A 72,089-nucleotide genomic window follows, 5' to 3' on the forward strand; every position below is an offset into this window, starting at 1 on the left:
TGAGACATTAAACCAATCGAAACATTTCAAGGGAACCAAACTATAAATCACATATAAACTATACCAACATAATTTAAAGCAACAATCAAACAAAATTTCCAAGACAAAAGGCTACTGGAAAAAAAACAAGTAGACAATTTAGTAAGGTAACAAAGCCATCATGGAGTAACTCAAAAAGCCTAAGCACCAACTTGTTGCAGAGTCTTGTAGCTCTAGCAATTGGGTTTTCTTTTATATGTGCCATGCGCAACTCAAAGTGGATTGTAACTAAATCATGATATGTTACATTATCTTATGCACCTTATAGACATCTTGAAAGGAAACTTGTGTATGCGTCTGTGCATGCACACGTGCGCGCACGTGTGACTCGTGTGCGATATTTATACCAGTTGACCATTATCAACTTTACAAAATTTGTTCATAGATGCAATGTTCACCAAAAGACGAGGTTCAACATAAAATCAAGGTGACTTTTAGAACAAACCAACCTTTAAGTAAGGTATGAGATATTTTAAATGTTTAGCATTGAAGCATACATCACCTTAAAAATATTAATAATCTACAATGGAAGACTTTGGAATATAAATCTCCAAATAAGTTATCTTAGAACATATAATTCAAGTTTGAGAATAGGTTGTGCAAAAGTAAGAGCATTTAAGAGTATGAATCAAAGTAGCACTTCATTATATCTTCGAGGTCGCGGTTCATGTGTTATAAGATAATGTAGATAGCAAAGTAAAAACCTACTCATGTAACTTTATAAATTGTCAATAGCACTAAGATGAGGACCAACAATACTTTCATGTTGTAAGAGAATCACATATGAACAATCTCTATACATTGGGTGTTCCACAATGAAAGCTTCACATCTTCTCATCCCAAGGGCATGCTTGAAAAGAAGCCACCAAAAATCAAGCATGTCACAAATCTTTATGTTGAAGTAGGATGACATGGAAGAAGAGCAAATTTCTAGGACTGTTGCCTCTCACTTAGCATCCCATGCCTTACATTCAATTGCAAAGATGCAATCAATCCCACCTCATTTTGAATCCTCCTCAAAAAGAGCCGACTATTTTAACAAGGAGACTATACTAAGACTACTACATCTTAACTTATTTATCCTATGCCATGATAATTGTTCTAACTTCCCTTTTTTGTATGCCCTTTGGTTATTTTCATAGTCTACAAGCTTTTGAGCATCTTTGCATTAATACAAGCCCCTTACAAGCGTGCACAAATTCAAACCTGCACATAAACATACACGAGCAAAATTCACACAAACATACATGAGCATACACAACAAAGTGTGATGATTATCATAACCTAAATCACGTGCAATGCATACGCAATAGACACAAAAATAAGCGGTATCCACATACACGAGTGCGCGAACTTGATCTAGAATTATGCAACAATAATAACCACCCAAAGAAAAAAAAATCAAGCTAAACACTTTGAATATCAATTTATAAAAAGATGTCTTGAATAAAAGCTTACAAATCATAGCCACCAAATTGAATGATGTAGTATAATCCTAAATAGTACTCCAACACAATTTGAACCATCTAGATTCAACCCACTCCTTACAATTTGCAAAAGAGTTATTCGTAACAAAGTTAAACCCAAATCGGATGTCCAAAAGTGCGCAATAAGTAGACGTAGACCTAGCAATCATATAAAACTGACATTGACCATGGATGTCCATAGGAGCACAGTAAGCAGATGTAGATCTAACAATCATATAAAACTTAACCTTAAGGTAGTTTGCAAGTTAAAAGTATCATTGGAAGAAGACCATCAATGGTATACATCCACTAACTCATGGTTTTCCCCTTCGGCAATGAACAGAAGCAAAAGTAGCAGTTTACACTCCATAACCAAGAATTTAAACATCAGGTTTAACTACATATTCAAATTATAACTGGTTCGTTACAATGTTTGGAAGTTTCCATAATCGAGTGATGTACCACCGGCTTGTATCATCATGGCAACGCAACATAGCAAGTAAATGGCATTAATATAACACCCTTAAAATACCACTCATTTTTTAGCCTCTCTTTACATAAATACAACCTCGCTTGCCATTGGGAAGCATGGGCCCTCAGCAAGCTCTGAGAAGCATGGTAAGTCCAACTTACTAAATCGTGTTCACAACCAGATACCTTCAAGAAGCTTGTAGGGTGTTGCACCTATCAAACCTGCCAAAGGGAATAAATGGCTGTACAACATATATGGAACTACATTCAAAGCCATTTCCCCATAAAAACACAAGTTTTGGTCGCAAAAGTAAAAAAAATAGGGATACACACAGCATGTAGCGTACATGTTCATAGGTTCATTAAAACCATGATGACTCGTGGAAGATTTACAACCATGCTGCTAGCAAACAAAGGCTGGTGTGTAAGAGATTTCTTCAGCATGTCCCTTGAATTTGGATGTGCAACATCAAACAAATGAGCAGAGGGTTCACAGCTAGTTAGGTACAGCAACAAAGTTGGACATGGTGAAAAATGTGAGTTTTATAATCGGTCAATGAAAAGGAACCTTAGAACTAACAAGCATGCTAAACTACCAATCAGAACCAAAGCATGAGACTACTATCAATTTTGGAAATCTGAGCATTAAGGCTTGAATGGATCAAAAGGCTTGAGACAAAAACAGTGGCCCACTATCACACACATATGCGTACCTACAGAACAGGATGCACAGGCACCAACACCACCCAAGTGTGCACACACGTGAAAAAACATAGTTGAATGCTCATTCTCAAGATGCTCTTCTCAGCTGCTTGATCTTCTTTTGAGAGCTCATATGACCAGACCATTTTGAGCCCCAATCTCATTTTAATTTTGTTACCAGCACCCCCTCTTGCTGTGAAGCAGATAATGCATCCAATGTATCTACTTGCATTCACTTATCTCAATCACATTTCCAGACACTTGAACCAAATGAATGCCTGGACTTACATAAACACGCTGCTACCCCAAGACCAAATGGTGTATTAACATTCTAGAGCTGGTGTTTTGCAGATTTTGGTTGTCCCAGAGGAATAACCCAAGAAACTTAGTTTTGATTGCAATCAATAGAACACACCGTTAGGTTGCATGAATGCCTTTCACCAGTATTGAACACTGTAGAAATGAAAGCTCAATGCTTCTTAGAAGCAAATGAAAAAGAGTTACTGCTTCAAATATAGCAAAGTGTTAACATAGCCTGTTGTGCTGTTCATCTGAGGTTGCCTCACAATACCTGTTCAAGAATCCTTCTACGTAGTGTATAAGTAGCTAGAAAGCCCTGCAGCCCTGTGCTACTGTTCTGACATAGGGTGCATCGCTCCTGATACTGCAGGCCTCGAAACTTGGATGGTAACAATTTTTAAGGGACCACTTTGGTGCCTATACCCCATTTCTGCAGCAGCTCAAATGATTGTATCCTTTAATGCCTGAAATTCCGGATTATTCACCCCCCTTGTTTAATTAAGTAAAAGAACGGAAGTGGTTAGAAAGGGTAAGCTCTGCTTAAAAATTTACAGATAAACAAATTTTCATCATCAGGCTTCAGGAGAAATCATGGCTAATGCAGTTGGCAACTCATTGGCATCATGTAGTCCACAGTAGTTTAACCCGAGAAAGAGCCACATCCACCGATCCAATAATACCAGAACAATAACTTGAGAATCCAGCCTTTCATTCTTAAAAAGAATGTTTTGACTTGTACAATCACTGCACAAGGGACGGGCTTACTTTAGGATTATAAGTAAACATCAGTTCCAGAACTCCCTATTGTGTATCCAGATATATTGCGAAAAATGCATTAATAAATTCAAAAACTTAGTTGCAGCTTTCAACCTGTTAATCACCGGTTAATTGGAGCTCCTCACATGTAATCTTCCTCATCATCACTAGTATGCCTCTTTTTAGCTTCTTTGCGTTTTGAAACCTGAACTGCTTCCATCTCACCAGAGTGCCTGCGCTTGCCTCCTCGAGAGGTTAGACCTTCAGCAGGGGTTGCCCCCTAAGGATCAAACATAATAATGTCAATACACCTTCTCACAGAACAATCTGCTGAAACCTCCAACAGGGGAATACAACTTTCACATTTCAATCCATTCACCTCCATTAGTGCTTCTCTTAGATTCTCCCGCTCTTCTTCCTCTTCTTGCGTAAGCTCGCGTCGTCGTATTGTCACACTTGATGGAACAGCAAATGCGTTTTCTCCTTCATCTTTGGAGCGCTCTTTTGCTTTCCTTTTCTGAAGTGACATTTTATGATGCAAGGGCTGCCAGTGCAGGGAGCTGAATCAGCCAAGAAAAACCCCAGAATTTTTGAAAACCGCACTATTTTAGTGCTACCTTGTGCTGGCTAATCAGTGCTTGTTAAGCCGCACTCAGAAAAACAAGACCAAGCAACAAAATGAAATATTAAACGCTCACCAAATACTGCACTGAATCCTCTCCAAACGTAAACACATAGTTAGCATTATGGTGAGACTCTTCCGGCCTCATCTGCCAAATCACCAGTGTCGTTGTAAACATCCAAATCATATAATTTATAAAGCAACCATATGATACATGTTGAAATGGGTCCAACACAAACCTCACCTCAAAGTGATACTCTCTCATCCAGGTGTACGACATTTCATCAAGGAAGTCATTAGCAAGCTGAAATAAAAACATAGAAAAAACGTTACACCACACTATTTTCTGCATACATCTGAAGCTGATAAGCATATGTAAGTGTATCAGACGACATGGAAATCCTCAGTTAACATAGCCTTTCGCAGTTAATTTTAAGAACTTGTACAATTCATTGGTCAGTCACAAAACATTTCATTTTCACTAACATTACGTCTTTAACCTAACACAAAGGAGTTATCAAGAGTAAGGCATTCAAGGAGGGCAAAGTTAACAGTAGAACTGAACCACAAATTTTTTTACTTTATATAACCAATGAGACAAAATTGCCTTTATGCAATTAGAATGCACAATGTTAAACTGGGCCATAGACAGGCAGCCGCTCTTTTTGGCCCCTGGTCCAGTGAACAATCCTACAACAACTGAAAAATCATCACCCAGCAATAAAAGGAATTCATATTAGCTAAGAGGATCCTAAATTGATTTAGTCACAATCAAAAAATTGTGAAATTGTTGCTCTGTTTTGAAGGTTGAAATGTTCCATTTCAAATAAAGAAAGGGAATTGGTATCAAAGAGGCTTTGATAATTCTGATCATTTCACTTGCACCTATATATATTACTGTGAGAAAGAAAACATAATCTTGTGTAATCTGGATTGAGAATTTTCTTTCTTGGAAAAGGGTGTGGAACGTCACCACCCATGACTTGGAACAGGAATTATTAATTCAGTTAATTGAGTTATGTTGGACAGCCAACTCAACCATCACGTCGCGCTGCTGTCCCCCCGCCCCGATTACGCGCCATTTGACTGATCGCCCATCCGTCCGATCGCTGCTGTCCCCCTGCCCGCCCGATCGCCCGTCCGCCCGATCGCTGCAATCCAACTGATAGCCCGTCTGTCCGTCCGTCCATCCGATCGCCCGTCCGTCCTATCACTGCCATCCGACTGATCGCCCCCCCGCCCCGATTACGCGCCATCCGACTGTCCATCCGCTGTCTGATCGCTCGCCCCGCGGTTTGGCTTTCCCCCCCCCCCCCCCCTTCTTTTTCCCCCTCCCCTCCAATTGCTCCCTCCCCCTGCAGCAACTCCCCTTTCAGCAGCACAACAGCGCGATAGGTAGGTTCTCCCAGAAGGGACGGGCAATGGAAACCTTTGGTTAGACGCCGGCGTACTCACCGAGTGCCCCCCAGTTGAACACCTTGCGCGTAGTCCTCTCTGAGGAGCAGCTCTTAGCCGTCCGAGCTAAGGAGCTGGAGCTAATGGAAACAGCAATTTATCGCCAGGTAGTAAGACATTCCCAGATAGGGCCCAGCTTCGGGACTGGCTCCACCCCATGCAGAGCATCGGCACGGCGCAGACCATGGAGGCGGTCCTATTGGGCCAAGGGATCTTCATGGTCCGCCTCAGTTCAGCAGACGCAACTCGCGAGCTACTCACCAATTCACTATATGCATCCACGAAGGGGGTCATATACATGGTCCCTTGGTACAGTGGCTTCACTGTGGAGGCGTTTGCACTCCAAAACAGGTTTCTTCGGCACCCGGTCACCCTCCTCTTCCCCGGCTTGGCAATTGAGTACCGCCAGTTGGTGGAAGACTTTGGGAGGCTCTTCGGCCCTGTCCTTCGCGGATGCAGTGACAGCGGCAGGGGTCCCAAAGGTACGGGTGGCGGTGAAGGAGGTCAAGAATATCCCACAATTCCTAGAGATTGAGGCAGGCGGGCATTCCTTTAGGCAGCAGGTAATTGTGACTGGGCAACCAGGGCAGTGCTTGCGCTGCCACGACTTTGGGCATCAAGCAGCAGTCTGTACAAGGTTTGGAGCCAAGGCGGCTCCATCCACAGGTCCGCAGATGGACACCGACGGTTTCACAAGGGTCCAGAGGCGACAAAGAGGGAGACGGCAAGGGGGGGCGCAGCCAGCCCCTCAGGCCCAGCCTCATTAGCAGGGTGATGGCGGATGAGCGCCCCCCTTTTGGCAGAGCACTCCACAACCCCCCCTGTCCGCCCCACCCGACAGGACCGATCCCCCCCATTTTCTCCACATAAGCCACAGACTGCCTCGTAGGAGCCCCCACAGGCCCCTCACCCACCCCCCCCCCCCCCCTCCCTCCACTGACCTTGGCCCACAGTCCCCCCTCGCCAGGGCTACCACCCCCTCCCCACACCCACCATGCATCTCTAGCCATCCCACCATAGCTCGATCCACTCCACCCCCATCACCCCCCCTACCGAGCACCCCCCCTAATCCACACCCAGGTCAGGTGAGCCCCCCCAGACCCACTCCCCCTCCTCCCATAGGAGGTGATGAGCCACACACACCTACCTCCTCTGCACACCAGCAGCCCCCCCCCCCTCCCGTCCACACAGCCACCAGCTCATCTGCCCCTGCCACCCGCCATACCTTCTCGAGATAGGTACAGCTGCTGCCACGAGTTTTTTCGCAATGGCCCATGGTCTTACCTGCGAGTTGCGGAGCACGGAGTGTTCCCACTACCTCTAGAGGTGGGGATCTTCGTGGTTCGTAAGTCAAGAAGGGGCAAGGTCCACCTACTTGCACCACCAGATGGACCAAACTACGCTTTCTTTTTTCAGTCATCCTTCTCAGAAGAGTGGATGACTATACAGATTGAGGAGGAATTGAAGAGTCAGGTGGCAGATCGCATCTCCCAGTGGATGGGAGATGAAGGACTAGCACTGTTCACACAACAGTGGCCAGGCTGTATGATGGACAATAACTGGTGGGCTAGCGCCGACGTCCTGCATTTGAGCATTATCTTTCAAGCCCCCCCACAATGGGGAGCGCCAAGGAACGTGATCGAGTGGCCCTCGGCACAGGCGGCCCGCTTCTACCAGTGTACAGAGTCGCGGTTTTCAGCATGGCTGATAGATGCATTGATAGTACCACCTAGAGCATCTATCACCCCTATGGTCTGGCCGAGGGCCACCATGGGAAACTGGAGCTCACCATCCAGACCGGCGGCAAAACGTACCTACATGCTTCGCAGTCTTTCTTCCTCATTTGCAACTTCCACACCGAACAAATGCATGTTCCGTCAGTCACAGGTTTCCCTATGAGCCTACATCTTGCATCCTGGAATGTGAACAGTCTCCACTACAATGGGGCGCATGGCTCGAGGAAGCTGATTGTCCGGCAGGAGCTGTAGCCTGCCCTCGCGGGACGGATAGATATCCTACTACTATAGGAGCACAAGCTCACCCTCGCCCAGGCTCAGCGGGTTGGGAAGGTACTACCGGGCAGCTCGCATACTTATTGGGAGCAAGCCATAGGTGCCCACGGCAGGAGCGGAGGCGTTTGCACCTCCATTGGCCCGAGTCTCACCACCTATGTACGAGACCACGGAACGATAGTGGCAGGAAGGGCTCTATGGATCAGACTGGATATTGGGGACTCGTGTATTGGAGTCCTCAATGTCTATGCCCCTACGGAGGTTAGGGCACGCAACAAGTTGTGGGTGGAGATTGTAGATGGACTCCCAGAGGTGGATTCCTAGATTGTTGGAGGAGATTTCAACAATCTGGAGGCTTTGGAGGACCAACAGGGCAGAGGAAGAAATTATCAGGGCATGGCTGGGGAGGAGCAGAAGGCATGGGAGGTCTTTTTGCTAGCAGTCGGAGCACGGGATGCCTGGAAAGACCCTGCCTTCCACAAGAGGGAGAGGTCGTTGGACTTTTCTTGGGGTTACAGGCGACTAGACGAAGCCTTGCTGGAGCGGCTGGACAGGTTTTATGTGGGAGAGTGGGGAGGTTCTCGCAGAGGCCAGATTGAGCAGTTGACAGGCACCACACTATCCAATCACTGCCCAGTTCTCCTGGCACTTGATCCCCCAGCATCCGCCCTAGATACACGATCCTGTCGGATCCTTGACTCGATCTATAGGAGGGAGGAGGTGTCGAGACAGATAGAGCAGATCCGGACCAGAGAGTGGGTTAGGAGGGACAGGTTAGCAGAGGAGGTTGCAAAAGTCCTAGCCGAGTCAAGCAGAATTTGCCAAGAGGCAGCCCTACAGGCCAGGCAACAGTGCTGGGAGGAAGAGAGAGCACTCTGGCAGGACCTGGCAGCTACGCAGAGATTGTTGCAGGAGGCACCAGGGGACCCCATCCTCCACGCATAGGAGGTGCGCGCGCGTGCAGCCATTGCTAGCCTAAAGGACAGGCGCTCGGAGTTCTCTTTCCGCACTTCAACAGCCTTTTGGGCTCGAAAGGGAGACACGATGTGCAGGGAGTTCTTCCAGGTGCACCAGCCCCATACCGCGGAAAAACAAATACGCAACCTTAGGGACCAGTATGGGAGGACCCGTTCTAGCACTGATGAGGTGATGGAGATTGCCACCAACTATTACACACGCCTCTTCCAGCAGGAGATAGTGTCAATTAGAGAACAGAGATGCAGACAGCAGGTATGGGATCACATCCCGTCCCTTGTCACAGAGAAGACAGGATACGCCCTCCTAGTCCCCTTCACAGAGAAGGAACTAGAGGAGGCTTTCCATACACAGGATGGGCAAAAATGCCTGGGGGAGAACGGCCTCTCTAAGGCCTTTTTCACTACCTACTGGGAGGTGGTGAAGGATCCCCTATTGAGGGCTTTCCAAGAGATATTCACCTCAGGACAGATGCCAGGGAGGATCTCGGCAGGCCTTATCAGTCTTCTCCCCAAAGGGGGAGACCGGTTGGAGCTATCCCAGTGGAGACCGATCACCTTATTGTCAGTGGCCTATAAGGCTCTGGCAAAGATGATTGGTAGACGATTACGCCATGTGCTTCCAGACATCATTCATGACACACAGACAGGCTTTGTCTAGGATAGGAGCATCCTAGACAATGTATTTACATTCTTTGAGGCGACAAAGTGGGCTAAGCACAATGGGCAAAGCCTCACAATACTACTATTGGACTTCGAGAAAGCATACGACAGGGTGGACTGGGATTTCCTAGAGGGTACCATGGTGAAGTTAGGATTTCCCCACGCTTGGATTCGCGGGGTCTCCGGCCTGTACAAATCAGCAACCAGCAGGGTTCTCATAGGCGGAAGGTGAGGGGAGGAGGTCCGGCTGGAGACATCGGTCCGACAGGGCTGCCCCCTAGCCCCATACCTGTTCCTACTCTTCGCAGAGGCAATGTCCCACTTCCTCAGGTGTGAGTGGACTACGCGGCCTCCGACTTCCAATGAGAGAGGAGACTGAGTTGTTAGAGTCGGAGTACGCAGACGACACAGGACTCTACATAGAGGACGACGATGTGATGCTAGAAAGAATGAGGCTAGCTCTTGAGGTGTTCTCTATTGCAGCAGGTGTGAAAATCAACTGGCGAAAGTCGGTTGGTTTCCTCACAAACCCGAACTCCAGCACGGAGTGGGGAATCCACTTGGGTTTTAGATGGGTGAGCAGAGGGCAGACCGTCCGATACCTAGGGTTCCAGGTGGGACTTGATATCACTCCTGCCCAACAGTTTCTTCCTGTTCTAGACTCTATTAGGAGAAAACTGACCTATTGGAGCACGGCTCGCCTCTCACTAGCCGGTCGAGCCTTGGTGGTTAACCAGGTCCTGCTAGCAATGGCCTGGTACATCGCCTCGTGTTGGTGTTTCTCCTCATCATGCGTAGGGCAGCTTCGCCGCCTAGTGCGGAATTTCATTTGGTCGGGGTCTGATGGCTCTAGAGACTCCACGGCCAAGGTGGCGTGGGCGACCATCATACGACATCGATCACAGGGAGGGCTTGGGATCATAGACCCAGAATATCAGAGTATGGCCCTCTTGGGCAAGTTAGTTGTCCGCGGACTCACACCAGGTGGGCAGACCTGGAAGGTCTTACTGCAGGAGGGCCTTCAGGACTGTAAACCGAGGCTGGGCGGGGAGTGGAGGCCGTCCCTGAGATGGATCTTCACTTCAGCCCAGATTACCCCGCCCAGATCACCTTTCCTATGGAGCCTACTCCGCATGTGGCAGGGCCTCCATAAGGCCCTAATCCAGAGCCCCCAGGGTTGCCAGGAGAAAAAAGACCGTCAGCCGATGATCTGGAACCTCCAGGTCAAAGATAGGGAAGGGGCACAAATAGGTGAGCGTCCCCCACATCCAGCGGGCTGGGTGGGAGGCCGGCCCGGCTCGTTCTATCAGGACATGGCAGGAGGTGTACAGGATGGCAGACAAGGAGGTGCTACAACGAATATCAGGGTGCACGAGAGGAGTGGAGTTGAGGAGAAGAGAGATAGACGCAGCAATACCTCCGGAGTGGCTTGCCCCCCCGATACGAGAACCGATAGAGGCCGGGGAGGAATGGGCAGCCAGGTTCTCTCCAGCAGGGATCCCTCTTCAGGTGGCAGGTAGAGTGGGTGGCGCCCCCCAGGGGACCTTCTTTGCCGTTCAGGAGAGGGGACGTCTGACCCTTGACAGAGGGCAACAGGATGAGGGGATTGCCACCCTTTCATGGAGGAGGATTTGGGTGGTGGGTCTTCAGGGGAAGACTTGGCGACTAGACCCCTATGTTTTCTGGATGGAGCTCAAGGAGTGGCGCCTTTGGATCTAGGAGGGTAGACCGCTTAATGAGCTGGAGTGGGATCCAGGAGAGTGGCTATGGCCGGCCTCTGCGGTTGCAAAAAAGCCACCCAGGTTCCTAGAATACACTGTCAGGATTGGCAGACATGTACTAATACAGGAGGATATGGATTGGGCGCCGTCATGCAACAGGCACTGGGCGGAGCACAGCATCACGAAGCCCTTCCGACGGACCTTCTGGCGCTGCCTATGGGATAGCTGGAGGCCGAGGAGGGTGTCGTATTTTTTATGGCTGGTGGCACATGGAGGATTGGCGGTGGAAAGCTAGCTTGCCCAGATGCAGGAGGGAGGTTGTAAGCGCTGCACACAGCAATTTCTAGAAACCCCAAAACACTGCCTTTGGTCTTGTGAGGAGGCGCAACTAGTGTGGAGAGGTGCATGCCGTATCCTTCGACGTTTAGCCCCCAGCCTCGAGTATATTTCATGGGGAGCTTTCTGTTGGCAGGCAGTCAGCCAGGGCCGTCACCTTCTATATGAGGCCGGGATGCAGGGCACGATCTTCATGATCGAGGAAGGGTCATGCACATTGGTTGGTGTGGAAGCCTTACCTATCCGACAGGTACTGGAGCCCACAGCAGACCGCTCAGAGATATGGGAGATCATAGGGAGTCTTACTGGATGGCACATCTGGAAGGCACGATGCCAGGTGGCCTTCGGCAGTGAGAGACTCTCAGCACCTGCGACCTTAGCAGAGCTATGGACCTCCATCATTCACTCCCTCCGCAGCCGATGGGGTCAGGTGCAGGGCAAGTCCAGGGCTCATCAGGAGCTCCGTGGTCACTTCATGCGTACCTAGGGCGGCCAAGGCCTATTCTTCGTGATGCAAGCAGGTAGTCCCGTTTGGCGATATACCCCTCCCATGGCTTCTTGCCCCCATCCCCCCTAAACCACCTTGAGAGGCTTGTATACATGATGTAGTGGTGACTTTGCATCAGCTCCAGTTTATTCTGTTGAGCATGAGCACTCTGTTGTAATCAGTTTTTTTGAGTAATATAATCAGCCACATTCTACTGGAAAAAAAAAAGGGAATTATTAATTCATATGCCATTGAAAACATCATGAAGATGGGAGGACCATGTAGTTGGGCTTGGATTATGAACAACCCATAATACTATAGTGAAGAGTGAAAACCGAGCAGAGAGAAAGATCTGAACCCTAAAATCAACTGCAGTTGTATTTTATAAGATAAGAAGAAGAAGGATCTAATGAATGAATGAATAAATGAATGAATGAATGCATTAATTCTCATGGCAGTGGGCCAAGGGAGAATGCCAAAGAGTGTCTGAGCAGTGCAAGTAGCAGCAAGCAGCAGCTGGAGATGTAGGGGATAGGCTGGGGTAGGCATCCAAGTAGCAGGGATGAAAAGGGAGCTGTCTGGGTGTGGACAGCAGCAGGGAGGAAGCGCATGGAGGCTTGCAACAGCACTGGCAACAAGGCAACGGCACAAGGGGTTTCTGAGCATTTGTCCTATTGCCAAACTAAAGTGATTTTTAAAAGAATAATCCTTTTAAGTGCTATTTTTGCAGAGTTACACTAGGCTGAAATTTGTCCTACTGCCCAAATGCATGATAATTTTGTGTTAATTGAGACCTTTAATTTTGATTGCTCAACAAATACTCCCTCCTGTAACCTTGATCATGCAAACAGAACATCATGTAGTATACCAGAACAGACATCTCTTAACCCATTGTCTCATGGGTCGATTCTATTGCCTATGTGATTTTCCTTGAGCTCTGTTCACACTCTCTTATCCTTTTCTGAGTTGTGCTTACAGATGGTATGAAAACCAAACTGGTGACAATCATGCTGGCTGGAAGAGCTCACGAAAGGTGGACCAGCATCTAAGGCAAATGCAAACACACACACAGCTTGCGAGTACACAAGCTATAGCTGAATAATAGATTGAGGGAGAAGATGTGAGATATGAAAGTATAAAGATAGGGCCTTATTTTAAACACCTAGGGATGACCCTAGTGTTAGAGAGTGACATTCCCTGGACAGGCAAGTGCAGTTTTCAGCAAGCAGTCCATGTGGCAGGAGTGCAGGCAGCAGGGCAGACGACATGTGGCAGGTCGGCTAGGCACAAGTGACACATGGCAGGCAGTCGGACTGCAGCAATCGGACAGCAGTCTGCAGCAGACCTGCATTATTTTTCGTGTTTTTCCCAGCCTATTTATAGGCCCTGATTTCAGCAATCTCTATCAGTCATTTTCACAGATTTAAGGCTACAGACCATGGAGACTGCTCTTAGGGCTGATGGAAACTGAGATCTTCGAGGTGGAGACACACGCAGATATTCTCTCTGCACCCATGTATATTTCTGCATTCCTATACAGCATTCTTCACTACAGATTTTCTGTGTTTCACTCTCTCTCTCTCTCTCTCTCTCTCTCTCTCTATCTTCACTCTTTGTCTTGGTCATTCACTTCCGCATTGCTTCCCTCTCACATGGTATCAGAGCATTGAAGGACTAACCTAGGGTGGATCCAACTGAAGAGGAGATTTCAGCACAACACAAGGCTGCGTTTTCGATGTTCAAGTGCAAGGAGATGGGTTGCGCATCAGAACAAGGCTAAGGCGAGCATGGGCATGTGAGAAAGGAGAAGATTTGCCGAAGCTGCTGCTGGTCTTTGCTGTTAGAGAAGGAAGAAGGCTGTGTTTTGGACCTTCAAGTGCAGATTTTACCTTTTCATCGCCTCCGGCGGGTGAAGAAGGAGCGGGACGAGCGACCAAGAGCCCTAATAAGCTGTATTTTCACAATCAGAGGGGGGCTGCTCTTTGTGTTTTGTGCAAGCATTGTAGATGAAGATGTCTTCTGAAGCCGAGACAGAGTTTCAGGCGATCGTGGATTGGAAGGTGCCTGTCTCACCAGCTCTTCCATCCGATCAAAAGCTCGATGGAGAGAATTACCGCATCTGGTAGGTCATGATGCTTGCCATTTTGGAGTCCTATGATTTAGTGGAGCTTGTTACGGAGGCTATTCATCGTCCTTCTTCGCGAGACGAGCCTAGACTCTCTTCCAGTGATAAGGTAGAGTTGGCAAAGGCTCACGCACATTGGGATAAACTCAATGCTCGCATTCGCTCATTTTTATCTCTCATGTACTACAACTGTTATCTCTCATATAGAGCATTTGACGGTGGCCCAAGAGATATGGCTAGAGCTTGATTAGATGTACAATCGGATGACCGTCATGAAGAAAGTTTCTTTGGAAGTGTAGATGCAGACCATGAGTGTCAATAAGTTATCTTCTATACGGGAGCATATCAACAAGCTAAGGCACCTTCAGAAGCAAGTTCAAAACACAAGGAAGGTAATCACTTTTGAAGACATGGCAATAACTCTTCTTTCACAGTTACCGCCCATCTTCAGTGGTTTTTATTCCGCCTTGATTGCTTCAAGGCAGTTTGAGACTCTTCAGTGGAAAGAGTTAGTTCCTATGGTCTTGGACCAAGAGGAGCAACTGAAAGGTACCAATGCTTCCAAATCTGAGGCATTGGTTGGTCAATCCTCTCAAAATAAGAAGAAGGACCAAAAGAAGGAGGAGGACAAATCTAAGAAGGACAAAGACAAGAAGTCTATTTGTCACATTTATGGCAAAACATGTCACTGGAAGAAGGATTGCCCCAACAAGAAGAAGAAGGAGAAGGAGAAGAATGAGAAATCTTCAAAGGATTCTGGAGCGGTGGCTGCTTGCTCATCAGATGCTTTCCTCCACTTGGAGATGGTTGAAGATTTGACCTTGACGGCTTCTGATGCTACGTTGACAGCCCCATACACTCCAGAGAGGATTGTGGATAGCGGTGCCTCACGGCACATGACTCCTTCAACAGGTGTTGCTCATTTGTAACCTTTGAGTGGCCAAATTCTCATTAGAGACAGTTCATCTATTCCTATATAAGGACGGGGCAGCATGCATCTTATTCCAGATGGACATGGTGATCCCATACATCCAAGGTACTTTATGTGCCAGCTTTGGGGTACCATCTCCTGTCAGTGCACAAGATTTGTGCACTCCGCCTTTTGGTCGAATTTGATGAGAATCCTTTTCGGATTCTTGATTGTGGATTGAGACATGTTCTTTCTTCAGGTATTGAGGAGAATGGAGTCTACAAGTTGCGGTCTTCTTCTACCTTGACTTCTCTTCTTCTTACCTCCCAAACTCAATACGAGCTTTAGAATGCTCGGTTTCGCCACCTCAATTCTGATTACCTTCAAAAGGCGTCAAAGGGACGGCTTGTTCGAGTTTTGTCGGATATTGTGGTGAGCCAACAACCTTGTGTATCTTGCTTCCGTGGGAAGCAAACTTGTGATGTCGTTTTCAACAAAGCTTTGAGGCGGTCTTCCTCACCCTTAGAGCTTGTTTCTACCGATCTTTGTGGACCAATGAGGATGGAGTCCCTTAGAGGAAGCTTGTATTTCATGCTAATTGTGAATGATTACAGCAAGATGACATGGGCTTATGTCTTGAAGCTGAAGTCAGAGGCTTTCTCCAACTTTAAGGATTGGTTGCTCTTTGAGGAGAACCGATTAGGCCGGAAGCTGAAGACCTTACAATCGAATAAGGGCGGAGAATTTGTTTCTAATGAGTTTGCTCATTTTTGTGCAAATCATGGTATTCACCAAGAGTTTGCCAATACAAACACCCCTCAGAAGAATGGCATCTTGGAGTGGAAGAATCGCAATGTGATCGAGATGGCTTGTACCATGAAATATGCATCGTCAAACACCTCAATGTCTATGGGCTGAGGCTATGGCTACTGCAACTCACATCCTTAATCGTTCCCCTACTTCCACTGTTGTTGATATGACTCCATATGAGACACACTTTGGGTCTAAGCCAAATATTTCTTATTCAAGGTGTTTGGGTGTGATGCCTATGTTCACATCCCGAAGACACAACGTGACAAATTTGAAGCGGCTTCCAAAAGACAAGTTTTGTGGGCTATAGCTCGCAGTCTCAAGGCTACCAATTGTATGATCTTGTTAAGTGTAATGTCTACACGAGCTGTGATATTCGGTTCGTGAAAGTTTCAGCCTCAGAGAGGGGTGAGAAACACCCTATTCTTAGAGATCCCAATGATAGCTGGGCACCGGCAACAGTTTCTCTGGAGCCTGTGCCTCTTGAGGACTCTTCTTTAGATAAGGAGCTTAGTTCTCAGCCACTGGATTCACCAACTGCTCCCCCGCCCTCGGTATATCCTCTTGAAACTTCAGTAAATAGCGAGCGACAAGACGAGATCCAGCCTCCTTCTTGTCGGGCTCGTGACACTCTTCCTGATGCAGGGATTGAGGGGATCCTTGAGGAGTGGCAGCCGCAAGATGGACCACAACGTTCTCAGAGGAACCAAACACATCACACTGAGCTTGTTTACACTAATTATTGTTTGATGACTCGTGTCATGCAGGATCGAGAGCCCACTTCCGTAAAGAAGGCTTTACAGCATAATCATTGGCGAAAAGCGATGCAGCAAGAATTAGAGCCGATTGCGAGGAATGGCACTTGGTATCTCCTGCCTAAACCTCCTCATAAGAAGATTATTGGATTCAAATGGGTCTTCAAGACAAAGTATCGCAGTGATCGGCACATTGGACAAGCATAAGGCCCTCCTTGTTGCTAAAGGTTTTGCACAGTACCTAGGCATTGATTTCCATGATACTTTTGCCCCTATAGCTCGGATGGCCACTGTTCACGTAGTGCTTGCCTTGGCTAGCCATAGGAGATAGCTTGTCTATCAGTTGGATGTGAAGTCTACCTTCTTAAATGGGGAGTTGAAGAAGGAGATCTATGTTGAGCAGTCTCCCAGCTTTGATTCATTTGATGGTAAGGTGTACACGTTGCGAAAGACTCTTTATGGCCTTAAGCAAGCTCCCCATGCTATAAAAGAGAAGATTGACTCACAGAGAGAGAGAGAGAGAGAGAGAGAGAGAGCACCAAAAGGAGATGAAAAATGAAAATGGGAGAAGGATTTGTAGGAAATTCTAATAAAAGGTGTTGCTTACACAATGCAAATTTGTTAGCATCATTTATGCATCAAATTTTAGCTTATACCAAAAGGAGATGAAAAATGAAAATGGGAGAACGATTTGTAGGAAATTCTAATAAAAGGTGTTGCTTACACAATGCAAATTTGTTAGCATCATTTATGCATCAAATTTTAGCTTACCAACATCACATAACTCAATATAAATTTCATCACATAAGCAATGCTTCAAATCCATAATTCAAGAGATGTAAATAATGCTACAAATGCCATGCTTTTTACAAGCTTTGCATAGGTATGCTCAATATATTTTAAGGTTGTGTCACTATCAACCTCCTTTTCTTGTAGTGTATACCTTTGGCTAAGTAAGAGTGCCCAATTCTCTCTAGGAGAAATTAGGGTATCAACATTCCAAAGCTGACCCTCAGTTGTATGTACATACCTCACGTGGAGGTCATGTGTTGTTTGTCCTTTATGTGGATGACTTGATTGTGACAAGTGACCATACTCAAATAGTCGAGCAGACGAAGGCAACACTTCATGAGAAGTTTGAGATGACAAATATGAGACTTCTTCACTTCTTTCTAGGTCATGAGATCTATCAGACTCTGAGAGGGATCCTTATTTCCTAGCAATGGTATGTATAGGAGCTCTTGGCTACTTGTGAGATAGAGGGATGCAAGTCTCTTACGACTCCTATGGACCCAAATTGGAAGGCTCCAACTCATTCTGATTCTCCTTTGGCGGATACTATCCGTTACAAGCAATTGGTGAGTTCCTTCATCTAGCTTCTTAATACCTATGTTGACTTATGTTATGATGTAGGTGTGCTGGCCAGATTCATGAGTGAACCCAAGATGGTGCATTGGCAGGCTGCTCAGAGGATTTTGTGGTTCCTGCAAGGGACTCCTGATTTTGGGATTTATTATCCTACTGGTACAGGTGCTACGGACTTGGTACTTACAAGTTGGAGTGATTCAGATTGGGCTGGTAATGTAGATCATCGGAGGTCCACCACACATTATTGTTTTACCTTGGGCGCTAGTGTTGTTTCATGGAGCAGCAAGAAGCAACCTACGATTGCCCTCTCTTCGACTAAGGCAAAGTATCGGGCGGCGTCTTCTACTATATGTGAGATAGTGTGGCTTCGCAAGCTTCTGGAGGAGCTTGACTGCCCACAGACAGGTCCTATTGTTCTCCAATGCAATGAGAGTTACATTGCCTCAGCCAAGGATCTTGTGTTTCATGCTCGAACAAAGCATATTGAGATCCTGTACCATTTCATTCGAGAGAAGATTTTGGATGAGACCATTTCCCTAGTCTATTGTAAGACAGAGGACAATCTTGCAGACTTGTTTACCAAGGCGCTTCCCCAAGCTTTACTTCAACAGCACTCTAGATCCCTTAGCCTTCTACCATGTCCAAGATCTAAGAGGGGATGTTAGAGAGTAACATTCCCTGGACAGGCAGGAGCAATTTTTAGCAGGCAATCCACATGGTAGGAGCGCAAGCAGCAAGGCAGATGACACATGGCAGGTGCAGATGGCACGTGGCAAGCACTTGGACTGCAGCAATCGGCTGCATTTAATGCAATCGACCTGCATTATTTTTCATGTTTTTCCCAACCTATTTATAGGCCCTGATTTCAGCAATCTCTATCAGTTGTTTTCATAGATTTCAAGCTGCAGACCATGGAGACTGCTCTCAGGGATGATGGAGACAGATCTTCAAGGTGGAGACAAACGCAAATAATCTCTCTGCACCCGTGTATATTTCTGCATTCCTATACAGCATTCTTCACTACAGATTTTTTGTGTTTCACTCTCTTTCTCCCTCTCTCTTCTCTCTCTGTTCACCCTTTGTCTTGGTCATTCGCTTGTGCATTGCTTCACTCTGACACCTAGACCCTAACCCCTTTGTGTCATATGGGTGACTAAACCTATAACACAAACATAAGAGAACATGGAAACGTCTTACTTCAATAGGGGCAATGTCTAATCTTGTACAACGAATTTTGGAAAGGAGATATGCAAGATGGGAAGATATCTACAACTAGAAGTAGAACATGACAATGTCTGCTAACAAGCTCAGGGACTTACAACTAGGGTTGATGCAATAAGGGTGCCAAATGGCAGCAAGAGATGTTGACGATGATGAGGGAGACTAGATGAATGAGGCAATATTCAGCACGGTGGAGTGGGCACGCTATAAATAGCCCAAGCTTAGAAATGTGGCCAGCCTTCTGACTGCCTTTTGACCTCTATTATTGCAAGTTAGACGTATTAAAATGCTATCACCGCACCCTAAAATAGCCGCCTAGATCTGTCTACCTTGATAGGGATTGTCCATCCTACCCAAGTGGCTAAAATGCCTACCTAGAATTGGGAACAACAGGCTGATCACACTTGCTGCTGATTTTGATCATAAGATCTACTAAGAATGGGTTGGAGAAGGTGAGAGAAAGCCAAGATGAGAGAGAAATCTGAATTTCTTTGTGAGAAAACCCTAAGATCTGTGTGTTGCTTGCTCCAACTTGCATTTAATGCAATCACCTGTTTGCCAAGCACCTCCGAAATGCTGTCACCTGATCAACAATGCTGTTATGAGCCCTTGGAAGGTGTTTCCTTGCTGTCATATGCTTGTTGAGGCCCCCAAATGGCCATCGTCTGCAGCAAATTGTTGTTCTCTGATCAGAAAATGGACAAGCAGTCCCCCCCCCTTTCCAAGGTTCTAAATTGATTGAATGACTGAGACCCAATCCCCATAAACGTTTTCTTAGTTTGCATGGGCATTTTGGTCAAGTGGCAACCTTCTAAACCCATTTTTCAAGATTGTCCAACCATTCAATTAATTTTCAGAATTAAAAAACTTTGAATATTAATTTTAGCTTTTTTGACCCTGCCTAAAATTAAGTGTGCCCATCCATAATTAAATTGGCTAGGCCATTTGCAACTTGGAATGATCCCCAACCTTTGTTGACCCTTAGATTGATATTAATTAATTAATTAATACTAGTCCCTAGTGTCACCATAACACTTATTTGTTGTATCAGAGTGCAATGGAGTGTGAGACAAGAATGGAGCATGAACCAAGCTGAGAGAGAGTGAGGGAATCCCAAGATGAGTGTATTTGTAAGTATTGTAGTACACAAAGAATAAAAATGTATTCATATGCTAAGGTACAAATAAGGGTGTGTTCACACTTGTAAGTTTATACACAAGGAGATTAATGGGAGTTTATACCCGAAGGGATTTTACACCCAACAACCTCCTACTTAAAGGCCCAAACTGGCATCTTTAAGCTAGCAACTCCCACTAATCGAATGCCATGCTCATGCTGAGCCTTTGCAAGACTTTTAGTGAGAATATTTGCAAGGTCATCTTGGGTTTTGACCTTAGTTAGTGTGACAAGACCATCATCCAAGATCTGTCGAATGAAGTGATACCAAACATCTATGTGTTTGGTACGTACATGGAACATGGCATTCTTAGCCAGACATACTGCACTCTGGCTATCACAACCAAGTACTGGAGTACGTGAAGAAAGACTAAAATCCTTGACCAAACGGCCAAGCCAAATAGCTTTCTCAGAAGCTTCCATGGCTGAAATATATTTAGCATCTATGGTACTTAGTGCTACAATTTTCTACAACCTTGAATACCAAGAAATAGCCCCACCAGCCAAAGTAGAGACATACCCACTGGTAGATTTTCTAGTGTCGAGATCTCCTACCATGTCCAAATCACAAGATCCATGCAACTCTAGTGTATCCTTTCCATAGCATATACACTTGTCTTGTCTACCTTTTAAGCATCTAAAGATACATTTCATTGCTTCCCAATGTGGTTTGCAAGGCCCAATGTGGTTTGCCAAGGTTAGACATGAATCTACTAACAACTCCCACTGCATGAGCAATGTCAGGACGAGTTGCAACCATGGCGTACATCAAAGAACCACAAGTTGATGCATAAGGTATGCCCTTCATAGTAGTAGTAGCTGCATCATCTTTTGGGCAATCGGCTTTGCTAAGCTTTGTATATGGCGGCAAAGGCACACCAAGAGGCTTAGTATTAGCCATATTAAATATGTCAAGTACTTTGCTAATGTACTTGTTTTGTGAGAGAAACAAGTGCTGCCCTCTTATCTTTTTTAATGCACATGCCCAAAATGTGTTCAGCAGGTTCCAAATCTTTCATTAAGAAAGCTGAACTCAGCTGTCTTTTAAGAGCATGTAGAGTATTCTTATGCTTTCCTGCAATTAGCATGCCATCCACATATAAGACCAACACAATAAGGCTTCCATCATCAGCCTTCTTAGTGTATAAGCAATGTTCTGCATGACTGTGTTTGAATCCATGGCTGAGCATAAAAGTATCAGACTTTTTATACCACTGTCTAGGGGCTTGTTTCTCCCCATATAAGTGTGTTTCAGCTTACAAACTAAATGCTCTTTGCCTAGAATAGCAAAACCTTTGGGTTGTTTCATGTACAGCTCTTTATCCAGGTCACCATGAAGAAAAGCAGTCTTCACATCCATCTAATCCAACTCTAAATCCAAGGATGCAATGAGAGCAAACAAAACACAAAGCGTAGTCATCTTCACCACCGGTGAAAAAACCTCCTAGAAGTCTATGCCTTCCTTGTGTGTATAGCCCTTAGCAACCAAACGTGGCTTGTAGTTGGGCTTCCCATCAATACATTTCACCAAATAGCTTTCCTATCCTTGGGCAAAGTTACAAACTCCCATGTGTTATTCGCATACAAAGACTTCATCTCTTCTTGCATAGCAAGCTTCCACTTTCTCTTGTATTCACATAATTGTGCCTCTCTAAATGTCAGAGGCTCACCTTCATCGGTCAATAAGATGCAATCCAAAGATGGCTGAAACGTTTATGGCTGCCTTCTGACATGTGTAGACCTTCTTACCCAATGACCTGTATTGATAGGCAATGGGCCTATATCCTTAGATATGTGCACACCATCACCTGGTGGCTGATTTCCAGCATTTTCTTGCTACTGCAACCTGTTTTCAGCATGTTCTTCTTGCTGTCCTATTCCATCATGTGCATCTATCTCCTATCCATTGTCTTTTGGCTGTAGCACAATAGGTTGCTGCTCATTTTCAGCATCAAAAAGGGACATAATATTCAGCTAATGGTTGCTGAATGGCTGGCTGTTCATGCTGAAATTTGACCTTCTTTTTGTCAAGATCACTGTGTACTATTTTTCAGTAACTTTGCCTCATTAGATACTATGACTCACCTGCATATTATCTTCATGTCCTGAGGAAGCCAAACTCTTTAATCTATTTCTCCCTCATCTCCATATCCCATGAAGATGCCCTTGATGGATTTCATGTCTAGGTTAGTCCTCTGATTTACACGAACATGCACAAAAGCATCACAACCAAAGACACACAAATGGTCATATGAAGCAAGTTTGCCAAGCCAAACCTCTTCACAAGAATGCCATTTTCCAATGCACGATTAGGAGAGCGATTGCACACATGAACTGCAATTTTAAGAGCCTCTCCCCAGAACTGCTGCGGAAGATTAGCTATGGACAGCAGGCATCTCACTTTCTCACAAAGTGTGTGATTATATCTTTCAGTCACACCATTTGATGTAGGATTGTAAGGGGCTGTCGACTCCCTCTTAATGCCATGCATTTCACAAAACTTTTTGAACTCGTTAGAAACATACTCACCCCCATTATCCGTTCTATTAGCTTTTGACTTAAGCCCTTTTTGCGTGGTAACAAAAGCATGAAACCTTTTAAAAGCATCCATCCTTTTTGCTCTCTAATACATACACCCATGACTTTCCATTGAAATCGTCAATAGAAGTGACAAAGTATTGTGCACCCCCATGTGAATTAACAAACATAGTGCACATATCAGAGTGTACTAAGTCAAGAGCATTGGACTTCTTAACAACACCAGAGTAATAAGGAGACTTCGCATGTTTTCCATATATGCAATCATTACAAATGTCGAGACTAGAGCCTCTTACATCAAATCTCCCTAAAGGGAAGAGAACATGATGGCCTTTCTGGATCATATGGCCAAGTTTTTTGTACCAAAGTTTCATCTGTGAAGGAACTTCAGCCACAGCTAAAAACTTGCCAAGTAATTCAGTCCAAGTACATGTACAACAGTAGAACGGATGACTTCCAGCAGTATAACTGAAATTTCAGCATATAATCCATGCATACATCCCTTCCAGGTGACTCCCAGATACACAAAACACCAAAATTCTCTGAATTTCTCCAAAATCTCACAAGTGGGAGAAAAATCTCACTGCTTACAACACCAAGATTGCTTCAGCAATGTTCTCAAAGTGCATTTCAAACATCAATTTTGCCAAAATTCTCAAATTACAGCAACAACCCCAAAATTTTACTGACCAATCTGCTCCAATTGCATTAATACATGATCTTGAGAGTATCAAACAAGCAAAATTAGTAAAATTTTGTCAAATTTTGCAAAAGCCCCAAATTTTTCAGGTCGAAATGTGCACCAATGTTAGTAAATTTTGGCTCGGTTGAGTAAAATTTCACTAATACATGAAAAGCCTTAAAGTTTTCAAGGCCAATGTGCACAATTTCTCCAATTTCCGAGTCAAATTGTCATGTTCTATATCATGGTTTCCAAATTTGGGAAAAGCCCCAAAATGTTTGGCCAAGATGGCACATTGTGCCTGTGCACGTGAACACTCAGTAAGGAAGGAGAAGAAAAATTTGCAAATTATAAAAAAACAAAAGAAAATTGGTCTATCAAATCGTTGACCAAGCCTTGTCACCCGTTGGACGGTCGCCTACGTGACGGCTTGCTAGACTTGCACACAATCACGTGTCTGCCCCACACGAGCTGTTGATTGGTCGCCTGTCTGGTTGCAGGCCCTCGTCACGTGCTGTCCCAACTCACTGCGCCTGACCTGTTGTGCAGCTACCTAGCCTGTCACCTCACAACTCTAGACTGTTGACTGCCTGTCGCCAGCTGCTCACACCGTTGAATGCTGCGCAAAAAGGAGCTTCTTCTCACGTGCAGAACTAACTCACACTTCTTGGGAAGCGCGCACACTGTTACCGTAGCTCTAATACTAGATTGTTGTGTCAAAGTGCAATGGAGTGCGAGACAGGAATGGAGCAGGAACCGAGTTGAGAGTGAGAGTGAGGGAATCCCAAGATGAGTGCACCAATAAGTGTTACAATACACAAAAAATAAAAATGTATTTATATGTTAGGGTACAAATAAGGATGTGTTCACACCAATAAGTTTTTACACACGGAGATTAATGGGAGTTTACATCCGAAGGGACTTTACACCCAACATTATTGGCCAAACAACTGTCCTAGGGTCAAAATTGATCGCCAAAACTTAGTTGGCATAACTTATCATAACTTTTTTGTTTGACACCCAGTGCATCCTCGAGATCCTTGGGTGTTACCTTGAAATGACTGCCATGTGCACCACATGTACTAAACAACCTTGCACATTTGATTAATAACTTAATCAAATGTTATTGGCAAGATTAAAGCATCTCAAAATCTTACATCCTTGTGACATTGGGCCAATTCCTAGTCAAGATTCAAAGGCTCCGCACATCATTACTATAGGCAGGCACCATACAAAGAGAGGAATGTCATTCACAGCTTACCAATTTCTTCTAAACAATGACTACACACACAACTACGTGGAGAGGGATGACAATCTAGAGAGATGAGGAGAGTAGAGCATAATGATGAATACGGGTACAGAGGTACTAGACATAGAAGCTACACCAAAGAGAGATGAGGGAGATTTTCCAATGACATGAGCAACACATGATAGAATTGAGGGATCAATCCAAATGCTACCCTTGTACTATTTCATCGGGGGTGTATGACATACTATACCCACCAATCCTAACTGGGTGGGACTAGATATATGTGTATCATTGAGCTACATAGCTAGACATGTAGTGCTTGATCCTCCTATTGTATCCCTACATGGGCATTGTTTTGTCCTATACATCACTTTAGTTTCTTTTATATCATTGATCATCTTTTAGCATGTCACACTTCGATGTCTAGTGGCGATCAACATTGTACATGGTTTTGTCTCATAGGCCGATTTTGGCCTTAGAAGACATTAATCTATCTATCTTTCTTTCTTATTTGTGATAGAGTCTTTGTCCGTCTATTCATCTTGCCTAGGCGTGTTACGTTGAGGTCCTTCTTACCTTGTGGGACTCTCACAACCCAAGGGTAACTAGGTCAGATCTTGGTCAAGGACATTAAATTTTCCCTTGGAAATGACTTTTGGTGTCATGGGGGTTAGAGATTTAAATGATTTAATGTCCTAGCCTAAGGTTTGTGAAAAGTTTCAATATTTTCAAGTTCAAATCCAGGTGAGCCAACCTTTAATGTTATTTTAATGCGGGCTTGACCAAAGAGCTAGACATTTCATTTTTGCATGTGGAGGCCCCAATTTCTCCCATTCTCGACTACGTGGGGCAGAAGTCAGTTGTGGGTAGGGAGACAGCTATTGAAGCTTCAAGATAGTAGTGCAACAGGATTTGGAGCTGATTCTAGGGCTGTAAACATAAACCTGATCCCAGGTTTTGCATACCAGTACAGTAACACTTCTAGATCAAGGTTCAAAATAAGTTATTTACTCTGAGGCTGGGCACTATTCTAGCCCAACTTTTCCTTGGTTATACCTGAGCTAGGGCACTATTCTAGCTCAATTACACTTCAATTGGGGCGTCAACCCCCTCTCCATTGAGGTTATATTTTCAGCTCAATCACACGTGAGCCTAGTCATCAAACTCAGTTCTACTCCTGCAGAGCAAGATCAATATCTTAAGCCTGGATGTCACATGGACTTTTGAGAGTCATTCAAAAATACTACAAAATCAAAGAGTAAAAGTCTAGTATTAGATTGGGAAAATGAGTCTGAGACTCTAAGTATGCTACTTGACTATAAGTCTTGCCCAAATGAGTCTGAGACTCTAAGTATGCTACTTGACTATAAGTCTTGCCCTTGCTTTGTTACATCACAATTGCAGATGCTCTTACCTCATCCACCTTTGGCACCATGTATGCCAAAAACCTCTCCTGCTTTCCTGCTTCTGATTCTGATAGTACATAGCTCTTTAAGATAGCCTGTCACAATAAGAGGCAACCAGTATAAAATAGAAGGCTTGGATAATTAGCTATTAAACAAACTCAACACAAATAACAGATAAACTTCTCAATGGAAAACGGCAAATTGCAGCTTAGAAAAGATTCTCAATGCTTCATTCCAGGGCTCTACTGTATACACTTACTAGTGCCTCCAGCTCATCACGGACAGATCGATCTAACTTGCTGTGCATTTCAGAATCTGCTGTAGGTTCTCCATCAAAAATTGTGTGAGTAAGCTTGCTTCCCCACCTGTAAGTTGGCTTTAAAGTGAGTTTACATATTTGTAACAATGGCAATAGTTCAGGTATCTACTCACAAATAACTATAAACACTCCAAAAGAAAATAAAGTTTGAACCAATCAAACTCACACAGGTACCCAGCCAAAGGAACACAAGGGAAAGTGGACTTTCTCATGAAAATTAATCGCTTGCATATGCCTTTAGATCTGAAGAGTAAAGGAATGTTAGGTGTATCATATTCATTGGAATTCATTTTCCCCTCTTGGCAGTGCATTCAAGCACCATACTGGCACATGGTAGAATTGGGTACATCAGAACCTCATCCTCTCAGGTGATACCATGTCAAAGAGCCCTATTAGTAAACTGTTATGTTTCAATCTGTGTGTGTAAAGGAAGACTCCATACTACGAGAAATTATCACATGATGCATCGGACTTTAACATGCATTGCATGTCCTTCAACAGTAGTATGCAATTATACAAATAGATTTTGCACCAGGAGGCTTTACATACTTCTTTCCCAGAAAACCTTAAATGAGTGAGGCAAGAAAGAGAATAACAACCAAAACAATGCAAGTCTATCTTTCTAACCTTTTTCAATCAGTCTGTCTACATATTGTCAAAAGGCATTCCACTGATCATTAAACTTACCGTTCAAAGTCAGGTAGTAATGGAAATATTTCGACCGGTTCCAATCCTGGTTTGGTTTGATGCACAGGCCGTTGTTTTGCGATTCTGAATGATTCTTCAATCGAACGAATTTGCTTCTCCCTGCACACCAAAATTCAATGTGAAGTGTAATGGCATATGTATAGAGCCCTAGGTTGTAGAAAGTAAAATGAGAGACAAGACCAACACTTCAAACCCATTATGGAGTCATAACATACATAAAAGCATGCAAGCACCATCAGCCAACTTTAAATTCAACCCAGCCATGGCAATGGGGAAGCCAGGAACAGGAATGGGAATAGGTTAAAAGAGGGAAAACAAGAATGGGGTAGAAACAGGGGGTAGGGAACAAGGGAGCAGGGAATCAGGTAACATTGAAATTTTCTCATTAAAGAGCACTTAAGAGACCTGAAGTGACAAGCAGCAAAATGAAGGCTGATTCGATGACGGTAATGGCTAGTTATACAGCCTGCACAGTTTCAGCCTTATCAAGAGAAGGGGGTTGGTGGGGGTGGATGGGCGGGTGGGTGGCTTGGATTTAGGATAGAACAGGGGTGGAAGACAGCATACAGGTGATTTGCCAAAAACGAACAGGCGCAAAGAATTTAAGGTCGGCCCTGCCTGTTCGCTTCAAGGGGAAAAGGACAGGGACATTCCACAGACACTGTATTTAAATGCGATTGCTTTCTATGCTTAGCACAGAACACCTGTCATGAAAGGCTGAACACATTCCCAATTCAAACTATCCACTCATAACATCCATTCTATGCATTCCATGTTGCTATGAACCCACGGTAAGACAATGCTAATTCAATACCTGTCATTGAGGGATTCCAAGAAGTCCCTCTTCCCCTCTTTCAGCTCCTTCAACTCCTTTGCTTGCTTTTCTGTCAAAGCCTGCTTGCAGAACAATGCCTAATTGCTTGGTATGACACTCACATTGAACTATAGACAAACTACAGAACAGAATGGCAAAGTGCCAATTGCACCAATCCACTAGACCTGTTTTGCAGGCTCAAGGTTGATGGGAGATATATATTGAGTCTTCACAAGCCATGCCACTCCTTTATCGGTGGGCCTGTCTTTTTTCCGTATGCTCTCAGATTTTGCAGATGGCAGTTTTTCATCATCACGAAGTAAATCTTCATCCTCAGGATCCATAGGCATCTTCATCTTTGGAGGGCTGCATGCACCAGTCCATGACAACATTTAACCCAAATGACTCATGAAACTGTCATGGTGGAAGGCGTCAATCGTAAGAAGCGAAGGTGTGTTATGCGAAATCTTCTATAAATGGTGATACCTACTTATAGACACTAATGTCAAGCAGATCCAAGGGTATGCCCAGATCAGGATCCACGATAAGCCTATGCTTTTGGTTTTTCTCTAAAGATGTGATGCTGTATTTACAATACCTGCAAGGCCAGAAGCAGTAGTTGAGGGTGGGAAAGGACCAAAACAACTGTTCCACAAAAAGAGAAAACATAACTCCTCAATGCCTCAGAAATTCATAAAGTGGTGTTAAATTATTTCCACAAACTAACCCCTCAGATTCTCTCTCTAAGCATGCTGCTTGTGAGAAACCATTGCTCCAGTGTACGGACTCTCTCTCTTTAAGCTATCAAATGTAAAAATTGTAGATGTTGTGCCCATGCAAGTTTCAAAAATGAAAAGGAAAGCGCACCGATCTTTATCACTGTTCACTTGCAGCAACTTTGGCTGTGACACAGGATCTGGAAGTTCATTCCTAAACCTGTAACATAGTAGCTTGAAGTTAATTCAATCTCAGTTTGTTAACAGTTAGTGGAATGACACCCCGCAGGTGTAGTTTTCAAGCAGCACTACAGATTCTAAAAGCAATTTTCCAAGTATCTAATAAACCCAGAGCTTCAACAAGATTGAAGCATAGTTAAAATTTAGCTAGTCAATGGCATGATTGCTTCAGAGTAAATACAGACAAAATGCAAAATGCAGCAACTGACACGAAATACTTGAAATAGCCTATAGAATTGAGCATTGGGCCATGCTCTACCCACTGGGCTATTCATTAAGAAGGAATGCAAAAAATATGCAAAAATGAAAAAAGAACTAACACACGATACCCGAAAAAATGCATAAAATTAAGCACAATCCATCCTCTCCATTGAAAGATTTGGCACAAAATAATGTTGCTTAGACTGCTTAGCCTGTGCAAATGAGAAACAACAGATGTGTCTATGCAGGAGCTTTCTTACCCATTCACCAAAAAATTAAAAAATAGTAGCATCATGTATGTATCTAACATTGGAGCCACAACCAGTTTGCACAACTGAAGTGAGAAGCAAAGTTAAAGGCTACTGGTTGCTTGCACAAGGTCAAAGAGGTTCCACACATAAGAAACAGGCCTAATTAGCCAAAAACAACCACATCAGGCCAAAATGTTCCCTACCGGGTGCCCCATCCTGGGAAAAAGTGACAGTTCTGTCAGGAACAGGTTGGGTATATCCCCCCAGTTTGGGACACATCCCCTAATCTAGAATGGTTCAGGACAACAGACCCACATCTGAGGCCCAGTCCCAGTCATCCCATGTTACTACAATGTTTATCTTCTTTCCAACTTTCAAATGTGTGATTGTGGGAACACAGATCACCCAAAAAACCCAGAACTGGCCAAAACACCCCTTACCAGGTGCCCCCGTCAGAGTGAAGCAATGCGGAAGCGAATGATCATGACAGAGTGAACAAAGAGAGAAGAGAGAGAGAGAGAGAGAGAAAGAGACAGTGAAATGCAGAAAATCTGCAGTGAAGAATGTTGTATAAGGATGCAGAATTATACACGGGTGCAGAGAAAATATCTGCATATATCTCCACCTCGAGGACCTCGATCTCCATCAACCCCGAGTGCAATCTCCGTCACCAGCAGGCTGAAATCTGTGAGATACAAGTATCCAAGACTGCTGGAAACTCAGTCTTATAAAGGCTGAAAAGAATGCCTCAAAATAACCTGAAATAATCAGGTCGGCTGCAGCCGACTGGACAGTCCAACTGCTGCCACGTGGCATTGCTGACATGGCACAAGAGATGACTAATGACTCTCAACAGCCCCATCATAGGAGTAAGGGGACAGCTATCCTGGACATGTTGGGGGACCCCCCCCCCCCAGCCGGCAGGGCCCCAAAAAAAAAAAAAAGGGACACATGTTCCAATTTAGAATGATTTAAGATAACATTCCCACATCCAAGGCTCTGTCCCAATCATCTCATCACTATCATGTTAAGTAATGTGGTGTCTCCTCTCTCTAACTTTAAAATCCTCATCTTCCTCCATTGTTTTAAGTGTAAAATAAAACTATACTACTTGCTGGTCTGATCTGTAAAGTAGGGTTTCACCAATTTCATAATGAAGAGGAGAGAGATTAAAGAGAGTGTGAGCTGCACGGTTCACCTCCCAGCTGACCATCTTTGTGATTAATTACATTAAACCTTAGCAAGTGTGGTGCATGCCTGCCACATCGTCTACTTACTTGGCTCTAGCCACACACACTAGTTGGAAAAAACCCCATATTTTAAATGGACTAAGCCCTTGGTCACATGCATCACTTATGTGTGATGTAAGTATTGACTCAAGTCGAGCTAAAATATGCATCACATGCTGATTAACCTCTTGAACAGCCCCAAAAATGCTTCATTAATGAAAAACCCTAAAACAAGGAGCAGTTCAAGAGAGTTAAAATGGGGAGAGATTCAAGGTACCGAAACTTTCTATAAATAGGCAAGCTGCCCTCCATTCAGCCCAATCTCGTTTTTGTAGGTTTCAAGTGATCTACCTTCACTTCCACACCCCATTCGTAGAGGACGTCTCAACCGAGGCTACCCAACACTTTGTACACCCATCCAGCACCTATTTCCAACATTCTCCACACAATCTACACCCTTCACTGCTACGAACAGCCAAGCGGACTTCTCTTACTACTGCATTTGCTGCAGCCAACTTCCGCCCTGCTGTCCATGAACATTAGGAGGCTGCTTTTGCTACTTCCATCTGCCACCCAAGCTAACGCCACCCTCCTATTGCTACTGCTGCCTGGCAGTCCTACACCTTCTCGAGGCAGTGTTTTGCAGATTTCTCTCTCTTTTGCATGTCCAACACCAATCTGCCATCACTGTCTGCTGTGTTTGCCGCTGTCCGATATCTGAAAGCTCCTTGCTACGTTTCAGGATTCATCAAGAGTATGACACACTCTCCAATTCATTATCTCTACCTCGATCATCAAGACACGAGAGTCCAAGGTACAGATTTCATCCCCTACATGGTTTGTTTGCTGCATGAGCATTGTATTATATTTATTCATTCATTCAGATTCATCACTGTGCTCGTTGTCTCTAAGTTACCCTGAACTCTGTTGAGTTTATGCATTGTCATACGCTTTCATTTATGTTCTTGCGTTAGGGTATTTCTTTACATGGTATCAGAGCTAGGATCTCTCCGAAGAAACCTAGGCCTTTAATCAGAAAGCCTTCGCAAGAAAAAGGAACAAAAGGCAGGCAAGATGACTTCGAACACATCTTCACCACTCATCATGCTCCTCGGTCTAGCACATCAAGAAACGAGACAAATTGGCAAATCCATTTAATCTCCCACCCATCCCACCCACTAGTTCCACTGCATCTTCCTTTCAACCTCCATTAAGTACACCTTTCATGTCTTCACACATCACAACGAGGGGTCCTATTAGTAGTCTAGTCAACTCATGTGCGAGTCCGGGCTATGCCTAGCATTCTAGTATGCATTTTTTAGTGGTCACTTTAGTGATTATTTTAGTATTTATTGTTGGCCGACCTAATGCCATTTATGGCATTCTTTTGGCCTATTTATTCAAGCTCCTCCTCCACATTCATTCATCCATGACTTGCAAATCTAGTGCATGCCCTCACATCTCTGAGTTCTATTCTTTTGCAATGTTCTTGTGATTTCTCTTTCTTTTCTCTTGTGTCTTGTGTTCGGCAGTTTATTTCAGCATTCATTCATGCTTCCATTGTAGCATCCACTTCTAACATGGTATCAAATTTCAGGATCTACACTTCAACTACAAGAACTTGGATCAGTATAATAAGAAGTTTTGGGATGTATTGCTGCCAATTACTTCTTATCACACAATACCCCTCCATGAGCAAGTGGAGAAGTATATTTGTGGTTTGCCAAAGGGTATTTGGGATTTTTGCATTAAGTCCACTATTTCCAGCATGTCTCATCTTGTAAAAACTGCTACTACAGCCAACACATTGTTGTGTGGAAAGGATGCAGAATTCCACGATGATGATGCCAAGTCACATGTCAAAGAGGCAAAGACTGAGAAAAAGGGTAAATCTGAAAATAAAGCTGAAAGTTATGGAAAATCTGAAAATAGGGCTGGAAAGAGGAACAGATCGCAGAGAAAGAGTGGGAAAAGTGATGCACGAAGTAAGAAGCTGATGGCTGCAAATAAATGCTATATTTTTTAATAGGAAGGATATATGGCACGCAACTGTCCTAATAAACAGCAAGTTGAAAAGGATGATAATAAGGGAAAGAAAGGCAAAACCACTGCTGGTTTAGTGCTTGATGTAGTGGCAGATCAGCCTAATCGAGATAGTGAAGGGGAGAGAGTGCGCAATGGAGTGCGAGATGGAGGCGTGAGCAGCAGAGTTAAGAGTTAAGAGAGAGTGAACGCAGAGATAGGTGTACCAGATTGTGATAGTACACAAAGAATGAAAGAATGTATTTATATGTTAGGGTACAATAAGGGTGTGTTCACACCCGTATGACTATATACACGGAGATGAAGGAACTTTACACCCAACAACCTCCTACTTAAAGGCCCGAAGTGGTACCTTTAAGCTAACCAACTCCCATTAAACGAATGCAATGCTCATGCTGAGCCTTTACAAGAGACTTATTGAGAACATCTGCAAGGTCATCTTGGGTTTTGACCTAGTCAATGTGACAAAACCATCATCCAAGACCTGTCGATAAAGTGATATCGAACATCTATGTGTTTGGTACATGCATGGAACATGGCATTCTTAGCCAGACATACTGCACTCTGGCTATCACAACCAAGCACTAGAGTGCGTGAAGAAAGACCAAAATCCTTGACCAAACGGCCAAGCCAAATAGCTTCCTTAGAAGCTTCAGTGGCTGAAATATATTCAGTTTCTGTAGTATTCAGTGCCACAATTTTCTGCAATCTTGAACACCAAGAGATAGTCCCACCAGCTAAAGTAAAAACATACCCACTGGTAGATTTCCTAGTGTCAAGATCTCCTGCCATGTCTGAATCACAAAATCCCTGCAGCTCTAGTGTACCCTTTCCATAACATATACGCTTTTCTTGTGTACCTTTCAAATATCTGAAGATACATTTCACTACTTCCCAATGTGGCTTGCCAAGATTAGACATGAATCTACTAACAACTCCCACTGCATGAGCAATGTCAGGGTGAGTTGCAACCATGGCATACATCAAAGATCCACAAGCTGATGCATAAGGTATATCCTTCATGGCACTAGCAACTGCATCATCCTTAGGGCAATCAACTTTGCTAAGCTTTGTATATGGCGGCAAAGGCACACCAAGAGACTTAGCATCAACCATATTAAACCTATCAAGTACTTTGGTGATATACTTGTCTTGTGAGAGAAACAGCAAATGCTGCCCTCTGTCTCTTTTAATGCGCATGCTTAAAATGTATTCAGCTGCCCCAAATCTTTCATAGAGAAGTCTGAACTCAGCTACCTTTTAAGAGCATTCAAAGTACTCTTATATTATCCTGCAATCAGCATGTCATCCACAAATAAAACCAGCACAATTAAGGCTGCCATCATCAACCTTTTTAGTGTATAAGCAGTGATCTACATGACTGCATTTAAATCCATGGTTGAGCATAAAGGTATCAAATTTTTTGTACCATTGTCTAGGGGCTTGTTTCAGCCCATATAAGCTGTGTTTTAGCTTACAAACCAAATGCTCTTTTCCTGGAATAGCAAATCCTTTAGCTGCTTCATGTACAGCTCTTCATCCAAGTCACCATGAAGAAAAGTAGTCTTCACATCCATCTGATCCAACTCTAAATCCAAGGATGTAGTGAGAGCAAACAAAACATGGAGCATAGTCATCTTCACCACTGGTGAAAAGACCTCTTGGAAGTCTATGCCTTCCTTTTGTGTATAGCCCTTAGCAACCAACCGTGCCTTATACTTGGGCTTCCCATCAATACATTTCACTTTGTAAACCCATTTATTTGGAATAGCTTTTCTATCCTTGGGCAAAGGTACAAGCTCCCATGTGTTATTTGCATATAGAGACTTCATCTCTTCCTGCAAAGTAAGCTCCCACTTTCTCTCGTTTTCACATGACTGTGCCTCTTTAAATGTCAAAGGCTCACCCTCATCAGTCAACAAAATGCAATCCAAAGATGGCTGAAACCTCTGTGGCTGCCTTCTGACACGTGTAGACCGTCTTACCCAATGATTTGTATTATCAAGCAATGGGCCTACATCCTGAGAAATGTGCACACCATCACCAGGAGGCTGATTTTCAGCATTTTCTTGCTGCTGTAATCTGTTTTCAGCATGTTCTTCTTGCTATCCTATTTCATCCTGTGCATCTATCTTCTCGCTGTAGCACAATAGGTTGTTGCTCATTTTCAACATCAAGAGGGATAGAACTTTCAGCTAATGGTTGCTGAATGGCTGGCTGTTCAAGCTGAAATTTGACCTTCTTTTTGTCAAGATCACCATGCGTAGCATTTTTTAGCACCTTTGCCTCATTAAATACTACATCTCGACTACGTACTATCTTCCTGTCGTGAGGAAGCCAAACTCTATAACCTATCTCTCCCTCATCTCCATATCCCATGAAGATGCCCTTGATGGATTTCATGTCTAGTTTGGTCCTCTATTCTACAGGTACATGCACAAAGGCATCACAGCCAAAGACACGCAAATGGTCATATGAAGCAGGTTTGCCAGACCAAACCTCTTCAAGAATGCCATTTTCCAATGCACGATTGGGAGAGCGATTGCATACATGAACTACAGTTTTAAGAGCCTCTCCCCAAAACTATTGTGGTAGATTAGCTGTGGACAGCATGTATCTAACTCTCTTACAAAGTGTGCAATTAAATCTTTCAGCCATGCCATTTGATGCAGGATTATAAGGGGCTATCAACTCCCTCTTAATGCCATGCATCTCACAAAACTTGTTAAATTCTTTTGAGACATACTCACCCCCATTACCTGTTCTTATGGCTTTCAACTTAAGCCCTTTTTGTGTGGTAACAAAACCATGCTTTTTAAAAGAATCCAACACTTACTTTTTGCTCTTAAGTACATGCACCCATGACTTTCTACTAAAATTATCAATGAAAGTAACAAAGTACCGTGCACCCCCATACGAATTAACAGGCATAGTGCACACATAGAGTGTACTAGGTCAAGAGCATTAGACTTTTTAACAACACCAGAGTAATAAGGAGACTTCACTTATTTTCCATATAAGCAATCATAACAAAATTCAAGACCGGAGCCTTTTACATCAAATCTCCCTAAAGAGGAGAGAACTTGAAGGCCTTTCTGGCTCATATGACCAAGTTTTTTGTGCCAAATCTCCATCTGTGAATGGACTTCAGCCACAGCCAAGAACTTGCCAAGTAATGCTTTACAATGCAAGTAATATAAAGTCCCCCTTTTGCTGCCTTTAATAATCAACATAGAGGCCCTTATGGACCTTCCAAGATCCACCACCAAAGGCAGTAAAATGCCCTTTAGCATCAAGCTACCCAACTGATAGTAGACTTTTCTTTATACCAAGTACAAATCCGACATCCTGCAAAATCAGCTCTTGGCCATTTTCAAGAGCCAAGTGAATGGTGCCAACGCCCTCTTATCTCACATGCATAGTTATTACCCAAGTAAACCTTGCCTAGACAACCTACAGTGTATTCAAAAAATGACTCCAAAGAGGGAGTAACATGAAAAGAGGCACCGCTGTCCACTATCCATGATTGTGACAGCCCTTCATGAGCTGAAAGTAAGGCATCACTTACCTCCTTTTTGGTGATGTACATATCACCTATTGTTGCCATAATATTTGCATCATTACATGAGGCTACAACAAGTATCTCTTCAGTGTCAAGAAGCTCTTCAATGACAACACTAGATGCAACATTTGCCTTTGCAACTTCTTTTGAGGAAGAGCTGTCATTATCTTTCTTATCATCCTTCTTTTTCTTACCCTACCGGCAATCGGGCTTTTTATGCCCTTTACGCCAACACTGATAGCATGTGACATCCTGTTGTTTGCCCTTGCGTTTGCTCTACTTTTCCCTTTACTAGCTACATTACCCCTCTTTTCTGACCTACCTCTCACATGGTAAGCTAAGCCACTGCACTAGACTTTCTTCTGATTTCTTCACTAAGGATTGAACCTCTTCCACCATCAAAAGTCAAAGCAGGATTGTTACTAAGTGACACAACCAAAGATTCCCAGCTGTCAAGCAAAGTCATCAATAAGAAAACAGCTTTCAATTTATCATCAAAAGCCGCCAAACCAGAGTCCTGCAACTGACTCAAAACCCCCTGTGAAAGCACTCAAATGCTCAGTTGCTAGGTTAGACTCATCCAACTCCATGTTCACAAGTTTACGCATAAGATGCACTTGATTCACAGGAGTTGTATTTTCATAAGTGTCCTTAAGCTTTTTCCATATAGCATAGCCTATGTCAAGACGCTTGATGTCTGTAAGTACATCATCAAACACGGCCATCTTAATGTATGCAATGGCCTTTTTATTAAGTCTAGCTCAATCCACATCTGGTCTCCAAGAGAGCATCTTCACAGTCCTTGAGAAACAAAATGCCTTGCATCCTATCCTTCCACAAGTCAAAGCCAGTGCCATCAAACCTCTTGATTTCAAAGAGGGATTTAGTGTCACTGTTGCTAGAAGCATTTGCAGTCATTTTTCAGCAATAAACCAGAAATTCAATGCTACAATTTATGACAACAAAAAATGAGCTGAATATTCAGCTGATTTCAGCCCAATTTTTCAACAAATAATAGCAAGATTTAGTCCAAGTACATGTACAGCAGTAGAAAGAATGACTTTCAGCAGTATGACTGCAATTTCAGCATACATTAAATGCATACACCACTGCCAGGTAACTCCCACTTCAGCAATATCATCAAAAATACATATGCACCAATCCCAGATCTACAAATGATCACTGAGACTGCTGCAACATGAATAACCAGCAATGCATTAACTCAATGGGAGCTGTCCAGCAAGTGTACTGCATACGTATGTGCTCATATCATCTTCTGATACCCAAAACACCAAGAAATCTCTGCAATTTCTCCAAAATCGCACAAGCAGGAAGGAAATAAAAATGCTCAAATCACTCTGCTTATGGCAACAAGATTACTTTAGCAATATTCCCAAAGTGCATTTCACGCATCAACTTTGCCAAAGGCCCAAAATTTCACTGTCAAATCTGCCCCAATTGCATTAACACATGTTCCCGAGAGCATAAAACGAGCAAATTTAGCAAAATTTCACAAAATTTTGCAAAAGCCCCAAATTTTCCAGGCCCAAGTGTGCACAAATGTCAGCCAATCTAACTCAGCTGAACAAAATTTCACCAATACAACAAAAGCCCCAAATTTTATGGGTCCAATGTTGAGAAATTTTACTCAAATGAGTAAAATGTCACTAAATTTGGCAAAATCCCCAATTTACATGCACACAATGTCTGCAATTTCTGATGCAAATGCCTCAATTATGCATGAACAGTATAAAATATGGAAAAGCCCCAAGTTTCTGGGCATAAATCTGCACAAATCTGAGCATTGTGCTTGCGTGTGTGAATCCCCGTCAGTGAGCAAGGGGCCTGCTTGCAAAAAATTAATGAAAATTTGACAAAAATTGCTGATAAGGTGACAAAACACCAGCCGCCTATCCCGCGTGCCTGTCGCCTGACAAATCTGCTTGCGCCAGTTCTCGTGAGCTGTCGCCTGCCTAGGAGCTGCCGTCTGCAGTCATGCTGACTTGTGCAGGCTGTTGCCTGCCTGCGCAGACCTGTTGCCTTCTGCAAACTGTGAATGCAGGCCAGACAACTGACGACCTGACCTGTGGGAGGTGACAACTTGCTGAAATGTGTCACCTCAATGCCCGCGCAATAGTCTACTGAAAAACGACCTGCTGTTTTCTTCGCACTCGTGAGCTGAAACTAACTTGCCTTGACTTCGAGAAGTGCACACACCTTCGCCGAGCTCTGATACCAATTTGAAGGGGAGAGAGTGCGAAATGGAGTGCAAGATGGAGGCACGAGCAGCAAAGTTAAGAGTTAGAGAGAGTGAACGCAGAGATAGGTGTACCAGATTGTGATGGTACACAAAGAATGAAAGAATGTATTTATATGTTAGGGTATAACAAGGGTGTGTTCACACCCGTATGACTATACACACAGACGAAGGGACTTTACACCCAACAAATAGTACTGAACTTTGCAGGACACGAGGAAAAATCAGAAATCAGCATGCATTTATTTTTCTTGATCCAGGGGCACGGTCAAATTTCATCTCTTGATAGGGCAGCCTGTTTAGGCATCAAAGAGGATGAGATGGGGCCCATGGGTGAGATTGGTATGGCATGCAAGGGACATGCAAAGCTGGTCACTCCTATCATTGGAAAGCTTCGTTTGCACATTCAAAGTTATGTGGACAGCGAAGAGTTCTTTATTGCTCCATTGGAAGGATGTGATGTCTTGCTTGGTATGCCTTGGTGTCATCATGTACATGCAGTGATTGATACTCATGACATGATTGTGACCCCTTCCATAGAGGCAAAGTTTATACTTTGGATGTAAAATCGAAAGGGGAATCTGTCACTGTTGAGCTTCTGCTATTTCCAAAATAATGAAAAATCATCCTTCGGCTTACTAAAAGAGAGCAGTTGATCGTCATAGGCGTGCTATGCATTTTGCAAAGGGCGATTATGTATTGCTACAATTTGAAAAGGCACAGCTGAAAAAGATGAAGGGCAAAGAGCAATTGTATCCAAAGTTGTCTATGAGATACTATGGGCCATTTCAAGTGTTGGAGAGGATCAGTGATACATGCTATAGGCTGAAATTGCCTCTACACTGGTGGATACACAATGCCTTTCATGTGAGCTTGCTTAGGCCTTTTCATGGTGATGTGCCAGAGGATATGTCTGCTGAAATTCAGCCGGAGGTTGAAGAGCTCAATGAAATACTGGTACCAAAGTAGATTTTAATACACAAAGAGAGGAAGATCAGGGGTAAGGGTTCCAGAAGGTACTCGGTGAAGTTTCAAAATTATTCACCAATGGATGCCAAATGGATGGAGGAGGATGACTTGGCAGACCATCCTCAGTTGTTGCAGCTTTACCTTGATACTTTCCAATTAGAGCGGACTAGCTCAATTAGGTTCAGCAGAGCAAAGGTCCAAAGTATTACCTGATGCTTGTGAGGGAGCTAGCACATCCACTCCTCAGTAATGGATAGCTTTAGAAATAGTGGATCTCGAATGTATTCAACATACATTCAGTGTATTGTAGCTGAACAGTATGTTCGCTAGAAGATCACTATTCAATGTACTAGTTACTATATTTGGTATGCAAATCGGTATGGTTTTCACTGCAGCTCTGAAACTGTACATTTGCATCCGTTATGCTCAGTGTGTAATCACTTATGCTTGGTATGGCATAGGTTATGCTTGGTGTAGCATCAGCTAATGATCATCAGGGATTGATTATCGAATGTCGGTTTTCAGCATATGATCATTAATATTCAGTGATATTCAGCCGGTTTTGTGGACAGCAACATGTCTTATGATGTCATTGATGTTTGAGCCATGGTTTGTGCTTGGTTTTCGCTAAACTATGGTTTGGTTTTGCCAAATGAGTCGAGCTCATGGGAAATGGACATGTCACATGATAATCTGGTAATGTTTTTTAGATTCTTTGTGAGTCTTATATTATGTTATGTTGGTTGGTAATTTTCAGCATATGTTAGGCATATGGAATGGTTGCACAGCAGTGAGCAATGTTGTGTTGACTATGATGCCCTATGGAAATTCCAGTGTAGTACTTTGCTTTAGATGCATTTGGCAATGCAATCGAGGACGATTGCAAGGATTTCAAGGGGGAGGGTTGTCATGAGGACATGTATTTTTGAAACCTCACTTAACATGTGGATTAATTTTTAATCACATGATTAAGTAAATATTGCACATGTGAGATGCAACTCGAGTTAGAGTAAATTTACGAGCCCAGGGCCCGAGGAAATCATGGGATGTCAAAGGCAAAAGTTGCTATAAGTTATGCCGCATAGGTACTTGGTGGTATCTGGTGCCAGTTATTGGCCTAGGTCATTCATTTGGCCATAAGTGTCATTTCGTGACACTAGAGAAGTGGCGCTTAATAGTAGCTAACGCCAATCTAATGGTCAAAAGATGGCGCAGAGACACTCGGGAGTGGAAGATGCCTAGCCAATTTAATTATTGGCCATTCAAATCATTTTTCAGGGCACTAATATAATTATTAGATTAATTTTCAGTACTTAAAGATTGAAAATTAATATTTAATTATGGATAATACTAGAAAAACCATTTGGGAAGGCTACCACGTGTCAAAAATGCCCATGCAAGACTGAAAAACGTTTTTAGAGGCTGGAGTATATTTAGCCTGCAAGAGAGGGGAAAGAGAAGTTGCTAGTCTGATTTGCAGCCATTGGAGGACCTTCTCAGATAGCCAAGGGCAGAAGAAGACCAATCAACAGCAGGTGACAGCATCTACAGGCTGTCGAGACAAAGCAGCAACAATAAATAACTGATTTTCTTCAGTTCTTTGTATCTACAAGCTATTGTGGCACAACAACAATTGCATTTGACTGATTTTCAGTCATTCTTCGCGACAAACCTCTGAATTTTCTCTCTCTACAGCTTTCTCTCTCATCTCCTAGCCATTTCATAACCTTGCTCCGAAGATCTTAACATTTGGACCCTTGGAGGCTGAGAAATTGCAAATTTCTCTACTGTAAATCCTAATTTATGGCAGAAATTAGAGTTTAGCAACAGCCTCCAGAAGCATGCCTGAAATTGGAAGCTCCAAGACTTGGATTTTTCAAGGCCGAATGTGAATTTCAGGTAAATTCAGGTGGAGGACTCACCAGCCATTGAATTTGGGGCATTTCCATCGTCTATGAAGTGGGTGAAGGCCAATTAAGTGCCCGAATCAAGGGGCAAATCAAATTGAAGACTTGCTGGTCACTTTGGACAGCAAAGGGAGTTTGGATTGCGAAGAGGATCGGGAGAATCCCATTGTAAATCAACTTCTTCTTCAATAAAGCTAAAGAAATACCAAAAGGGACGCCAATTTTGGGGCCAATCGGGTGTGCATTGTCCAAGATCTGTAGGTAAATTTGTATTTACAGATTTGTATTTATTGTTTGCTGCTGTAATTAAGTTGTAATTAAGGATTTACCACCCATCCACAAAAGGAAGGCTGGTTACAGAAGATATACAAACGAGCTATTGAAGTATCTCCTCAAGCCAATCTCTAACAATCACATCCTTTACGAATTCCTAACAAAAAGTGAAGTTGTATCTCCATAGACTTTGTGTTAGGATTACTTCATATCAATCAAGGTTATGCTGTGATCTGGTTCATGGTTGACTAATTGACCAAAATGGCTCAATTCATTCCAACAAAGGCAACCATTGAAAGTCACGAATTGGCTAGTTTCTTTCTCAAGCATTTGTACAAACTTTATGGTTTGCCTAAAGAAATAGTTAGTGGCCATGATCCTAAGTTCACTAGCCATTTTTCTGACAAGTAGAATTCCAAAAATTGGAGACCAAATTGTGTTTATTGTCCTCAGAACATCCTGAAACTAGTGGACAAACTAAGAGGACAAATCAAACCATATAGAATGTGTTGCATATATATGTCTTGCATAGACGATCTCAATGGAAGCATTCGACTATTGATTATAGCCTGTTTATGCTAATGTGCAATTATGAGCCAAAACCAATTGCCATTGAACTCAAGGGAATCCATGGTCAACTTCTTGCACGATATGCAAACAATGCTGACAAATGCAAAGGAAAGCATCAAAAAAGTCTACAATTATGCTACACTTTATGCTAGTCAAAATCATACTCCTTGAGAGCTCCAGGAGGGCATGTGGATTTAAGTCCCAAAGGACTCTAATTCAATAACTACCAATGGGTGCTATAAGTTATCTTCAAGGTATTGTGGTCCTTTCCAAATTACCCAGAAGATAAATAGTGTGTCTTACAAGTTAGATTTACCTCTAGACATCCAAGCTCACCCAATTTTCTACACAAGTCATTTCAAGCTTGAAAAGATGACCACGGCAAGGTGAACTAATAGTCCTGAATAAGGAACTCCTGCGACTTGAGGATATTGCTCATTACATTCCACTCAAATCCAAATTAGTCATTGACTATACAACCAAACAATCCTGTTGAACCATTTATCCCAATTATTTGGTCAAATGGAACAACCACTCAAAGATGGTGGCAACATGGCAATCCATACATTCATTGAAGAGTCGTTTTCCCCGCTTGTCCCTAAGGATATTGTTAAGGGCAACAATCATTCAAAAGGGGGAAACAAATACATCCTTGGACATCTGGATGGGCGCTAGTAGCATTAGCCACAATGATCATAAAGTGACCTAGTGCAATTGCACTAGGAGCACTTTAGAGTTAAGAAAGCCCATTCCTACTTACATGACTCAAGGCCCTATTGTGCACATCTAACATCATTGTGCGATCACCACTCTTGGACTCTAGGCCCATTGGTCGAGGCATCCGCATACTAGGATAGTGTGGGCTGCAATATGGAATGCCAACTCTTGGGATGTAGTTGCGACCTAGTTTGCAACTAGCTCTTACGCTCAACAATGAGTCTGTTTGACTCTATGGCTAGGAGGTGAGTCTGATATCCATTCCCTTTAAGTTCTTTGTCATGGATACAGCTTGTGTTGTGTCTCGTGCAAGTTGAATCCTAGAGAGATGTTTCAAACATAGCTCTAATTAAGTCATGGATCTAGAGTTTCAATGGGTAATATTACTTTCTTGTCTTGTATAATGGAGGAGCCAAGCAAGCACAAGCTCAATATCTTGTACAAAAACTTGAGAAATAATATTAATATGAGAAGGGGATGGAGCCCTTTTCAATACTCTTCAATCACACTTGAATTTAAATATTTGAATAGTGGAGACATGAGACACCACTAAGATAATTCTATCTCACAAACCCTATCAAGGTAGATTATGTATATGCCACATAATACAATGTCTTCTATCAAGAGATAACACATGATTTCTCTCACTAACCTGCTGAGCTAGTTTTTAAACATTAAGATGGTCGGACTGAAAAACCTTTGCTGGTTTTATATGTACCTTCGATGAGGTTTAGATAGAAGACATAGCCATGACATGAGTGTTAGAAGGACCCTATCAAATTACATGCATACATGGATCTTCTACTAATTCCAAAAAGTTAGTTTTAAAAGCTCAAGTCATTGTTAAACGTTTGCACCAATTGTAATACTTGTTAATACTTTTCTACGCTAATTTTTCAACAGAGATTGCGACTGAGGATGATATGGAGCCCACTAGTGTTGTACTTAGGATTTGTTTGCTTTCTGTTTCTTACTTCCTCATTAAGAGTGATTATGAGGCTCCATTCATTATTATGCAAAGGCCGTTTGGGGGTCATACAACTAGAGCATGACAGCACTAGACACAGCAGAAACATCATTACTATGCCAGGGCTGTTTGGGGGTCATACAGCTAGAGCATGACAACGTTAGACACCGCAGAAACATCATTAGTATAATAGCAGTCAATCAAACAACAATTACAAAATTTCTACCAGGTATTAGACTAACCGAATCTTGCAAACAAAAGTTGAAGGACGCTTTAATCTATTATCGGCTCTATCTTTCCGTTCAGTCCTCCCATCTTTAGCACCAGATCCAGGTGTATACTTTGTCAAAGGTGTTGATGCACCTGGAAACTTGGGAAGAATGGAACCTGGATGGATTTCTTTTTGCCTCTTCTCTTCAGTCTTCCTCCTCTCATATTCGTGTTTCTTTCGTTCTTGATAACTTCGTTCAGCTTCTGATTTACTGTCTGTCTTCGTGACTGGCTTTGATGGGGGCAGAACCTTAGCAGGTTTTACTGCAGCAGATGAATTTGACACAGTCCAAGTTCTCTGTGTAGTGGTATTATTTGTGGCGGGTACTTGAGTGGTGGTGTGCCTTGAAGCACCCATGTTCTGAGGAAGTGGAGGAGGAGGAGGAAGAGAATGTACAGCTGTGTTTGTGCTATCTTTCCTTGTTGCACCTGGTACTGATGCTGACGATTGCTGCTTCGAAATGGAGGATGGGTAACTTCCATGTGACGAATTTTGAGAACTATGAGGGGGTATAGAAGGAGGATAGTAGGGGGTGTGGAGTTGCGCCTGATGTGGTGGATTTGAAGAATTCACCATGGAATTGTATGGAAGACTGTGATGGGATGATGACTGCAATGGCGGTCCAGGTGGAGGTGGGGGTGGAGGTGGCAGTGGTGCTGATGAAAGAGGTGGAGGAGGAGGTGGAGGAGGGGCTGAAGCGAGAGGGGGTGGTGGAGGGGGGGGAGGCTGAGAATATGATGGGAGAGGAGGATACTGATTTTGGCCAGGCATTCCTGACGGCCCGAACGGAGGAGGAGGAGGAGGAGCCCCATATGCATAATTTGGCTGGTAACCCATCTGCTGTGAATGAGGTCCTGCATTTGTACCATGTGCAGCTGGCTGCCCACCTGCATAATTGTAAGGATTTGGAGCACCATACTGGCCAGGAGGCGGTGGAGGAGGGGGTTGGTTTTGCCTGTATGTACCAGGAGGATGAGGCGGTCTACCAGGACCGGCGTTTTGATACAGAGAAGAAGCCATCACTGTTCAATTTGATGCTTCAGAAGAAGCAAAATTTTGGTAAATCTCTTCGCACGCTTATGTAAGCTGCACCAACAATCCAAAAACTATGCGGAGTGCCAAAACACCATCATATACTTCCGTTCCATCTACGGTCATGAAAGCTGTCCGCTGAGAGAGGACCTGACTCTGCTCTGACAAAGATGAAACCAGTGACGTGAGAGAGGCAAGCTGCTTTTCTTTCGAGCCCACCTGGGGTCTGAGTAGTAGTTGCAGGACAGGCAGGAACCCACAAGGGGTGTTGCTGGTGTGGACGGAACCCACCACTCAGGATCAGCTGCAAAATGGTGCAGGGGAGCAGCGTAAAAGAATCCCGAGATGATCGATGGGTGCCTGCAAATCCCGATCAAAATGTAAGCCCGAGTTGTGTATGTACCTGCAACGGTCGAAGCTCGACGCAGAAGCGATAGACGGCTCTCCGGATGGGGGTCTGGTCAGAACCACCATAGCCCGCAGAAGAAGCAGAGGGGGAGGTACCCTGCCTTCCTCTGCATATCCTTGCGATGGAAGAAGACGCAGAGCAAAGAAGAAATCAAATTAAAAAAACAAATCAACTTGATGCGGTAAAACTGATGTCTGCCTGTCACTGAATTCCCAATTTCTTTTGCTAGGGACATAAGCCATCATTTCTTTGGAATTTAAATATTTCTTTTACCAGAGAGGATTCCATTTTCTTAAATAATGCGATATGTTTTGAGTGAATGAAAATAATATCTTCCAAAAAGGGTAAACGCTATGGACAGAGATGGAGGGTCGGCTGCTGGACTTCAAGAGTTCTTCTTACCAATCCCTCTAAAGGGAGTCGAGACATGCCCCTTAGCATAACTCGAGGCTGATGAGGACAAGCTTAAGCATGTTACCAAACATCTTCTTGTTCTTGTGAGACTAGATTCTTAATTGCAACCGCCTTGATTTCCAAAAAGGTGCTTTCACCTCTTGCAATTGCCCCAAGTCAGTGGTCACCAAAGAGAGCTCCTCTTGAGTCACTCTTGACCTCCAGCCCCCACCTTCTCTAACCACTTGCTTAGGCTGGGTTCAGACAAGCAGCGGGGCAAATATATCTCAAAGGGGCATACTTTTGACATGGCATCCCACAAATGGTTGAGACTTCCTTCCTCTTTCCGCTAGACACACCCTCTTTCTACCGACTCCTCCCCCTCGAAAGAGCCTTGGCACTAAGGAAAAACCTCTTTACCTTCTTGTAGCACACTGTGCCTCCAACTTCACTGTTCGCACAAAGGAGGCGGAAGGTTGGTCATGTTTTGCAGTGCTGCCACCTCTGTTTGAACTCAACCTTAGAGCCTTCCAAAGCTACCTACCTATCCACGATCTTAAAAGGGGTATTGGATTGTTTTTGTCCAATAGCAGCCACATAGACCACACTGTGGTGATACACTTCTAAACTTGGAGATTCATTCCCTTGTAGGAAACTTGTTTATTGTTGTTTTCTAGAGAATCAGATTGAGCCTTTTGGAAGCAGTCTTGACCATAGAGCTCTTATCCTTCTTCGACATCTCCTAAAATTGGTCCTTGGATATTGGTTTTTCCAATAATTGTGTTTTCAAGGCTAGACTTATGTTCTGGGGGGAGAAGTCGCCCTTCTTAGAGGCCTCAGCTAGGATTTTCCCTTTCTCACTAATATAGCACTTAGTCAACTCCAATCATTGTACCTTATGCAAAGAGAGCCAAATTGCCTTTGTGTTGGTCAAGACCAAACTCATGAAGTTGGCTTCCAACTCATTTAGCTAAAACTTATGTTTGCAGTCTTATAGTGAGAGGATGCAAAGAGTGCTTGATCCAAGATGTCCAACCAAGTCTTCATACCTTTATTATGCATGCTCTTAGCTAACCTCAACTTACTAAATAGTGGTGAGAAGCCATGCTGAAAGGCAACATCAATAAACCAGTTTGACTAGAGGAGGCGTGGGTTGCCCTAGCTCCTCCAATCACAATCCTTTATTATACTTCTCCAACATTTAAATAAAGCATTAAGGGCCTCAGACGTGTTGACTTTAGCATTTTTTCCTCTTGAAAACAAGACATTCCCAATTAATGTTTGACTAGTTTCTAGCTAGAAGCTTACTAGCTTCCATCATGGCTTTGTCTATCAATGCCCATGGCTAATTAGTGTAAAGGCTCTTAATTTGTTTTAGGGACATATGACTAGCTTTGTCCCTTAATGATTCTAAACCAAGACCACCTTCTTTTTTGTGAGACACAAGAACCTCCCAAGATATTGCATGCCATTGATGTTTGTCCCCCACCTTCCATAGGAAGGTTCTCAACTATCTTTCTAGGCGATTCCAAGATGATGCTGGAAAGGCAAGGATCTCTGCTATAAAAATAATACTTGCAACAAGCATTGAGTTGCAACTCACTAACCTACCCCCAAAGGAGTAAGTTTCTTGTGACCATTTGGATATCTTCCCCTAACACCTTTGAGAAAACCATTTGAAGCATTGTGACTAAGTTAAGCCATAACTAAGAGGGTAGCAAAGGTATGTGAAGACCTCTACCTTCTTCAAAATCCTAAAGCCATACTCTCCCATCTAGTCAAGGGGATCATTAGGACCTATGTATAACATCTCCATCTTGTGATGGCTAATAAGTGAGCCAAACAAGTCAAAGAATTGTTGAAAAATATCCATTAGTGTATCCACTTGCTCCTTGTCTGATCTAACCATGTTTGAATTGTTGTTTACAAAACATTTTGACATGAAGTACTTATTATTGGGGAGTAGCAAAGGCTTGAGGGTGCCTCTTTGAACCAGCCAATCTAGGTAGCAGGGGGTGCATGATCGCCGCAAATAGTAATGGAACAAAAGGACACCCTTGGCGTACCAATTTGTGAAGGTCAAAGGAATTAGATAGGGAGCCATTTATACTGACATAGGCAGTAGTATTCACGAATAGAGTGCATACCATTTGAATAAAGCCCTTGCGAAAGCCTATAGTAGATGATGCAATTATAATAAAGTCCTAGCTGATGTGCTTGTATGCATATTATTTTTGGCCAATGGATATAGCCCAATCAATTGCTAGCATGAGATTCATTATTGCATCATGAATCTCATGATGCAATATGAATCTCATGCTAAAATATGAATCCATATCAGTTCCAATATACAGCTTTGGAGCGGACACGCTTGATTCTTGTGGCCAATGCTTTCCCCAATATCTTGTAAGATTTGTTGGGGATAATCAAAGTCCTATACATACCATCTGATGCCTCACCATTCAATGCTCTCAAACTATAACTCAAACCAGAACCTAAGGTCAATATACCATGGGATGATAGAAGGGATCCCCCAAAATACCTAAAGCTCATAGATCAACATGGATTTGACGTTGTCATTCAAATCCACTTTGGCAACTTTCCAGATGCTTATTACACTTGCAAGCAAAGTAAACACTTTGCTAAGGATTACCCAAGTAAGAATCTAGAGCCAAACAAAGAAAATCTCGAAGCACCCAAAGAAATTGCAACTAAGCCCACCTTGACTAAGGCTTCCACATTGAAGGGTGATAAAGAAGCACCCAGAGGTAAGAAGGATGAACTCAAAAAGAATGAAGCTCTCCTTGGTCAAAGGAATCAATTTGCTAGCAGCAAACATGCTTCTCTAATCTTCAAGGATGTTAAGGGCAAAGAAATGAGAACATTGGCCCTAAGAATGGTAAGGCAAACTTCAAAAATCAAAAGCAAGCAAAGATTTCTATCAAATAGTTGGTAAAGATGCCACTTGTTGATTATAATTATCGTGCACTTGGGGAGGAGTCTAAGCTCATAGATCAACCATACTATGACAATATGAATCAAACTTAGAAGGTCATAGCCATATCATGAAATGTCTAAGGATTGTGCTCAAAATGAAGAAAGGAGACAATGTATTATACTTTGAGGAGAAAACCATATCGTATATTGCTCCAAGAGATAAGGGTGGGTGAATAGGAACTGCTCACATTGTCCTTCACAGGTTACCGCTCACTTGCTAGAGATTGAACTAAAGGGAGAGGAGGTTCAATGATGTTGATCAAGGATTGTTATGTACCCAGCTAGGCAAAGGACGATGGCTCTATCCTAGCACCTAAGTAGACATGCATGGGAAGAAGGCTTTTGTCATCGTAGTCTATGCCTCAAACAACTCTTCAAGATGAGTGCAACAATGGAATTTGCTAGCAAGTAGACTAGTTGTGGATCTCATCTGAATGATGGGAGACTGGAATATGATGTTGGGAGATAGTGATACATCCCATGGGAATGGCAATGTACTACACGAGGAAAGAGAGAATTGGAACAAACTACAATTAGCCCACTGCATGGTGGACTTAGCTTCTACCTTTAGCATGGAAGCCCTTTCACTTGGCACAACCACTAGAAAGGGGATTTTCGATAGGTTGGTAGATTGGACACGGCCTACATTAGTAGTGGTGCCTAGTGGATTGCTCCTAATTGTACCTTTTGTGTCTTACCTAAGATAATTGCCTCATATCATTGCTCCATACTACAGATAACACTTCAGCCAGTTCTAGGAGGAGACATGAATGGTGGCCCACCAATCTTTCGACTCAAAACAACCTTTTTGGAGGGTCCATTATTAGCCACCCTCTATTAGGAAAACTAGACCAATTTGGGATGAAGCCAAGAAGAATATATCTAGCCCCCCACTAAGGCATGGCTAGAGAATAATAAGGTTGTGACCTTGAGTGTTAAGAACCATGGCAATTTTGTAGCTCAAAAGAAGAGAGTTGATATGAACAATGTTGCCCAAGCTTGTCTTGCTATTTTAGTAGTTGTCTCTCATTTCCCCAATGACCCTATTCTCTATAATGTGTTACAAGAGATCAAAACACACATTCAAACATAGGAAACTCTTAAGGTCTAGGTTGCAAAAGTGCAAGTCAAAGTAAGATGGGAAGGTGAAGGGGATCCTCCCTCCAACTTCCATTTTCATTCCCTGAAGAAGAAAAGGAAGCATGAATGGATTGTTGTATTGAAGATCAAGGAGGCACCAAACTCACTAATAAGGAGGATATCAAGTGTGATTTTAGAGATCACCTAGCAGCTATTGCTAGTCAACGGTTCAAAAATTCTTAGGATTACAACTGCAAGGTTCAATCCTCTAGGGCAATGCACCAACACAATATGTCTCTTGTATCCAACTACACATCCCAACACCCAATCCTTTGAGAATCCTTTTCAATAGAGGTGCTAAGGAGAGCCATGAAGAAGCCTCTACCCACAAAACGGAACTTAAGCATAAATGCTTTGCCTTGGGAAGGTGTTCTGAACAAATGATTGAACTTCTCTTATAAGGTAGGCCACCCAATGAAATAGACGAAGATACCAAAAGTAACGTAGTCAACATATCATTGATAAATGTGTTGAAGAGACAAGGACACTAAGGCTTTGAAGCAAGACTTTCCAATAGCAATTGCCTCTGCTTTCTTCCTCTAGTTAATGGTTGCATCCTCCTCTTTGACCACGTGCTCCACCTCTACCATATCAGGAGCTCTTGACTGCACCATATATCCATTTCCATGCCTCCCCCATTCAAACAAGCATGCTTCTTTCCATCTTGATCCTCCTCTCCCTTGGACCCTCCTAGTCATTTGATGGACCTTGCACCTTGCATACATGCAAGGGTAGGGGGAATCATCACATGTCAAGACACCTTGAAGGCTTTAATGATTGGACAACCCAACTTTAATAGCAATTATTCCCAATAGAGAGGATTCTTGTGTACTTCTTTGTTGTTACTCAAAGTTATTGTGGCTAGACTGTTGGTGTGATTTTGAAAAGGAGAAGGGAAATATTTAAGAATTATACTATAAGCCCAAACATGTGTATATGTTGCATAGCTACTCTTTTCTACTGTGAGAAACATAACTTTCTTAGCTCATTGGATACAATAAAAATCATGCCAACAAGGTCATGGCATTGTGGCTTGAGTGTGGGTTGAGTTAATCACATGTGTGAGTTCAAAGCCTATGGCCCACATCCCCTAAGGCATAATAAAGTATCTATTCACATTGTGAGGGTTTTTTTTAGATGTCCTAACTAGCTATGGATATGAAGTGACCCATAGATTAGTTATAATGTTAGACAACAAAGATGGTTTTGTACCTTTGGGCAGATGACGTGCACCATGCATGTGTACTAGTAAGTGTGCATTGTGTGCTAGTGATGTGTAGTAGTGCATTATATAGTGCATTATAGTTATGCACCTACAAAGTGTCCTAAGGGTAGTAGTGCGTTATATAGTGCATTATATTTATGCACCTACAAAGTGTCCTAAGGGTGGTGTAAATTAGCCTAAGTACGAAGTGGGCTAATTACTTGAGCCAACATTAGAAGGGTGCTAATGCACTATGCATGTGCAGTATGCACTACGTTCCTACCATATGTTTGATGTACCTACTGCCTTAGACTTTCTAAGTTGAAATAGGAAAATGAATATGGGGAAACTAAGAAAGTCAAATGGATCAAAAGCGTGAGCTCCAATACTGCTTGTAAGAGAGAGGCTTGAGAGGAGAGAGAAAATAGAAGAGAGAGAAAGAGTGCAGAGGAGTGAGGAAGACTAGAACACGTGGGAGAAAGATAGGAAGAAGAGAGAGAAAGAGGCAAAAGCCACTAAAGCTATATAAAAGAAGGTAGAACATAAAGAGGATTGTTTAGTACTAAACAATGATACAAAAAGCAATCCTCTTATATCTCATATACTCATGCTAGTGTGGGTATAATATTTCCCACTTATTTTCTCTAAAGGAATAGTACTTTTCCCACTTCTTTACAACATGAAGGTTCTTCATCATGATGAGTCATTGCTTGGAAGTGTATTCAACAATTTCATTACTTTTAATTACATCTAAAGATTGTGTGTGCGTGCGTGCATGCGTGCGTGCATGTGTGTGCGTGTGACATCATGCCATTTGTTACTTGGCCAACCACCAAGGCTAAGCTACTTGAGTATTAAAAAGCCAACTACTAAAGGGTTGCTATAGGTAAATGGGTGGAATTTGCTAATAATTTCTCTCTCTTGCACTCCTAAGAGTTTCCTAATGATCACTCAAGTAGTCCAACAAAATTTCCGATCCCCAAAATTGACCCTTGTTCACACTTTTGAAACCCCACCCCATTAATATTTTTGCATTATTGCATCACTAGTGATTCAACATTTATTTCCTTATTGTGCTAATCAAATTTCCTTCCCAAAATTCTTTAACCATGGAGAAAAAAACAACCACATGATTTGTACCAACTCTATTTCAAGCACATAGATTCTTCATAATACCCTCAAATCCACTTTATGAAAGTTTAATTACTTTGAGACCTCTCAAATAAAAATAAAAAAACAAAAGGTCCACATAGTAAATAATTTTCATTTTATCATGATCAGAATTGGGACTCAACGTTATACTGCTACTCTTATTATTCAAGTGTCAATGCTCTTCTTTATCTCAAATGTAGGGATTTCTTCCTTTTCTATTAAATAAGTAATTAGTTTCATATTTGAGCTCTTGAGAAATATAATTTTCAATGCAAATATTTCATTCCACTACATAGCTAGACTCCTTAAAAACCCGAATCCCATCTATACACAAATATGAAGTTATCAACCATTTTTTCTTCCAATAAAAATCAAACCAAGTTTTATACTTTTAACTCATGTAAAATGATACTACATAGTATAAAAATATTTTAAAAATAAAAAAAGAGTTAAGACACTTCTCTCTAACTACCTCTAAATTATTTAAGAAAATAGTGAAAAAAAGGTTTTAGTAGTAGTTTCTAAATAGGATTTCTTGCTTAAAGTTATAATGCCTAGTATTGTAAAAATAATTATTTTTCATTTTAAAACAAAATTTAGAACCATACACTTACTTAGAAAATTCCTCTGTCACCATGAGGCACTCTTGAAGGTTCATCTTGCAATTCAGTAGACACATATCATCGGAAAAGCCTCATACAACAATCACTTTGAATATCGCTTTGGATTTAGGATCCCTACACTTTGCAAAATAATTTTGGCACTCCTGCAAGTGAAGTAGGCTTAGTAGTAGTTCTTTTGAATAAACCTTTTAAAAACTAAGGTTTAAATAAAAGATCATTCTCTTATGATTATTATTATTTTTGCTTCTCTCCTTCTCATACCCCTTCAAGTCTTTTCAACCTCTATGGCTCCTCTTCCCCCTTCTCTCCTTCTATTAAACTCCCTAAAAGAGTTTGTATTTTTTCCTTTTATAATGCCAATGGTTGATTATGAAAATTAATTATTAGCATGAGCCGAGCTTTTAGTTGAATCAAAATTGGATTTTTCTTATCAACAAGTAGTTTTATATGATCCTTTGCTTATCGAGAGTCTATTAGATTGACCAATATTGGCCTTCCCTTATAGAATAGTTTTGTATTTTTTGGTTGGGAAATCTATGTCAAATTGTCCTACTGTGTTGAAACTCTATCCACTATAAACTCATGTGAAGTTTGAGAAGAGTATTGATACACTTGCATTGGACTACTAGTATGAGACTAAGACACGAATGTTTAGAAAAATAGGGATCCATCCTAAATATTAACACTTCAACACATTTTATGCACAGTTGGTTTTAGGTATTATGAATACCACTCTACTATGTGGTTTTCAATGTTTGGTACCTATTTGGGTCCCTTCATTGAGATACAATCTCTTGCTAATTTCCTAGCACTAATAGGCTACCAAGAAGTTCGTAACTCTCTAATAGACTTCCTGAAATTTCTAGCTCTATGCCATATGTTTTGACTTGCAATAACAAGCATCAAGGATCATTAGAAGTATTTGTAAATTTTAGGAAAATTTCTCCCTCAAGGTTGACTATATGGCATTCACAAAGAGATCCTTCCTTGGAAAGTTGGTTGGTATCTTACTGCCTTAGAAGAATCTAGACCATTTGCTCCACAAAACATTGAGCTTGACAACAATTTAATCAACAAGCTCATATTATATAGATGTGGACTTTGAAGTTCCTTTTATCTCTCTTTATATCCATTCTTTTTCTCAAGTCATAGCACTTATTGATGCCCATCTAGACTTCTTCTCTAATTACGGTTGTACATCTCACCCGATATCTAACAAGGCAAACAATGAGCAACCCCATCATCTTAAGGTTTCTCTAATTATGGTTGTACATCTCACCAATCTAACAAGGAAAAGCATGAGCAACTCCATCATCACAAGTCTTTGTGCATCATACCACTTTAGCCTTTAGAAAAGTTTCTAGATCTTGTTTCTTAGGAATCCTTTAGGGTGCTTTCCCTCAAGCCATTAATATCAATAGACCTAGAAAATGTCATTTTGAAATATTTTAGAGTAATCACTCCATCTCACTTTCCCTTAACTTGGTTTGCTATTATCAATAATAATTAATACTTTTTTTTGGGCTATGATCCTTTCTTTTGCGAGGTTGTATCATGTACCATGAGAGACAACATCTACGAAACATTTGCATTGAATTGATTGGAAAAGATGGTAATAGTGTATCAATTGCATATAATTTTTTAGAAGACTGTTGTTTTTTTTCCAAAATTTTTTAGGAGTTCTCATTCTCCCCTACTTAATTGTGAAGTGTTCTCAGGAGCACTATGAACATCACCAACATCTTGTGCACCATGAGCATCACTATCCTTTTCTAAGAAATTCGTAATAGTGACTATCGTATAAGAGAACTAGGTCATCTTTTTTAAATTCATGTACTAAAATATCATATAAGAGAATTAGGTCATCTTTTTTTATCATGCTAATCCTTTTGATAATTTTGTATTACTTCCAATCTTTGCAAGGCCAACAAGTGCTCTTCATCTCATTTTACAAGTTCTAATATACTTCATTTCAATGATTTGGCATCTCCTAAGTGTAATGAGAGGGGTGCCCTTAATGCATGCAACTCTTGCTCAATAATAGGAAAAATGACATTAGTTCTATAAACCAAATAAAATGGTATCTTTTGCATGGTTACCATATAGGTAGTTCAATAAGCCCAAAGTGCCTCATACAGACACTCATTCTAGTCTTGTCTATGTGAAGCGACTCTTTTGGTCAAATTACCACATAGAATTCTATTGGTCGGTTCTACTTGTCCATTAGTTTAGGGATAATAAGATATTGATTTTGTATGCTTAATTTTATATAGTTTGGTTAGTTCGCTAATCAAACCATTCAAGATTTGGGATTCTCCTTTCACTAATTCCAATGGGCATTCAAATTATATAATGATATTTTCATGAATGAATTTAGCTATGTTAATAATCTTGTTTGTTTTGAGCACTTTCATTCCCAATAATCAATGCAAACTAAAATATAGCAATTAGATCTATATCTAGTGGATGAAACAATTGGATCCACAAAATCAATTCTCCATTTCTCAAAAGGTTCCAATGCTAATATGGGTGCCAAAGGTGCAACACAACTTTTAGAAGGTCAACCATTCTTTGATATGCATCACATTTTCTACAAAGTAATGAGCATCTTTGAATAGGTTAGATGATTGATAATTGGCTAATAAAACTTTTATTGTAGTCAATTCACTAACGAAATGCCCACCACAAGGCTTATCATGTAACACCTTTAAAACTATGAAAATTTCATCTTCTCTTATGCGTATATAATAGATGTCCTCTCTTGGAGAGAATTTCTATAAATAGCATCCTAGTAATCCATAACGGCATACTTGCATCAATATTTGTCTCTTCTTTTGTTTGTCAAGTCCATGTGGATATTGAGTTGTACTAAAAAAGCTAGCAATATCCACATACCATGGGACTTGTGTCTCCAGAATGAAAAGTGATGGCAGGCAAACCATCTTCAACACCTTTCTTCTTATCAAAGGTTAGTAATCCTCAAACATGATCTACTAAAACATGGGCTTTCCCCACTCAAATAACTATTTAAAACTCAAACTCTTTAATAAATAAGATCCATTGAATTACCCACCCTAAAAGCTTTGCTTTATTAAGCAGAACTTTCATGCTTCATGGTCTACATAATAATAAAAATACTACCCAATAAATAGTGTATAATTTTTCTATTGCAAAGACCATCTATAAGCATTTTTCTCTAAAGTGGTATAATTCCACTTTGCATTAGTTAGATTTCTACTTACATAGTAAACATGTTGTTCCATATTGTTATCCTTTGCTTGACAAAAAACCACTCCCACTACTTATACAGATGCATCCACATGGATATGAAATTCTTTTTTCCAATCACATGGTACAAGAATTAGTCCGCCAATTAACTTTTGTTTTAGAAATTCAATCACTTCCTAACATGCATTATGCAAGTTATAAGGGTTATCCTTTCTTAATAGATTTGTTAATGATGATGCTACCTTTGCAAACTCTGACATCTTCATAAATCAAATCCTTAGTACTTTTATCTTCTTTGCTTGCAATCATTAAGTAATCTAATATTGTTTCTTTGGAGGTTGAGATCTAATGAGTAATGTCACTATTAGAGTCATTATAGCTTATGAGAAATTTATATGTCATTAATTAGAGGCATTATCTCATGACAGATTTATGGCATACTCACCAATACGAGCTTGTTCTACTATGTTGCATTGATGTACCACATTTATTTCTATTTTATTTGATATTGTTGATTGTTGTGTTTTAAATAGCCATGCATAAGGTCCACCACCAGCCTTCTCTACATTAGAACAATATACCTCACCATTTGATTTCTCATCCATTCCACTATCTACTTTATCTCTTGATTTTCTCAAGAACTCTTTCAAAATTACTTGTATTTTCACCCTATCATTTTGAGGATCAATAATGATTCTACCTTTACATTGGTCTTGGTCACATTGTGCTTGATATATACTAAGGTCATCCCAATAGAATAGATATGAAGTAACATTTGCTAATGAACAAACCACTAGATATTTTATACGTAATTGTACCCTAGTATTTACAAATTTCACATTCTGAAGTAACCCTAGAGAAGTTACTTTTCTTTAATCTTCCACATGTAGAACTATGTGCATAGGCTCTATATTCTTCAACCCTAATTCTTGCATTGTTTTCTTTGTCACTTAAGTTAACAACTACACCACCATCCGATTGAAATCCCTTTGAACTTTAGTCAATAGATGGCCCTTGATGGTAGTGTCTATTACTGGCACTCTTGAATCTACAAATAAATCCACTATTTTCACATCTTTTGTTGTCTTTCCTTTAAGCACACTTATGCTTGCTTCTACGCTTGACTAACTTGTGACAAAGTTATCATCTACATGTAGGTGCTATCTCCAACAATTACCAAAGGTATATTATCAATGAGATTTCTTCTAATGATTCCCAAAGATAATTTGACTTAATATGTTTCTCTTTAGGAATCATTGATAATATCTACATGTAGGTGCTATCTACATGTAGGTGCAAGACTCTTTAGGAATGGGTTTATCCCCACATGAAATTTTGGATTTTCTAACAACATGGGTAATAATGGATTGTCTAAAGAATGCTGTGTGGAGAATACAATTCAAGTAACTCTACATTAGGATCTACTCCCTTCAATTTATCCTTTGGTACCTCTCTTGCTTGTAGACTATCTTCCACTTTGCATTGTTCTTTTTGTTATTTCTTTTGTGCCCTAGTGATCACATCGATCATAGGATATGCTTTAAAGGTAACTTGCAAGGCAATAACTCCAATTTAAACCCTCATTCTTGATTTTTATTTTCTACTTCGACTAAATATGTAGATGAAGTTGAGGGATTAGCTAAGGATTAGAAGATAATTGTCTTCCTTTATCATTCACTTTATCCCCATTTCTGTTTAGACAATTCTCTTCATATTGCCCTTCAGCATTGCATCTCCTACAAAGAGGGGTGAAATCTTAATTTTACTAGCATTTGGGCAATTACTTTTGTAGTGCCCTTTGGGAATGGCTTTCTTGCAAAGAGGGTTGAAATCTTGATTTTTCATAGCATTCGGACATTAGGAAGCTATGTGGCCCTCTTGTTAACATCTATAGTAAATTATTGAACATCTAGTCCTTTGAGCATTTTTTTCTATTGAATTTTGAAAATTCCCATTGTTCCTTCTAAATAGAGCGATGGCCCATTTGCATCATAAAACAAGAATAAAAGTGTGTGGATTCAAGGGTATGTTTGGTGTATTAGAGCGTGTAGCTATGAATGGAGTTAGAGGAACTATCACATATGATGCATTCTTGAGTATTCCACTAGATATACTTGGATATTCCATTCAAGATTCTTTGAACATCTAGATGTCTATGCTATTGTTGACTAAATTGAACCTCTTCTCAGGATCTAGCATTTGTGTTTGCATTTACTAGTGATGCTAGGAGGCATATTCCATGGTGGATTCCGTGAGGTTTTGCGGTGGATTCTGTAAAATTTTATTATTACCGAGGCTCATTCACAAAGTGGATTCTTTGTGCGAAAAGTCGATGGGGACGCCTATCCTTTTCGGGTGTTTTGTTAATTTTATGTGTACATGGGTGATTCCATAGCGGGTGATTTCGCAAAATACATATTTAAATTAATAAACGTTTATGAGTTTAGAGTGCGCACTCGTAATAAATTAAGGTTAGGATTGATTTCTAACCAATTTATTTATGTAGCTGAAGACTGCTAGGTATTCACTTTTGTCAGTTTAATTGTATTATTTTTCTAACAATTGTGAATGCTTCAATTGATGTGTAGAGCAAGCAGCGGTGGCATTGGAAAGCATTGGAGGATAGCGTGTATTCAAATTATCATCAAATTTTTATAGGCGCGTATCTTAGGCATGGTACCTATATTTTGTCACGCTTATTTATCAAAGCGTTTGATATTTATTTATTATTTTTGTATGCACATGGGCGCACGATTTAAATACTTGTATTGGACATTGTATTTGGGTACCGCCTGATTTCTTGGGCGCCCATTAGCTTTAATTCTTTATTGGCACAAAAGCAAACTCAAAAGCAAAAGCGTGCTATTTTGTAAATTGGGCTATTATTTGAGCTTGAAGATGAATAATATATTAAATACATGCTTTGTGGAGCGCTCACACAAGACATGGGGGGAGATTGCACCCAATTGGTCTCTTGTTCATGTCGTGCAAGCTTTCTTCATTGGTTTTTGTGTAAAAAGTAGAGTTCTTTTGTTCTTGGGGACCTTTTGTCGCTCACTACGCGCGCATATGGCATCCGATTTGTGCACTAGTGGTATCAGAGCGAAGCTAAGATCGAGAGCTTCCAATCGCTTACCATCTCATGTGAAGGCGGAGCTTCTGGAACGATCGAGCTCTACAGTTAGTCTCGTCGCGAACGGTCGATACCAACGTGTTCCTGGCAGTCAAGAACCCCCTTCTGCATCCTCTAATCGCGAGAGACCAGCCTCTATAGGTGAAGGACCGGCAGCAAAGCTTCTTCATCAAGTCGTGATACAGATAATAAAATTTTTCTTCCATAGCTCAAAGATTTCAAAGCTTTAACAATAAGCTTATCAAGCTTAACACTAAGCTTATTAAAAAAATCTTCATAAATCAAATTACTATGCATGTGGCGGCAGTATGTACTGCCCGTCGACGCTGGTGAAAACATATTGAAGTCCACGAAAATCACGCCGAGTCCATAAAGCTTTAAGCTTTAAGTTTTCCAAGTTCTCCAAGTCATCAAAGTCACAAAAAGTCATCTTCAACCATTACCATAGCGGCAATTCGTACTCAGAAGCACATGAATCAGTCTATTGCTCTCTGGAAGTCCCTGTTCACACTTGCAGACTTGCTGAACTAGTTTCAGCAAGGACAGAAGTTCACACGTAGACTATATGCAGTTTATACATAGTTTCTACGTAACACTATTCTCTTGGAAGATGGTTGTGACAATGAATTCCGTAGTCGTAAAGGAGAGATACCATAAAAGCCAAACAAAATATACAAGCCTTGTAAACCCGCCTTTGAGCTATGCTCATCCCGCTAACAAGATTTCGAGTGTGTGACGTCTTTTGGAATTTTGCAGGATGACTGAACAAAACATGGACGATATTATGGCTGAAGGTGATTTACCCGAACCAACGATGGAGCAAAAGTTGGATTTGATTATGATGCAGCTTGAAGAAGAACAAAGAGCCTGGCAAGCTTTGCAAGTTCAATTGGCCAATTTGCAACGATTTACCATCGACCAAGATGGATCGCAACCCGAAGATCTTATACGACGTACCATCAATGCAACACTTGAAGCCCAATCCATTCGTAAAGAAACAAAGATAAGTAAAAGAAACTTCAAATTTCTTACTTTCAATGGATCACGCGATGGAAAGACTATTCTTGCTTTTATCAGTCAAATTGATGATTACTTCCATGAAGAAACATATGCTGAGAAAGACAAAATTAAATATGTCACTAACCATTTAGTTGACCGAGCATCCTTATGGTGGACTGTGGTCCGCAAGAGCGTTGATTACCCCACTACATGGGAGACTTTCCAAAAGAAATTTTTGCAGAATTTCCTTCCTCCTCAATTCCATGAAAAAGCCATCAAGCAATGGGATCTTCTACAACAAAGGGATCGCGAACCTATTTCCCAATACACTGAACGTTTTTGGAATGCCCTACTGCAACTACGAATGCTCGAAGATGTACCTGAAGCAACTCATAAATGCAAGTTTATGTCTGGCCTATTTGGACATTTCTATGCGGAAGTCAATATGTTCAAGCCAACAACCCTTGAAGATGCAATTTCCTTGGCCCATGACACTGAAGACAAGATTCGCGGACGAGACAAGCAACCGCAACAATTTCCAACTAATGGTAACTTTGGTTCCAAACAATTCAATTCAAATTTTCGAAGATTCAATCAAAGTCATTTTCTTCCATCTTCATTCCGTAGATCTTGGACATGACCACCTGCCTTGCCAAAAACATCAATCCAAACCCTAAGCCATCCCCACAGTCAAATCCCAACATTCCTAAACTTCCTGCCATTACCAATAATGTATTGAAAGCTAAACCCATAGTTTGTTACAAATGTCATCAACCTGGATATCTAGCAGCCAATTGCCAATCCAAAAAGCCATCCGTACATATCAATTATCTGGGAGCAATAGAAGAAGAAGAACGTGAGGAAATGCTGGACTTTAAGGAAGATGATGACGACATTGGTACTACTTCGGATACTTTGCCAGGTTTGCCAACTCCCCATTCTTTATTAACAATGAAATGTTTTGTGCATGGTAAAGAAAAGATTATTTTACATGATGATGGGAGCACACATGACTTTATTTCTACAAAATTAGTCAAAGAATTGAATTTACAAACTGTTTCTACACATTATTGGATCAAGGCTGCATTCCTAGGTACGAGATATAATGGAATAAAATAGGTGCATAATTTAGAAATTAAAATTGGTGAATATACTGAACGAATAAATTTCTTAGTTGTACCTTTGCAGTCTAGTGACATTATCTTAGGAATGCCTTGGTGCCATCAATACAATCCTGACATAGATTATTCTACGCATTCAATTAAAATTTATTTTCAAGGAAAACAAATCACATTGCATGGTATGCATGCTTCTAATAATTTTCCACTGCTTACTCATACTCAAGCTAAACGTGCATTACGTAAAAATAGCAAATCTTATTTAATATGGGTGAATGAAATTCAAGCTAAAGAAAAACAGATGCATCCTAGGCATACACAATTTCTTGCCCAATTTCAAGATTGTTTTGTTGCTGATTTACCACATGGATTACTATCTTCACGTCCTAAAGATCATAAGATAGATTTAATTCCTGGATGTGGGAGCTTTCACTCAACCACCGAGACCCTCGGACCGCTTATTGTTTCAAGTGTTCCAAGCCGAGCACTAATGGCTACCTCTCACATAGCCGATGCGCAATGCCTACCTTACGGGTGTAGTGAGCTTACCTTGATGCCGTTCGAGTTACCTCCTCTCCCACGCACTCCGGTAGCTCCACGATCCAAGTGCAAGCTTCAAGCAAGCTCCATCCTCAAGCTCCACAGTCCAAGCTCCATGTCCGCGAGCAAGACAAGAGAAGAGAAGAGAAGAGAAGAAGAGAGGAGAAGATGGAGAGCTTCTCCTCCTCGGTCCCTCACCCTCACACTCTCACACTCCCTCTCTCAAGCACAAGCTCAAGCAAGCAAGAACAAGAAGAAGAAGAAGAAGATGAGAGCTACTTTTGGCCACACACAAGAATGAGCTTCTCATTCACTTTTCAACTTTATATACAAAACCCTAAATCCCTTTTGGGCGGTCATCCCCTTTTTCCCCTTTTTTACATGGCTGAGCCTAGGCCCTTTTTCCCATTGTCCGTCTATTCTTCCTAGCTTCATTTCCACCGCCCGTCTATATTTACAAATTGCATGGGGGTGAGAGCCCGGCGCTCCTTGAATTAAACCATGATGTGCTTGCGCTCTTTTACAAAAGTTTTGACTTGCGCTTTTCCTTGTGCGCCTTTCTCCCTTATTTAAGACTCTTCTCCTTGTGCGTCTTTGTCTTCCGTTTCTCTTTGCCGTGGCCTTTGTCTTTGTCTTCTGCTTTAGCTTTTCCAGATTTTCCACCTTCGTTCGTTTTAGGGTTAACATTACCCCCTTCTAGACGAGTGCCAGTCCCATGGCACTCATCGTCGTAGCTAGCAGGCTGTAGCATGCACCGAAGACGTGGGTGACAAGGACGCTTGTGGTTTCCGTAGAGGAGTGTTGGTGGTGGTGTGGCAGAAGGTCTTGGGGGACCTGTTTGTGGCCAAGGTGGAAGGTTGTTGGAGTTGGTGGTAGGGCTATTTTGTGTTGGGGATTGCATTGATGGCCAGCACAAGTGTTGGTTCATTGGGGATTCTGCACAGGACGATTCTTTGTGGACTTGTCGGATGGTAAGGGATAAGCATTCAGAGTTGGGCGTTGATGAAGAGTGAACGACACTTTCGTTGAGTCTTCAACTCCTGCAATTGAAAACCTCTCATGTGGTCTCTCCCTAAGGGTAGTGCTAGTCTTCTCTATTATGCACAAGAGATAGTGCAATTAGTTTGGGAGACAGGTCGAACTCTAAGCAAGCTGAGAGCATTGTCCTGTACTTGAGGACCCAAACTGTGTATATACTTCGATATTATGTGAGTGCTTGTGTATACTTAGATATTACTTAGTTAGAAGATTGTTGGCCTGGTTTCTTGTATAGCAATGGGTCAGTGAAGCAAGGGTTGAGTTGATGGAAAAAATTTTCGATGAAGACGGGGAGTACATTGAAGATTGCTTGAGACATCATTATGGTCTTGTCAATGCAATGCAGCACAATTAAGCTCTGTGATATCTTAGCTTTTGGTAGCTAGTGGCTACTCGTAGTGCTTGAAAAGTATGGTGTACTTTTCCAATGTCTTTCATGCTTTGCTTGATTTTAATGGCATTGAGATGAGTGCAAAAGAATTGTGCAAGTGGTTTAGGGTGACAGGTCTAACCATAGGCGAGGCGAGCTCCCGAGGTATGTCCTGCCCTTGATGTGCCTTGAACAATTGTAGGGGATGTACAAAGGGCTAGGGGAGTAGGGACGGAGCTAGCTGACCAAGGTCATTGGACGTACCTAATTTGAGGGACCCTAGGTGCGGTGCTGTGATTGTGTGTGTGTTTTTCTTCTTTTTCTTTTTTTTGTTCTTTTTCTTTTTCTTTCTTTCTTTCTCTCTTTTTTTTTTGGTGGGAAAAGTGAATACAATCAATGCCATACATTGAGGCTGTTAGCCTTTCATTTGGATTGAGAAATGTTGGGATTCAAAGGCTATGAAGAATTGATATTGCAGAGATGATTGTGTCACCAGCCTTGATGCTAGAGGAACGGTTGTTGAGATGAAGAGATACACTTGAGATTTTGCAAACCTCTTTGTAACATGTGAGACATCGAACAATTGAGGTAGCACTTGGAGTGAGCTGTGCATGGACAAGGGCAGAGCATCTTGCGAATTGAATCCTAGATGATGAAGAGACGTTCGTTCTTGTTGAGAGCGTGGCTCTTGCTCGAACATAGAGTTTGGCCAAGAAGGAGGAGGTATTCGATGATTATTCTTGGCCATGCTCAGTTGCAATATGTGCTTTTCTGCAGAGGTGTCTTTGGGTTCTCATCCAGTGGTGTTTTCGTCATGGCTTTTGTTTCTTGGTATTCCTGTCACTTCCTCCATAATGGTTCTTTGTGGGGTTGGTGGTCTTGTGGTGACTTGGATATTAAATGCTTCTAGACCTTGACCTGTGTTATTCTGCACCAACTTGTCACTTCGTGAGAGTACATGCTCACTTGCGTTAAGTACATCGGACCAATGCAATCATGTTAAGACATAATTTTTCAAAATGCTATGATGTATATTGAGATGCTTATTTCATTGCTTGTTAAGGTCACATACATTAACGAGAGGTAACGGGAATGTGTACAAGTGGGGATCTTGTCCCTTTACTCATCAAAAAACAAAATGTTCTGACATGCTGACTTGTCGAGCCACTTGTACATCATAGGGATTTAATCGATAGGTACGCGGCGGGGTGAGTCCGGTTGGCTAGGCGACCGGGGCGGTGTTAGTGCGGGGCTCCCATGAGGCTGGGCAGGGAACATGTTGACTGGGACATGAATGGTGTAGTCCCGAGCTGCGACCATTTCCAAAATGTCCTTAAACAATTCATTAAACTCTTCCCTGTCCTGGGTTGCCTTTTCTGCCCTTGAGCATTTGGTGCCCGAGCGTACGTTGGGGGTTTGTGCCACTAGCATTTCCACCTGCTACGCGTTTCTTTGAGTCTCGACTTTCTTGACTCGAGGTTTCTTCGCCCTTCGTCCGGGACGGTGTTGCTTAGGGCCTCGCTTCTTGGCATACCTCTTGAGGGTGGGCACATAGTGCTCCGGTGGAGGGGCACGTGCCACGTGCTCCCTCATCTGTGAAGAGAGTCTTTGCATGCCAGATGTCCACGGTTCTCCATGTGTTCTGTCCGGAAGCCTGCAAGATGCAATCCAAGGGTTAGACCTTGATACGGAATACAACTGTTCGCATGGAAGGGATTTTAGTGTGGTTTATCAAGCGCACGTGACAAGAAGGGGAGGGGTGAGGCATGCAGTGTTTTGTCGTAAAGGGATGGCCCCCATGATGATGTTCATTTTGCCTCCAGCCATTAGCCGATATTGGCTTATGCTAAGTTGTGTGGACTGGTTGTCATGGAGTGGGATAGGGCACATCCTCGGAAGGGTAGACGAAAAAAGGAAGAAGGTGTACAGAAAGGGACTACACCCTATCTACACCATCATTGTTGTTGGTCAAGGCTTCCTATGGCGGTAATGTGGGTTGCATGCCCTTCACTTGGAGGTGGGGATGGTCACACGGCTTTTAAATGTGTGATGAGAGGAGGGCTTGAGGAGCTTGGCCTGTCAGACCCAACTCTTCTCCCTGCGCTCGACTATCATTGCTTGTGTGTGTTGATATTGTTTATACACGGTGACACAAAAATCAGTGTTTATTTATATACATACTTATGAATCCATGTCACTTCACAAGGATAAGAACCAATTGTAGAACTCGGGGTTGTACTGGAGCGTGGCACATGCATCCAGCACTCGTGGTAGCTTAGTACCAATAGATATTTTGCCACATCAAGCAGCATGGACCCTTGTCCAAGTCTACTGGCAACATGCAACTCCTCCTCTGTGAGAACCTTATCAAACAAAGGGTTTTCTTGGCTAGGTGGTTCAGCCAAGTCCCTACCCCGAATGGCAGTCAGCACTCGTAGGGAAGTTGGTGCCACATAGGTTGGGTCTCTTTGAGACCGCCATTTGGCTAATCGCTCCTCAGAGACTGTCATGATCTAAGCCCCTACTTCGGCCATTGCAACGCGGCGTTCACACCAACACTGTTCAAATTGACTTTGGCCCTCTATTAGTCGCTTTAGTTGCTCTATGTCTATGAGATTTAGTCGGCAGAGCACTTCATTGAACATGACGATTAAGCGCAGTTTGTTAGCCTCCTCGTCAGGGATGAGTTGCATGCGTTCATGTAAGAGCTTGTTATAGTGCTCGTCAAGATGTTCTTGCTCTTCCCAAGATAAGGGGAATGGCAAGTATTCTTCAAGCTGCTCCTTAGGGCTTGCGCCCATGTCCGCAAGGACGTAGATATGTGCGAACACTTTGAGCTTAGCATCCAACTCAGTTAAGCATTCCGCGACACTTCTATGTTCAGCGAGGGCTTGCTCGATTGCCATCTCATGCAAGGTTCTAGGAGTTTGCCTAGGCTTTAGCATAGCTGGGGGCTCATGCCTAGATGAGCAAGATTGTTCAATGTTGGGATTGCTCATGCCCTTGGGGTTTCCATGTTTCTCTAGAGGCTTCGTTGTTGCGTTATGGTTCTTCTTGGATGTGACTAGTGTGAGTTCGTCACCTTGTTGTGACCGTGTTGTATCCACTCTTGATTGGTCGATGTGGGTTCTATTGTCAGTGGATTGAGTGTTGAAAGCAACTGTTGATGGCAACAACTGCTTTGATTTTTCAGAGCACACGGATGTGTCTGAGGTTTCACCGCTATTAGTGGAGACATCTATGGGTTCATTGGTGGATGGACTTGATGCTTTATTCATCAGCTCTCCATCACTCTTCGTCCCAATGTTCTTGGGGTCCACAACTACCTGCAACAGTTGTTGTTTTCGTTGTTTTCTCCTCTTTTTCTTGGTCAGCGCAGGTGCATCTAATGTCTTAGGACCCTGGGCTACATCGACCATTGATGTGCTTGGTCGGGCCTCAGTATTTTCCTTCTCTAGAGGGTCCTCATGGGACCTAGTCGTGGCCTGCGGAGTAGCCTTGCTAGGTTGAGTGGTCAGATGCGCCGTCTCCTTGGCCACATCTTTGGGAGGTCTCTCCTCAAGCCTAGGCTCTAGGTGCTTTGGAAGTGCTGGAGTTGTCAAGGACACTGGTTGCGGCACCTCCTTCACAGGTGTACTACTAAGGACACGCTTCGCCAAGGGCGTAGTCATGGCCAAGGGCTGTGACTGCTGTGATCCATGATTGGAAGTAGTAGCGGCTAGTCCAGTGGGTTGGCTACCCTTGGTGGATTGCAGTGTCAAGTCCCTAGGGTGATCGGAAGTGGTCGTGTCTTTTGTTGCCCTTTGAGCACTCATCTGTGTAGATCGATTTAGTCACATTAGGTTGCACAGGCATATCCTTGGGCCGAGAGCTACAGATGGCGTCATGTCCCACCTCTTGGACATTTGGAAGCTTAGATGGAGATGGAGATTGGGATTGAGCAGCTGCCCTTGACGACTACTGTTGTGCTTCCCGTGTCTGTTTGGCAAAAGAGGGTGTAGGAGATCTAGGACTCTTAGGTAGACTTGGCACTGGCTGAATGATTTGCTCAAGGCTATTAGACGATTGTGCCATTTGCTTTGTTGAGCAATCAGCCTTGCCTTGAGCAATGTTGTGCCTATGATGCTTGTTCTCCCCTTGGAAAATCAAAGGCTCTTTGGGCACTAATGATTTTTGTGCATGCTCAATGGCCACATATGACATCTGTCTATTTAGCATGCTAGGCTGAGGCTCTTTCCTTCGAACAATAATGTCTGGTTTCTTGCCTCGAGACCTAGATTTTCTTTTAGATTTCCTCCTGTGCTTCATTGCTTTTGATGCACTCTGGCCTTCAGCTGATAGAGGCAGTTTAGCAGGGGATTTTGGTACCCAAATCCATTGGTTACCTGCGTAGTACCCTTGAGCACGTAGCAACGCTTTGGATATCCATCGCGGCGTTGTGCTGACCCTCCATCGATGCCTGCGTCCATAAGGTTTGGGCTTCTTTTGGGGCCTTCTATGATATTTGTAAGTCCAAAGCCTGTCCTTGGCATTTTCTCTTGACCTTCTTTTTTCAGGCCTGGCCTCACTCACTGGTTCTTGTTGTTCGACCTGTGCTTGTATCAGTTTTTCCAACAAGTCCTTGCTCTCGTTAGTAGGCTTGACTATTACATCAGCACCTTCCTTGCCTTTCCCTTGAGGTTTGATGAGGTCACCCTTGCTAAAGGTTGTGACTATCCTCACACCCGGTAGTGTCAGGTGTATCCTCTGTGCCACATAGTCAGCCTCACACTTGGTCGCCCTTTTGAAGGGTCTTCCTAGGAGAGTTTCTTTCCCATAGCTAGCAATATTTGGAGGAACATGAAATAGGATAGGCAAGCTTTCCGTTTCAATTGTCACAAGGATTTTGCACTTCCCTATGAGTGCTTGTGGGTGTCTCTCATAAGGGCTAAGAGTTGCACTAGTCGGAGTGAGCTCTGGTTGGCCTAGTAGGGTCCATGATTCATAGGTCAAGATGTTAAAATCTGCTCCTTCATCAATCAGAGCATCAATAGTATGCTCTCTTTTCGCGGTGAGTTTGACCCTAAGATAAGCAGGTGGTACCATGTCTTCATCTTCCGGGTCTTGGCTCGTAAACTTAAGCCTTTTGACAGATGCCCTTGAGTCCCCACTTACATGACGAGACGTGGATTCTCCACCAATGTCTTGGGTTTTCTGTGCAGTGTTGCTCAAGGTACATCTCTTATCAAGAGTGTCATGTCTAGTCATCTTGGCATTTGTAGCTTGTTGATGTTGCATTTCGCCCTGACTAGACGTGGTCTAAACACAATGTCTTTGTGTTCTCGTGGTGTGGCCTTTTTTCCCTTGATGGCTAGATTGGCCCATTGATGTTCTAGGGTCTCTGTTTCTCTCTGTTTGGGTATGGGCTTTTGGTTGCTCTTTTGCAAGTGAGAATCCATGCTCGTATAGAGCCCTTACTACACTAGGGTCCAATTTGGAGGACTTGTCACAGCGCGCATTTTCTCTCCAACCTACTTGGGGGAGGTGCGGAGGGGGCAGAGCTACGGGGGTCCAGGGGGGCAGTCCCCCCCGGCCTGCAGGGCCGTTACGGTAGACGCCATATGCAATTTGGAGGACCGTTTATAGCCAAATTTTGAACTACGTGCTCTAAATTTTAGCCCAGTGAGGATCTGCGATGTGCCTTTAGCTCTATGCGGTCTTTGGGGTCAATCTTGGGGTTTAGACGCGTGAGAATTCGTGTTCTAGATACCTGTTCGATTTTGACAGTTTTCTATCCGATTCTCAGATGTCCGATTTTCAGGAGTCCGATTATCAGAATCGGACGTCTGATTTTGGGTTTGTCCAATCGGCCTAATGGTCCGATTCTAGGAGTCAGATCGGACAGGGTGGTCCGAGTGTCACGTGGCACGTCCGATTGGGCTGGTCCGATTCTGGGAATCGGACCAGAATGGTCCGACTCACTCTCAGTCGGACGGTCCGACTCCAGAACTTGGGTGGTCCGATTCTGGGAATCGGACCACTGTGAGTTGGTCCGACTGCATCGGTGGGCGCGATTCCCACGTGTTTGAGCCGCGATTCCGGCGCGTTTGATCCCTCCTTACTGTCTGTTGCACACAATCACCACAGACTTCCTAGATCTGATTAGAGCACTTATTGGAAAACACCAGACTCACCTGGAGCAGTACGAATCGCTGTCGCCTAGAAATCGGGGTAGCGCTTCCTCGTCCTGTGAACCAGAAGCTCTCTCTCTCTCTCTCTCACACACACACACACAAGGCCAACCAAGGAAATGAGGTCTGTCCTGGCCTCCCATGCCTCTTAAGGTCCTTTCCCAGCGCTGCAGAACCTTACAGCTAGTTCCCTGTCCCTGTCTCACCCAGAAACTTGAATTTGGTCCCCTGTTTCCCTGTTTTTAGCTTGTTATATAGCAACAGAAAACCCTATTGTTTGCTTGTTTTTTCCTATCCTAAATGCATCCAAATCACAAAATAAATACCTACACTACTCCATTCCACCACATGAATCTCAAGAAAGCAAAAAACCTACTTGCCAAGGAGATCGAATATCCTCTTCAACCCCCTCGCTTCCTACCTATCTACTTCAAGCACCGGTTCGGGGAAAACCCTACTCCAATACTCGATTCGAAGCGTGCAAGTGCTCAAGGTTTGAATCCGTTGGTCCCGGCAAACGGAACCAAAATGTGGGAGCTTTCACTCAACCGCCGAGACCCTCGGACCGCTTATTGTTTCAAGCGTTCCAAGCCGAGCACTAATGGCTACCTCTCACATAGCCGATGCGCAATGCCTACCTTACGGGTGTAGTGAGCTTACCTTGATGCCGTTCGAGTTACCTCCTCTCCCGTGCACTCCGGTAGCTCCACGATCCAAGTGCAATCTTCAAGCAAGCTCCATCCTCAAGCTCCACACTCCAAGCTCCATGTTCGCAAGCAAGATAAGAGAAGAGAAGAGAAGAGAAGAAGAGAGGAGAAGATGGAGAGCTTCTTCTCCTCGGTCCCTCACCCTCACACACTCGCTCCCTCACACTCTCGCACTCCCTCTCTCAAGCACAAGCTCAAGCAGGCAAGAACAAGAAGAAGAAGAAGAAGAGGAAAGCTACTTTTGGCCACACACAAGAATGAGCTTCTCATTCACTTTTCAACTTTATATACAAAACCCTAAATCCCTTTTGGGCCGTCATCCCCTTTTTCCCCTTTTTTACGTGGCCGACCGTAGCCTAGGCCCTTTTTTCCATTGTCCGTCTATCCTTCCTAGCTTCCTTTCCACCGCCCGTCTATATTTACAAATTGCATGGGTGAGAGCCTGGCGCTCCTTGAATTAAACCATGATGTGCTTGCGCTCTTTTACAAAAGTTTTGACTTGCGCTTTTCCTTGTGCGCCTTTCTCCCTTATTTAAGACTCTTCTCCTTGTGCGTCTTTGTCTTCCGTTTCTCTTTGCCTTGGCCTTTGTCTTTGTCTTCTGCTTTAGCTTTTTCGGATTTTCCACCTTCGTTCGTTTGAGGGTTAACACTGGAACACAACCACCATGTAAAGCACCATATAGACATAACTAAATTGAACAGAAAGAAATTCAAAATCAAATAGAAGAATTACTTAATAGAGGATTAATTAGACCTAGTAGTTCTCCATTTGGTGCACCTGTCTTATTAGTGAAAAAGAAAAATAATACTTATCGTATGTGCATTGATTATCATGCCCTAAATAAAATTATTGTTAAGAATAGATATCTGATTCCTAGGGTAGATGATCTTATGGATAAGCTACAAGGATCTGCCATATTCAATAAGATAGATCTTAAATCTGGATATCATCAAGTAAGATTGGATAAATCTGATATATTCAAAACTGCATTTAGAACACAATTTGGACACTATGAATTTCTGGTTATGCCTTTCGGTTTAACTAATGCACCAGCCACATTCAGTCGCATGATGAATCTCATATTCTTGAAACATCAGCATTGTGTCATAGTTTTCTTTGATGACATATTAGTATTCAGTAAAAATGAGAATGAGCATTATGAACATTTGTCTTTAGTTTTTAAGTTGTTAAAAGACAATCAATTATATGCTAATCCAAAAAAGAGTGAATTCTTCCAAACGAAAATTGAATATTTAGGACATATTATTTCATCATAAGGTATTAAAGTCGACCTTAAAAAGATAGAAGCAATTTTAAATTGGCCTATACCCAAAAAATGTGCATGAATTACGTTCTTTTCTAAGTCTTGCTAGCTTTTGCAGAAAGTTTGTGAGGAATTTCTCATTACTTGCATTACCTTTGACAAAACTTTTAAAGAAGGGTATTGTGTATAACTGGTCTGACAATCAACAAAAGTCCTTTGATTTGTTGAAACATGCTTTAACTCATGCTCCTGTATTACAATTACCTGACTTCAATAGACCATTCTTTTTAGTAGTTACTAATGCTAGTGGATC

General features: G+C 42.5%; 1 protein-coding gene across 3 annotated transcripts; it reads right to left on the reverse strand.

Annotated features, from left to right (window-relative positions):
* Positions 1–3,138: 3,138 nt before the first annotated feature.
* ELF7 (hydroxyproline-rich glycoprotein family protein) lies at positions 3,139–45,940 on the reverse strand. 3 transcript variants are annotated; one of them, XM_087684971.1, is made up of 13 exons: positions 45,694–45,940; positions 44,230–45,594; positions 28,953–29,021; positions 28,576–28,683; positions 28,271–28,451; positions 28,086–28,165; positions 27,251–27,370; positions 26,504–26,609; positions 26,253–26,339; positions 4,433–4,660; positions 4,114–4,278; positions 3,849–4,014; positions 3,139–3,722 (listed from the first exon to the last, which is right to left on the reverse strand). In XM_087684971.1, exons 2-12 carry the CDS (start codon positions 45,276–45,278, stop codon positions 3,877–3,879), a joined length of 2,331 nt encoding a protein of 776 aa, XP_087541097.1. In that variant the 5' UTR covers positions 45,279–45,594; positions 45,694–45,940; the 3' UTR covers positions 3,139–3,722; positions 3,849–3,876. The 3 variants fall into 3 exon arrangements, with proteins under 3 accessions (XP_087541097.1, XP_087541098.1, XP_087541096.1); XM_087684972.1 differs by having other exon boundaries at positions 4,433–4,504; positions 4,601–4,660; positions 44,230–45,936; XM_087684970.1 differs by having other exon boundaries at positions 44,230–45,940.
* Positions 45,941–72,089: the final 26,149 nt, after the last annotated feature.

This window comes from Lygodium microphyllum, chromosome 9, assembly GCF_053477565.2.
Source record: "Lygodium microphyllum isolate KBCC chromosome 9, Lygodium_microphyllum_v1.1.10, whole genome shotgun sequence".
Classification (NCBI taxonomy): Eukaryota; Viridiplantae; Streptophyta; class Polypodiopsida; order Schizaeales; family Lygodiaceae; genus Lygodium; species Lygodium microphyllum.

Bases quoted from the DNA above. Each gene is read 5' to 3' on its own strand.
- ELF7 (XM_087684971.1), bottom strand. From the start codon at position 45,278: ATGGCTTCTTCTCTGTATCAAAACGCCGGTCCTGGTAGACCGCCTCAT. The intron at 28,452-28,575 runs GTAGGTATCACC...TGGTGCATGCAG, and splicing joins CTTGACATTAGTGTCTATAA to CCCTCCAAAGATGAAGATGC. The intron at 27,371-28,085 runs GTATTGAATTAG...TTTGGTGTGCAG, and splicing joins TTGGAATCCCTCAATGACAG to GGAGAAGCAAATTCGTTCGA.